The following is a 72,089-nucleotide window of genomic DNA, read 5'->3' on the forward strand; positions in this document are numbered from 1 at the left end:
AGGACATCGCCTGATTACCAACCAATAATGTAAGCCGTTAACAGGCGCGAAATGAATCACTGATAATGATAATGACCCTCAAGGTACTACAGTACAATTCACGTGGTGTGAATATATGAGCCAATGTCGAACACCACGCAAAACCTTTCGGTCGAAGGTCATTGATGTAAACCTGTTGACGAAAGTGAGAAACTTGCCATTAAGGCATGCAAGCTTCAAAGTACTGAAAGGGTTGTTTCTAAGTCAAATTCTTGGATAATGAGCTGATGTCAACAAGAAGTGACCTATCGTAGGAGGGCCTTGATGTATCCCACATCTATAATGTGAAACGAAGCAAATGATTTTTCTGGAGGTGAAAACGATCTGATGATATAAGGTTCAGGAATGGCGGTCATGAAAAATGAAGGGTGGAGGTATTGCAGTGGATGAGGCATTTGCTGGATGGTGAATTCTCTGAATGACTTCTCTTGAACATGTCGGCGACACTTATATGGACTGGTAGCATTAACCCCATGGATGGTATGGAGGACCAATGGTGATATGGTGAATGGAAAAACCCAACCCAACTCAATCATGGTGATGGAGTGAAAGTGTCATGTTCAAGAGCGACCTGCTACCAATAAAATTTTTCAAGTTTTCTTCCCTTTTTCCCCAGTCATTGCTGACCAGTACCTCTTTATTTTTGTCAAGCTTGAGGAGGATAACATATTCTTGGTCTATAATTTGCCCTTCGGGCAAACCTGTCACTATGTTTTAGCGAGCCTAGCAACAATGAAACTCGTTCTTGTCTGAGTGGAAAATTTTGTCGCTATTGTTTTAACGAGTTTAACGACAAAGATAACTCGGTCCTTTTCATGTTTAGAGAGTTTGAAAAGGGACGAAAAGGAAACTCCAACAGTCCTTTTTCGTAGCATAATCCCTTAAGTCCAAAAAAGTATAAAATAATATGAAAGGGATGACTTTTCGATCGCTTTAACGAGCCGAAAAAGACAAGCGCTCAATATTTTTGTTTGATAATCCCTCAGGTCCAAAAAGATTAAAATATATGGGAGGGATGGCATTCCCCTTACTTTAACGAGCTAGAAAGGCCAATGGCTCGACAATCTTTTTATATTTAATGAGTCTAAAAAGAGTTTAAAAGGGACTCGTTTTTTAGGAACGAGTGTTATTTTCAGTAGCAATTGGTTCCAGGTAAGTTTGAAACTTCTCAAAACATGGCAGTGTGAAGAGGGTGGCAATCAAAATCACTCATCGCAACTGTTCCTCAAAAGGGTAAACAATCAAGTGGAAGCATATGATCGGCGAAATGAATGGAGGTGACGGTAGGAACACAACCAAGGTTCAAAAGGGCTGATAGCAAGGAGATCACAAAGGTTATTTACCAAAGGTGGTTTCATTTTTTTTTTAATGAGCTTGAACCAGGAGAAAATATGCTCAGTGGCAGGTTTATTTTTTAACAAGATTGAACCTTGTGGGAACATTGCTCTTGCTAGTCGTTTGAAAATGTCTCTTGGTAGATTTACTTTTTAATGAGCTTGAACACTACTATAACATGTGCTCATTTCCTTTTTATGTAGGCTAGAAATGACCAAGCTACAAAGCTAGAAAACTAAAAAGCTAAAGGGTTGAGAGTGCTAAAAAGCTAAAAAACCAAATTGGTCATTTTTCACCTGCATATAAAGATTTGCATGCCCCTAGGTCTTTCAGTAAAAGGAGAGTTTCAAGGTTACCATATGGAAGTTCCTGCGGTTAGGTAGGATTGTTCCTGTCGGCAGACAAAAACTCTTCCTTGGCTTTGTCCATCGAAATAGACGAAGGTGAATGGTGTGAGCTTCCAATCACATAACATACAAGGGAATACATGTTTCAGATCGATCACATATCCAACAAGGAAATGATTTTTCAATCCAATCGTATAACCTTTCAAGAAAATCTCTCTTTTCCTCTGGGTTTGCCTACCGAAGCAGACCAGGGTGCATGCCCCCTAAACTTCGTTACATTCACCGAACTACTCACGGTAATTAGGTGGATGGAATGAAGGTTGAAGAGACATTGTTGATGTGAAGAGACCATTTAGGGATGATGGTTGATTCATAGCTGTGTTTGAACCAGGAAATGAAAGTTGGTCGACAAGTTGTACCAGTTGGCCTTCATGTGGAAAACACATCACTCGAAAGAATGTGGAAACAATAGCTTCCATGCTATATATATAGTCACGTCCAAGGAGTAGATTGTAATCTAGAGGCCCTTGAACTACCATCACATTCAAATGAACGATTTTCCTTCTCAAAGTTATCGGTAACTTTGGAAGGATCCCTAGCAGTCGACTGGTTCCTTTGTTGAAGCCTGACAAATTTTGTTTTTCAGGAAAAAGCAATGGCAAACCAAGTGCTTTCCAAGTAGTTGAGGAAATGATACTCACTGAAGCCCCTTCATCTATGATAGTTCTAGATATGATCATTTTGTAAACTTGTACTATGATTCAGAATGGTACATTAGATGGAAGGTGAGGTTTTGCTAGTTGATTCCAATCAAAGAAAATAACTAGACTGCTCGGAGGAGGTACTAGATAAATGGTCGGATAAATCTCATGAACTGGGGGGGTTTCTTCTTGTTGTAAAGGAACGGGTGGATTGCCCCCAAGTTTATTAGACTCTATTTCGACAAAAATAATTTGAACAATGTCATTCTCATTCTCTTTGGAAATTGTATCATTTGAAGGTGGGCCTTCTGAAGGCAAAACTGGGTTGACTGCCATCTCGACCAATTGACTTTGGTCCGGTATGGACTCAGAAGATTCACTTTCAATGATAGGCAATTCAATCGACAATTGAGTTATGTCAATCAGGTTTTCAACTAGCGAAGGACTTGGCAAGAGTTTCTTGTATCCAGGTGGAAGTCGCTGCGGTGAAGCAGGACGATTATCCAAGACACTTTTGGCTTCGTCCAAAAAAGGACAATGGTGAAGAGTATGATTACCTTCACATAACCTACATGGAAATCTGACCTTTCCTTTCTGTCTATTGACTTCATTTTCACTAGTTGATGGTATGCTGTCAACCTGACTGCTAGAGGTTGATGACACCGAATGGTGCAAACGGGGAGACCATTCTCTCAAGATCCATGGAATGCAAGGGCAATCTCGATGGTAGTGGTCTCCCTTGCAAATTATGCATGGAGATTTTGGTTTGGAAAGTTTAGTGTGTGGATTTTCACCGGATGATGCATGGTTGCCTCCTTGTTTAGCTGGCTTCTTCTTCTTCTTCTTCTTTTTTAGACCCGGTACAAACATAATATCCTTGAGCCTAAGAGGGGAGATAGACTCCCTCTAAAAAGTATCTATGCCAATGCTATTCCTGCTATACCTTCCATCATCTCCCATCTCGATGTGCATCTGGAGATCCTTCTCCTCCAAGTCACCGGAAATTATTTGTTCCTTTTCATGTGGAATGAGGCATCGTTGTTGAGATACCACACACTACCCATCACTGTGATTTTCATGCATGCAATGAGGGTAAAATAAATTTCGAACTGTGAAGCCAAGGGTTCACTCATTGGTCCTCTTGTGGTATTCTTGCTTTGCTTCTTGTGTGGACACTTCGTTGCATAGTGCCCAAATTCATGACAGTGAAAGCACTTTATTGTGGAAAATTCTTTCTCCTTTCCCCCTTGACTCAAATATTCTTTGGATTGTGATTTTTTCCCCTTCCCTTTATTTTCCTTCCAATCCAAGGCACATTTCTCCTCATCCTCACCCTTGGATGAGGTCCTGTCTCTGGTGTTTTGCCTTATTTCTTCCTCCACTAGATTGGACCATAACTACTCTCAACTCGGTAGTTTCTCTCTACCATTTACAGAATCTTAATAGCTATGTCAGCTCTTGGGAAGGCTCAAAAGGGCTAGACCTACCAAGTCTTCTTCAGGGAAATTAACATAGACCCCTCCAAGCTCATCATGACATTGTGTAAATCTGCTCAGGTACTATGGAATTGTGTCATTCTTTTACATCTCTATACTTCGAAGCTTGTCCTTGAGTGCTAGCTTCCTGTGCTCACTATTTTTCTCGAACAATTCTTTCAGTTATTTCCACATCGTGAATGGAGTCTCTTTTCCATGGTGATTCAAGACAATATGATCTTGAACTCCTCAAACTCCCTCCAATATTATTCTCCTTTCTTTAGCCACATCCTTCTTCCAATTAGCAAGATTTTGGGCATCAGATGCTTGGGGTTTTTCTACATATGTCTTGATGTATTCTAGCAGCCCATTATTATCCAATACTACCTCCATGTGGTCCTTCCATCCAACAAAGTTTGAGGTTCCTTCCAAGGCATACTCAAACTCGAGTCCATTGGAAGCCATCTTTTCAGTCTTGTAGAAAACCTGCAACACTAATCTTCAAATTTGAATCCTTGCAATGACAACTTCGAAATCTCTACTCTACAATGATTCTAGCTCTGATACCATGTAGAATTAATGTGTAGATTCAATACTGCTCATGAAATTTACTAAATCACAAGACTTGAAGCTAGTCTATTGATCTGCAGAAGTTAATTCACCATCAAAAGCAAGAAGCATAAACATGCAAAAGGAAACATCACACATGCATAGAGATTTATCTAGGGGAAAATGACTATTCAAAACCCCTTACTATCTCTTTTCATTAATCATAGAATAAAGAAGAAATACAATGCTTTCTCAAGCCTGAGCACACCTTGCAAGTGTTTAGTTTATCCCTCTACCTGACTGACTAAACTTGGCCCAACACTTAACCAATTTTAAGCCTTCCCAAGCTCCTATTTCCTTGCATTTTTCCCGTGAGAAATTTCCCCTATTTTTTAGGAATTTCACACCAAGGAATTATGCAATAGCCTTAGGTAAATCTCCGACTGCATGCACCACCTATACACATGGGAATATGCTACAAATGCTAGTACATTTCCTTGGAATCTCCATATGAATCATGTAACTTGAATTCTCTGCATGCAACAATTATTTTAGGCTAATTGATCAGTTAACTGGTTGATCACTGAGTGTGGTTGAAGTTCCACTTCCATAACTTGACCTCCCCTAGTTCTTATGATGTTTAGAACTAGTTAAACTACCAATAACTCAAATTAACTAAAATAGATTGCTACAAATTAGAAATCAATCATGTAGAACTAAACTCAAATGTCTCCAACTAAAATTTACTGATTTAACTAAGTGACAAGAGCCATGTCACCTTAGTTAACTACCTCCAAGTATTCTACTGAAATAGAAATTTGAATTTTAATCTAGTTTGACCAAGGAAAAGTCAAAACTAGATTTTTCTTGATACATTTTCAACAAGTTTTGTTTTCTTTTCTCAAGAAAATACTTGAAAAATAATAGTTAATGCTAAATTATTTGTTTATATGTACCTAATAGAAAAATTCTATGGTTACATACATTTGAAGCATGTTTTTGTTGAGATGGCTCCTCCCATGATACAATTATGTCCATTTATTTGACCATCTCCTTTTACACTTTTTCGGACATTCCTACTAACATGTTACTAATATCATCTTGTTGATCCTTTGGGATTTTGATAATCTTCCTAAAAAGATAATAAACTATTCTTATACTGATATATGAAAACTAGATATAACAAAATTGATATTAATAAATGAATGTTTTGTAGTAATATATACATATAATTTCAAGAAAATCCTTTTAATTAGGAATATTTTTTTAATGATTCTTTTTTGTTGCTGTATCTTTTTGGTATTGCAAGTCTGACAGGTCTCATTGACCACTTCTCTGGAAATGCTTCCTATAGTTTTAACATAACTTGGTTCTTGGAATCATTGGATTGATTATGTATTGTAAGTGGGAAGTATGTCTATACGTTCATTCCACTATACCCTTAGAGTTTTGTAAAAGTTCCCCCCCTTTCATTAACCTCCAACACCACTCCAAATGAGCTAAGGACCAATTCGTTGTTATTTCCATGTTCTATAATTACATTTTTCTTAGAATGACATTATTTTCCTTCATTTTTGGTCCTTTTAGAACATTAAATATATGTAAATTAATAGATTGTTTGAAACATGTTATCTAATATTCTTAAGTATATTATTAATGAACATTCAAAATAAAATTAAAAAACCCATATTGAATAGTATTTTTTTATTCACTTGATTCATCCTTCTGCAAATTTTCCATTAGATTTTTACACTCTCTTACACATATCAAAAATAATCTTATCGAGCTTCCTCATTTTGTGGCTTTACATGACACAAACTAACCAATACATATTAGTTAAACTTACATATAGTTCAAACATATTAATTTTGTAAATAATTTACAAAGAACTTGCCTTTTTTGCTTTTTTTGATGTGCTATCATTGTGTCGATCAATATTTTTGCTACTTTACCACTTCTCAGACATTTTTTTATCAATATACAACTTGTACCATTCAATAGGTAAGCCATTAAATATATTTTATAAATAAGTCACATAATTTTCAGCCAAAAAGAACTCTGAAAATTGAAAATTGGTGTTCTTGTGTGAAAAAATGCACCAGTGCATTTAATTTAGTAAACACACCAAGCATTTAATTATTGGGAATTGACAGTGAAAAATATTGTTTTTAATTACTTTAAATTATGACGGTGCGATAGGTAACAATAAAGGCACCTCCATCACAGTAAATAATGAAAACATAAATTTTTTACCACAAATGGTTTGACTTAACGGTGTTATTTTTCATAGGAGCATTGGTGTGATAGGTAACAATAAAGGCATCATAATCACAATAAATAATGAAAACATAAATTTAACACAAGTGGTTTGACTTAATGATGTTATTTGGCATAGGAGCATTAGTGCAATAGGTAATGATAAAGGCATTGCTATCAGAGTAAATAACGAAAACATAAAAAAAATAACACAAATGGTTTAACTTAACAGTGTTATTTGTCATAGGAGCACCAATGCGTTTAATTTAGTAAGTGCACTAGGTGTTTAATTATTGAGCACCAACAATGAAAATTAATAAAAAATGAAAACAAAAACAAGTTTTTTTACTTAAAATAAAGTTATTTAAAAAACGAAAACAAAACAAAAACAAAAACAATAATTAGTAAAAAAGGAAAACAAAAAATTAAACACAAGTGTTTTGACTTAACCGTGTTATTTGTCATAGGAAACTAAGTGCATTATATAATACATGGTGCAATGGTAACAAAAATCTTTAAAAAAAAAATGAGCAGGGCAAATAGGGTTTGGATCCCATTCAACAACTAGTCCCCATACTTTACATGTGAAACACCTTATAGTAATACACAAACCTATTAAATCTAAAATGCCTAAAATGAAAAACCCTAATTGTGAAGTGGTAAAGGGAGTTAAGCCCTAAGGTGAATTTTTGCAGTCACATAAGCAAGAGGAAGCAAGGGTTTAAGGTAAGTATTAATTATTTTTCTTTTTTTCTCTAAATTTTTTATTAGTAAAAAACAAAAGTAAAATTTTTACTATGCAGTTTTTTTATTTTAATTAAATTTAACAAAAATTGTAATTTTTTTTTAGTAAAAGCAACAATAATATTTAAAAAAATTACTATGTAAGGTTTTGATTGAATCACCTTACCTTTCAAATTATGATCTTCTGAATAGTTGATTTATTGTTCCAAAATATTCTGCTGCTCCACAATGCTCTCAGTATGTCTCTCTTGCATATCTCTCTTTTAATTAAATCTAACATAAATTCTAAAAAAAATTATTAATAAAATCGACAATAAAATTTAAAATTTTTATTATGCAGGTTTTTGAGTGAACCACGATACCTTTCCACTTCTGCTCTTCTGAATAGTTTTGTTGTTCCAAAGTATTCTAGTGCTCCACAGTGCTCCTAATGTGTATCTCTTTCAAATCTCTCCCTTGAACTTTTGGATAAAATAATGAAATAGTGAATAACTTCTTACTATTTGAAAGACTTTATGAAATTAGATTTCGAAAAATCAATTGTCGCTCATTTTTTAATTTAAAAAACAACAAAATGCATTTTTTTTTTCACTTTTTCTGAATGTGTTTCATAGTAAAGTAAAACACACTGATGCATTTACGAGTAACATGCACCAATTAAGATAAACATACAAATACTAAAAGAAAGAAACAATAATATATAACTACTCTACCACTACAATCCCTGCTAAAAAGGAGGGCACTTCCTCCCTAGAAGGGGCGCAGGAATGAATACGAGACTAGTTAAGAATTCAACTTGGAAACAACTAACAGCATCACCACAGTGCCTTTGATATTAAGAATAATTAAAAGTTACAGGATCAAAATAACAGTACTCTCTATGTCGTCCCCTATGACCGAGGGATTAAGTTTCCCTTATAGAAACTATATACCCAAAAATTAGGAATAGAACAGTCATGAGAATCTCACGATTCTCATGTTGATCATAAAATAGAAATTGTTATAATTAGTTCCTAAATACAAGTTATATTCAAATACGTTGGTTAAAATCATAACCACTTAGATCTGTCACTTTCTAAATAGACAATTCATAACTTCCAATAGTTGTTGCATGGAATATTACCCATCGTTTTGACAGCTATGGTGTAACAACACCCTGTAGTAAAGTAATGGTTTTGGATGTAACAACAACATTGGATAACAACAACCTTGTAACAACACCCAAGGTGTAACAACAGTAATTTGTAATAGCAACGCAATGTAACAACGAGATCTGTAACAACGTCATGGTGTAACAGCAAGGTTTGTAATAGCACACAGAGTGTAACAACAATATGTTTCATCCTACTCTTAGATCGATCGACACATTTGTTCATTCCATGACCTCGTTCTTGCGAGAAACACCAGAAAAAGAGGAAAGGATCCCAAAGACTTCTCCAACGCTTACCCCAATTAGCTATAAAAATGAATATTGCATCATTATATCTAGCAAAAATGGCAAAATATGTTGTTCATAATAAGGAAAAAGGCGGTTAACATGTAAAATTTTGTTGGTTCGGGGGAAAAAGGTCAAAAACGGGGAAAGAAAGTGTAGAAGATAGGTACAAAAACTACACCCAACATATCACCCCAACTGAAGCATTTGCATTTCCTCATGCAAAAACTCGGTTGTCACTGCTATATCTCCGATGCAATTCCGTAAAATTATAAGCACCAACAATGTCTTCATCAGCAAACCTGTATCCCTGAGTAGCCATTAGCTGTCACGGCCATGACTCTTCTTCATAATCACACAAGTGGTAATGCGACTGGTACTCCTCCACTAGTAACCAAATCAGAGGATATTTGAACCTAAGCCCAATCCAGAAGGCTCCCAGTGTTTTCACCACCCGGGCATATTCTGGTACTCATGTAACAACAGTCACAAAATTCTAGAACTCGAAAGGATCCCCTTCTTGTAATCCAACACTACTGGCTTCTGTGTGCTTGAGGCACCCTATTAGCGGATTTTCATTTGTGCATAATATTAAGGAAAAACCCCACAATCCTCTTTCTGTAAGTGGTTGACTGTTCCCTAACTTCCGGGGTACTTAAGAACAATTTTAACTCACGTCTCAATTCAACGACCATTCCCAGTTCTTCTCTAATCCATAATGTTGCTTTTTCCTCATTAGTTTCAGCCGACTTCATGGCCAAGTGCCATTCGATTTGATTCCTCATAAAAGAAATGAAGGCTTGCAACTAAAAATACCCCATATAAGAGAAAATAGTTGCCATCATCTTTGTACTAACATATTCACACATCATATTATGTAAAAATAACTCACAAAGTAAGCTTTGATCATGAAATTCACAAGCATGAAAAACTTCTAGAAAAGTGCAGGTAGAAGTACCCGGATATGGTATGTTTTCAAAAAATTCTTTTAATTGAAACAAATAATATCGTTCCCATAGGAAAACTGGATATGATGGGGAAGGCCTCCTACAACCTAACAGGTTCAAGGCAAGCTCATAAAGCTTTTTCCTATCGTATGTTAGGTTCAGAACCCGTCGTTGTAATAGTTGTAGTTGTTCCTCTTTCTTCTTCATAAATTATTCAAAACCCATCGCTGTAACAGTTGTAGTTGTTCCTCTTTCTTCTTCATAAATTCTTTACTCCTATGCTCTTCCCATTCTTTCACCAACTCTTTCTTTAACCACTTCTCCCAGAGTGAATCCATCATTTTCTGATGTGCCTTAAGTGAGGTCGCTCCCTCTTGTAGAGAGTGCCTGTTGTTTCCATTTTTTTTAATTTTGGTATCAACAAAATTATTTCTAAACACCATCCGTCATCAGGACATTGTGTTCTCTCACATTCACTAACAACTGAAGGTGCAACAGCCTCCCGAGGGAGGAGCTGCTCCATTTTGATTGTCAGTTCTTATGTAACAACAACGTCATCAATGGGTTCTTGTGTAACAACTTCTTTTTCTCCTTGGTTAGCTTCCTCTTCCACTATTGGTTCTTGTGTAATAGTAATGTCATCCACAGGTTCTTGTGTATCAGCTTCTTCTTTTTCCCCTTGGTTAGATTTTGCTTCCACTGCTTGTTCATGTGTAATAGCAGTGTCATCCAAAGGTTCTTGTGTATCATATTCTTCTTTTTCCCCTTGGTTAGCTTCTGCTTCCACTGTTGGTTCTTGTGTAGTAGTAGTGGCATCCAAAGGTTCTTGTGTATCAGCTTCCAAGTTACTCTCTGTGGGATTCTCTGTTTTAGCTGATGGTTCTTTTGTATCAACAACGTCTTCAACAGGTTCTTGTGTGTCAGCTTCCCAGGACTCAGTTTATGTTTCCCTCGAAAAGGTTCTCATTGCATAAACTCTATACCCTGCTACTGCTAGTTCTTTAGCATAGGCTGTACACATAGAACCTATAACATTTTTCTCCCTGACCCTATTTACAGCCTCAACCAAGGTATCTAACCTCGAGATCCTTGCTTCTACCTTGTCCTCTACTAACTGTTGTCTTAACTTTTCATTTTCTCTTTCTAAATTTTCAATTTTAAGCAGCAAAGATTGGGTCTCGTTCTTACCTGGTGAGGGGGGTCCCTCCAGCCAAGCCTGCCCTTCTTATTCCTACCTTGTCACCTCCTTGTTCTTGTCAAATTTGGATGAGGGCTTTAGGTTCCCACTAACCCTTACTCTCTGCTTCAGTCGCTTATCACCTATTAGCTTGTCAATTGGTCTCTTTCTAGCCCTTACTTTCGAGGGGGGGCTACTCCTTAGTTTCTATCGGAGCTTCCTCAGAAGTCCCAGCTCAATTCCTTCGGGAAATCCTAGCCTTCTTCCTAATAAATTCATCCAATCTCTTTCCCTGGTGACTTAGATCATCTAACAAAATTAGCTTGATGAGATCATGGTTTTTGATGCATTTCTCTAGGTGTGTAGTCTTCTTCACAGCTGCAATCATATTTCTGATATTCTCTAGCAGAAAATATGGGAGGTTTATCATCTATTAATGTCAGAGGTGATTTAACAATGGGAAGTGATAATTAAATACAATTGTTTCCATTCCCTCACAGGTGATATACTTAATGAGGTAAAGGGCGAAATCTTCCCATGGTTGGGTAAGAGATAGCCTCTCAATTCCTCTTCCTTTCTTTTTAAGCCTTTCTTCCCCTTGGAGAAAATCCTCCTTCAAAGAGGGATCATTGATTTTTCTCTTGAACCAACTCTTTCCCTCTGTTGGAAATGCTGTCACATGAGAAATTACTCTGTAACTTCCAGCTGCAATCCTGTGACCTTCGTTTCATACTCCAAATTCTTAGCGAATTCCATATCAATTTCTCGTTTAATCCCTTAGCCTTTGGAAAAATCCAAACCAATTTGCATCCTTGAAAATTTGGCATGCTTCAGGAAAGTTTTCCAATGCCTCAGTTCATTATGGTTCATGTCAAATTTTCACCCCACCCATTGCTATGTTGTTTTTTTTTTTCCGGAGAAAAAAAGCGAACTTTTTATATATAAAATAGATAAAAAGTTACAAGCAGATGCAAAGCATTCAGTTGCAGTGAGGACTTCTCCCTCAGCTGACCCAGAGAAAAGGTAACTCTTCTCTGAAACTAACCAAAATCAACAAAAATTTCAGATCCCCTGTTGCTGATGACAGGATTTTCCCTTTTGCAGACCAAGAAACACAGACTCAACCTTCATATATGCAAAAACCAAGCCTCTGTTCCAGCTGTTTTTGAAACCATGGGCCTCCATAGATGGAAAACAGCCCACTAAACAAAAATACGCCCGAAAAACACTTGGGCAGAAAGATCATTCGGACCAGCACAAAAAATACAGTGTCCAAAGACGCATAGTGAAATAGATACATGCGGCTATACAAAAAAGAACTAAAACATCTGCAGAAAAGATGGAGAAGCTCTTATCCATAGGGAGGCAGATTCGACTCATGGATCTGTTCATGTATTTTTTCAGTCACTTTCCAAATGCCCACAGCATGTTGCAGACCATCCTTAGAAAGTTTATCCGCATCTTCATTCCGTTCCCTGTAGATATGTTCAATTGAAAAAGCATTAAAGGACTGTTTTAAGCTCATAATCTCTTCTAGGAGCGGCTTCAACATATAATTAAGACATCTACTGTTACCATTTACCCATTTTACTACATTTAAAGAGTCCCCATAGATCTGAATTGCGAAGATGTGTCTGTGGATAAGCCAACAGAGGAGCAGTTTAAGGGCTGACAGTTCAGCAAAATTATTTGATCCAGCACCAATGCTCACTGAAGCCATTAAAGAGTGAGATTCATTTAAATGAATGATAATGCCAGCCCCTGCAGAATTGTTTTGAGAAGCCCCATCAAAGTAAGCCCACGGAATGCCTGGTCTAATTTGTTCCTCCCTGCTCTGAGCCCTTTTCCTTGAGTCCTCTGGTTCAGGAATACTTAAGAATATGGCTGAACTTTGAATGGCTATAGCTTCTGCTGGGGGAGTTATGTCATGAAATATTATTCTATTCCTGGCGATCCAAACTCCCCAGCAAATAATGGGAGGGAGATTCCTCATGTTCCCCTCTGAACGCTGGTTCCACCACTGCTCCCAAGCCGCCATAATGGTTCCCCCATCCCAACTCATTTGCTTCTTCAGTAAATTTTGAGCCTCCTCCCACACCTTTTTAGTATAAGGGCATCTCAGGAAAAGATGGAGGATAGTCTCAGAGTCGTTTTTGCATAGGGGACATCTACCAGGCCCTTGTTTAAATCTTGCTTGGAGAACGTCCCATGTTGGGATCTTCTTTTTCAGCACGCACCAAAAGAACAACCTGGATTTTTTTGGACATTCAAGTTTCCACAGAGATTTTGCCCACCAAACTGGATCTTCCCATCCCTTTTTCGTCATTAAGAAGTTGTACCCTGCTTTCGGGGAGTAAGATCCTGTATCAGCATGGGCCCAGACCAGCTGGTCAGGTCTATCTTTTATTCTTACATTTGATCTTGACAGTTCCTGAATGAAAGTCTGCCACTCATCCCACCATAAAGGACTGAGATCAAGATCTTCTCCTGATTTCCAGGCTTGCCCCCATATAGTAGAGTGTCCTATTTTCTCTATCTGGTGTAGATGAACAATGCCTTTGGAATCCAGATGTCTGATGAGTCCAGGGGACAAAGCGAAAAGGTCATTGCAACCTACTCAAGGGTCCCTGCCTATTCTCACATTTTCACCATTCCCAACCTGCCAAGCTAGACCCTGTTCTATGACTTTAAAAGCTTCAGTGGTAGCCTTCCAGATCACTGAAAAATTCCTACCTTTCTTATTTGGGTTACGGATCCATTCTTCCAGAGGAACTGGATCTATGTACTTCCGTTTCACTACTCTTGTCCACAGATTCTCAGAGTTTATGAGTCTCCAACCAGATTTGGCTGCCAAGGATATACTGAAATCATAGAGATTCTTAATACCCCAGCCACCCCAGTCTTTTGGCCTAGCAATCTTATCCCAGGCTACCCAAGGTAGAACAGAATCCTCCTTTGCCCCGGACCAAAGAAACCTACTGCAGATCTTTTTTATCTTATGGAGGATCCCTTTTGGAATCCAGGTCAAGGCTGCCCAAAAAACTGGCATGGCCTGCAGCACTGAGTTTACCAAGGTCAATCTTCCTGCTCTAGATAACCACTTGAAACTCCAGTGGGCGATTTTTGCTTCAATTTTGGCCACCAGCCAGTTCCAATCTTGCTTTTTATAAGAGTTTGGCTTCAGCCAGAATCCCAAATACTTGAACGAAGTCTCCATATTGAAAATCTCAAAAGGCAGAATAGCTGTAATCTGGGAGCATTCATTTCTGCTGAAACCTTCCATAATTAGGTGAGATTTCCTGAGATTTATTTGCATTCCTGTGGCTTTCATGAACAGATCAAGAATTTTCTTTAGTTCTTTTAATTCATTCAGACTCCCATTTGTAAATAGTAAAACATCATCTACAAAAAGAAGATGAGATATGAACAGATTTACAGCTACTTCCAAACCTTTAATCAAACCTGTTCTTCTTGCTTCTAGAATCAGCCTGCTAAGACCCTCTGCCACAAGAAGAAAAAGAAAAGGGGATAGAGGACATCCTTGTCTCAATCCCCTTTGTCCTTTGAATAAGGGAGACGCTGCCCCATTTATTAGAACTGCAAAACTCACGCTGGTTACACATCCCATTATCCAATTTATAAAGTCCAGCTTGAAACCCAGATGGGTCAACAACATCTGGAGATAAGTCCAGCTGATCCTATCATATGCCTTTGACAGATCTATCTTGATCACAGCCCCTTTCTTGATAGTCTGTCTGATGCTGTGGATTGTCTCCTGGGCAACCCCTATGGCTTCATGAATCTGACGACCATCCAAAAAGCCAAATTGCTCACTTGAAATACTTTTTGAGAGGATCGGCTTCAGGCGCACAACTATAATTTTTGCTATAATTTTGTAAACACAATTACAGAGGGAAATAGGCCTGAAGTCTTCAAAAGAGTCAGGGTCCTCCTTTTTTGGGATGAGGGCTATAAAAGTAGCATTGAACGGGGGGAGAATCTCACCCTTTCTTCTTGATTCTTCCACAACCTCAGTAAGCTCGTCTCCAATTGAATCAAAGAAATGGCTGAACAATTCGATGGTCCATCCGTCTGGTCCAGGGCTTTTATCTTTTGCCATGGATTTAACTATGTTTTCAACTTCCTCCTTTGTCACAACATCCATTAGACCTTGAGCTTCTTCCTCTTCAACAAATCGGGGAAAACATTGGGCAGTTCTGATTATCTCCGCAAGAGTGATCCCTTCTTGAGCTGTAAAGAGGTTCTGGAAGTGGGCCTTCCCCATTCTTGAAAGATCCTCAAAAGAGGAGGCTTCTCTTCCATCATGATCCTTTAGCTTCCAAATGGTGTTTTCATTTTTCTGGCCCTTTGCGTAGTTATGAAAGAACTTTGTATTCTCATCTCCGGCTTTCAACCATATCGCCCTGCTTTTTTGTCTCCACTCCTCTTCTCTATCTAATAGGATCTTACTTCTTTGCTTTTCTAACATCAGGATCTTGTCTTTTGATTCCTGGTTTATATACCCGCCAGCCTCAGGTTCCTCTAGAGCTCGTAAATCAGCATCTATTGAGGAAAGCGCCTCATTCTGTGACACCTTCCTGGCTTTGGCCCATTCTATAGTAGCTTTCTTGAGTCTCTTTAGATTTTCCCAGAAAGGGTCCCTTTGTTCTCCAACGAAGAGCTGCCCGGATGTCTCCAAGTATCCCTAAAGAGGATATTGAAAGATTCCTCCTGCAACCAGGAGGCATTAAATTTGAATGGAGAAGCTGGTTTAAAAGGAGGTTTTTGGAACTCCATTAATATGGGGAAATGGTCAGAGTTCCCCCCTTCACCAACCCATTGCCTGAACATAGGGATGCTGGCTGTCAAATCTTCGCTTATGAGAAACCGATCCAACCGCTTTGCCACTCTTCCCTCCCCTGCTCTTCTATTCCTCCAAGTAGGCTTGACTTTGATTAGATTAACATCTATCAGATTATGGGAAAGAAGAGCGTTTGCAAAGAAGTCCGAGAGCGGATCTTCCCTGGCTGAAGGACCTCAGGCTTCTGCAGATCCAATAGAAAAATTTAGGTCTCCTCCCAAAATTAAACTCCTTTCTTTCAAAAAGGATTTGGAAAGAAGATTATTCCAGAAAGACTCTCTCCCCTGACATGGCCCATAAATATTTAGAAATAGGAAAGGGAAACCCATTTCAGGCGAAAAAACCTCCATGCCAAGAACATGGTCCATACCCCAGAGGCTATTGATCAGCATCCTACCTTCTCTGACACCAATAGCCAAACCCCCTGAGTGCCCCTCAGCATCAATGGCATGAAACACCCATCCTGGGAAAGAGGTCCTGAGCATTGATTCCACCTCTAAACTCATGCCAAGGGTTTCTTGTAGGAAAAGGATATCTGGATTGTAACGAGAAACTAACTCTTTTAAAGCCAGTTTTTTGGGTTTACTGGATAAACCCCTATAGTTCCAGGATAAGAGGATCATTTTACAACCAGGTCGGGGGGGTTTGCTGCTCTAAGCGCCCCAGGAATGGACATTTGCTTCCCATCAGCTACATCAAACTTTGCTTTGACCTGTGCTTTGGACAGGTTTGATTTCCTACCCCTACCCTTTCTTTTGGAAGCTAGAGACGAAGAAGGGCCTAACCCACCAATCGGGTCAGGGGATTCTAGCGATTTGCCCTGTCTTTTATCCAGAGATCTCAAGTTATAATGGCAAGACTGATTGGAAAGGACCAGGCTTAGGCTACATTGAGGTACATCTTCGCAATTCAGGTCGATGGAAGGAATAGCATCAATAAGATTTTCCACAGATAACTGATCAACATTACTACAGGTTTTGACAGGAGATTCTTTATTTATAAGATTATCATTAAGATCAGGGAAAGGAGAAGTATTGCAAAAATCATGGTGCATACCACTTGGTTCCTCCATCACAGTATCAGGATCTTTAGCTGCAGCCTCCGTGACTGTCTTCTTCGGGGGATCTTGGGCCTCTAAGTCTTCGGGAGCTGGGTTTGTATCCTGGCTGACAACAGTATCCTTTCCACTATGGATCTCCTCCATGGCAGCATCCTTATGAAGGTCCTGAGCATCCCTTGCCAAATGCCCATATTCATGGCATCTGTAGCACCTAAAGGGAAGGTGCTCATAATCCAACGACTGCTCAAACACATAATCTCTGTACTGAAGGTTTATAGATTCTGCTAACCCTTCCTTAGGGTTCAAACGAACTAAGATCCGTGCCATAGCTCTTTCGTGGGTGTGAAGGAACGACATGTCAGCTTCAAGGTAAGTGCCCAGCAAATTCCCTATGGATTTGAACACAGATTCCACCCACAGAAAAGGGGGGAGTCCGGGTGCTCTGACCCAGACTGGGAACTCGTCCGCCTTCTCCCTCTTTGCATCAAAAGACGGCGACCACCTCTGAAACAAGACCGGGCGATTCCCAATAGCCCAATTCCTCTCAGCAACCCAATCGGCATCTTCTTTCTTTGCAAAACTGACCATGAACCAGCCCTTCACAAGAACTGCAACTCTGAACGAATTTGCCAGGGTTTCTTTCCATTGGGTCTCCGCCCACTGGTTCAATGATTTGCCAGATAAGGCCTTCCCTCTAATTCTACCTACTAGGGTGCATTCCGCCACTATCAGTGCATCCTCAACTTGGACGTCCATGCCGAGGACCAGGTTGCCTCCAATAGTCTTCTTCTTTAAGGGATTGTCCTTCTTTCGATTTCCCCCTGCCTTATCCGGCCCGGGATCTACCTCCCCTCCTAAAGGAGACGGGGATGCATTGCCCTGAAACTCCTGAGGACTAACCTGATTTACTGCAAGGGATTGAACTGCTGTTCCTCCTCGAGAACCCTGGCTACCGGCTTCCAAGCCCTCCTTCTCAGCTGCGTCGTGCCCCGGTAACCCTGTTTCCTTTGCGACGTTTTGGGGATCCCCCACCTTCCCAGCCTTCACCGCGTCTTTTGCCTCATTGAAAAGCCCTTCTATGCTCAAACTGGGTTTGGGCGTCTGTTTTGAAGGTGAGCGTCTAATAACAGTATGGCGATTACTCCCTTCTGCTAAAACCCTTCCAGCCTTTGATTCCCCGCCAACGGACCTCCAGATTCCTTGCTTAGTTTGGAAATTTTTAATGTCTTCGAGCCCCCCTGACAGTCTATCTGAGCCTGTGAGAGGTCTGAATTTACTGCCATGGAAACCGACTGAAACCTGGTGCCGATCTTTCTCCGGGAAAATCGGTGTTAGAGTATCCTTCCCAACTTTGAATCGCAACCCATCCACACCCAGCTCATCCCCTAACAGGTCTTTTTTCTCTTTGACGCTCCACGCGCCTTCCACAGCCGGATCTGCTGGTGCATGGCTACCATCTGACCCGAAAAACTTGACCAGATTCTGGGCAGTTACATCTTTTCCCCACACCGACAGTATATCCTCAGGAGCCGGGTCTAGGTCAACAGACTCGTTAGGTTTTACCATGGTGAAAAGAAACAGTAAAAGACCGATATCTGACACCGCTAACTGCCCGTAGTTGTTGCTGTCGTAACCGCTTAGGAACGTGTATCGCCGGCTTCCAAAACAGAAACAAAACCCCTACCTCTCTGGTTTGGCGATTAGCTTCCTTGTTCCGCTGTTAACCTCTGATTTTACCCTAAACGGTCCTTCAAAAGTTTCTTAACGCGGCCTACGCCTCGGGGTGTCCACCGTTTTTCGCTCCCCGTATCGTTATTTAAACTGCCAGAATAAACTTACCTGAAGCCTGTACTGTAGCTACCTAGGCCATCGGCCTAGGTGACCTCGGGTCGAACCCTGTTACCTCCGTTCGCCTTCATCCGCCTCCTCTCACCCATTGCTATGTTGTTACAACACGTTGTTCTCTTCTTTGAGAAATTATGAGGTAACAGCACAATGCTTAGTTGTTCTAGCTCTGAAAACTATTTTCCTCTGCTTTTGTTTGAGAGTTCTGAATCAAGATATAATGCTTCAAGTAGTGGGTAATGGTAGGGTGATGCAATGAGGTTAAAGGCAAGGATTTCAAATCAGGGTTCATACTGCACAATATCACTTTCTCATTAATGCTAAGTTATGGAAGGTTTGGTCTGAGGTAAAATTCCCTTTTCGACATGATCAATCATAAAAATTTACAAAGGTGGTTATAAATGATAATGATTACAGGATCATCATACTTTAATTCTGGCTTTAATTCTCACAGGTCATGCATAGGTCATGCACAGGTCATGTCATGATGTAATTCGTCCTCCCCTCGGCTTAAGTGTGACGGCTTTCCTTGGCCATAAAAATGATATCACATTAAATTTCCATAATTGCTAAATAAAAGAGGACATCGATATTACTATTTCATGACATACTTGGTATTATGTGGAGAGAAGACATTGTTTGCGAGGTGATCGAAATTAATTTCGGCGGTCATGGAAATTTCTCCTGAATCATGGTGATGCATGCTGTATATCACGATAGATAATTAACTTGGATCATTTTTTACAGACGTAACAACCAAGACGACTGGAATATTTCTTTTCAAACATGTATTATTAGTTTCCACAAGAGATAAACACAAAGAACTAAAAAAAGACGTGTAACAACATTATTGTAATATATGCCTGAAATGACAAATGGTGTTTCAATAAAAGTGTGTAACAGTAGCCACAAAGTGGTTTTCAACTCTCAAAAAATTTGTCTGTCTATGCCCCAAAAAAGAGGTTTTCACAACCATATTATTATTATTATTATTATTATTATTATTATTATTATTATTATTTAAGCAGGTGTAATAGCCGCCAACAGAGGTTGGTTTTCAGTTGTTACACTTATTGAAAAAATAGAATTTTGGCAGCACAGGGGGGTTTTCCCTTGCTCCTGTAATATGAAGTTCTGAATTCATGACAATGTTAACAAATGAATCCGTTGAAGCAGGTTTATGATATAACTGAAGATGATGCCCATTAGCAAGCAATGGTGTCCTCACACTATATGGTAAGCAAATTCACAGTCCCATTGTCAAATACTGCATCTACCTCATAGGGACCTAATCATCTGTTGCAGAGCTTACCCTTGAAGTCCTTGAATCTCAAATCATATAAGAGAGCTCAATATCCTTTCTGAAATTTCTTCTTTTTGATAAACTCGTCATGCCACTTAGCTCTCTGTTGTTGGATAATATTTGTTTACTAGATAACAACCAATCGTTTCTCCTCCAATTCATTGAGTTTGTTCAACGATTGCTTTGTGTTGTAGCCAGATCCAGATTTACCTGCAATGTTGTTCTCAATGTCTTGATTTCAAACTCTATAGGGAATAAAGGATTTTCACCATACACAAGTTCGGATGGTGAGAATCTTGTAGTATTCCTCCATGTAGTTCTATATGCCCACAACACTTCTGGAAGTTTATCAGCCCAATTCCTTTAGTGACTAGCCACGGTCTTAGTAAGAATCCCCTCAATGACTTTGTTGGTGCTTTCCACTTGGCCATTTGCTTGTGGATGATAAGGTGATGTGATTCTATGATCGATTTCATATTTTTCAACCAAATTTTGGATTAAATGAAATGTAAATTGGGGCCCTCCATCTGTCACTATCTCCCTGGGTATCCCAAAATGGACAATTATGTCTTCAAACAGGAAGTCTGAAACAGCTTGCTCTGTGGCTTTGGTTAGTGATTTTTCCTTTACCCATTTTGTGACATAGTTGGTGTAGACCAAGATATAGGACTTATGTCTAGATGAAGGATTAATTGGTCCCACAAAATCCAAGGCCCTTTTCTCAAATGGTTCTGAGACTATTTGAGGTTGTAATGGCATCTCATCTTATTGTAGCTATTGACCCATCCTCTCGCAGTTATCGCACCCTTTCAAGAACTTCTTAGCATCTGAAATATTGTTGGCCAATAATATCCTGTCGAGAGGACTTTGTACCCTATCTTCTTGTCTATGAAGTGACCTCCATAAGGTTCCTCATGACAAGCCTTAAGGATGTCAAAGATCTCATCTTCCCTAACACAACATCTGATTTGAAAATCTGGTCCAACGTGATAAATATTCCCCTCTATCCCGAAATAAGTAGCACTCTGCTGTATATTTTTCTCTTTTCCTTGGAGGACAAGTGTTGTGGAAACTTTCCTGCAGCAAGATAATTGGCTATGTTTGCATAACATGGTGAGTGAGTAGAAATAGAAAATAGATACTCATTAGGAAAAGAATCCTTAGTAGGAATGTAATTGTCATCAATAGTTAGCCTAGAAAGAAAATCAGCTACTACATTATCTTTTCCAGGTTTATCTACGATTGTGATACCAAATTCCTGTAACAACAATAACCAGCGTGTAATTATACCATTGGTAATTGGCTTATTCATTAAAAAACGAATGGCAGAATGGTTAGTGTGTATAAATACTTGATAACTGGTAATATAATGTCGAAACGTGTTGATGGCATGCACTACTGCTAGGAATTATTTCTCAGACACTGTGTACTTGAGCTCAGCCGAAGTCAAATTCTTGCTTATCTAATAAATTGCGTAGGGTTTCCTATCCTCCAGCTAGCCCAAAACAACACCTATGGCAATGTCAGGTGCATCTGTAGCTATGTGAAACAGCAGTTCCCAATTGGGTCCATGTAAAACAAGAGTTGATAATACACATCATTTCAGCTTCAAAAAGGCCTATTCACACTTTCCTATCCACACAAATTCCACATCTTTCATAAGTAAGGAGAACAGAGGCGATGCAATTTTTGAAAAAATCTATATAAACCTTCTGTAATACCCTACATGCCCCAAGAAACTACGTACATATTTTTTCATCTTGGGAGTTGGAATTTTAGGATTTCCTGTATTTTAGCAGGGTCTACCTTGATCCTGTCAGCAGAAATGAAGTGTCCCAACACGATCCCTTCATTCATTATCATGTGACATTTTTCAGTGCTCAAAGCAACATTAGTCTGTATACAACATTCCAACACTTTTTCTAAATTGACTAATGTTGTTTCAAAAGCATTACCATAAGGTGTAAAATCGCCCATGAAGATTTCAAGACAGTCATTCAACAAATCAGAAAAAAATTCCTAGTATTTCCCTCTAAAAAGTTGTTGACGCATTGCAAAGTCCAAAAGGGAGTACTTTGTATGCGAAAGTTCCCCAAGGGTAAGTAAAGGTCATTTTAGCCTGATCCTCTGCGGAAATATGTATCTGGTTGTAGCAACTAAACCCATCCAAAAATGAAAAAAAATAAAATCCAGAGAGCGTGTCAAGGACCTGATCTATAAATGGTAAAGGAAAATGGTACTTTTGAGTGGCTTTATTGAGTTCTCTGTAATCCACACAGACTCTCCACTTGCCATTCATCTTTTTTACAATGACAAGCGGTGACACCCACTGACTGTCAGATATCGGATAAATGATGTTAGCATTTAGGAGTTTCTGTAATTCTTCTTTCACTACCTCCTTTAGTGCAGGGTTCATGCAACGCTGCGATTGTCTAATTAGTTCGCAGTCATCTTTCAAATAAATGTGGTGAGTGCACAGGCTGGGATGAATACCTTTCATATCTGTGTAGTCTCATGCAAAATCCTTTTTGTATTTCTGTAACAGTTGCAACAATAGTTTATTTTTCTCAACAGTTAGGTTTGGATTAATATTCAAATACTTCCCTAGTTCAATTTCAAGTGGATTGTTGTCAATATGCGGAGTGGTTCTCATTTGTTCAAATTTTACACCATCTACCTCCTCTTCCTCCCTTAAATTTTCAATATAAGTTATAGAAAGTCAGTTACTAATAAATCCTTTAAGGATATCATCCTCTATCTCATCCTTAAAATACTGGACTTTTCCAGGAGTGAGGAGGGGTAGGGAAAGATCTGATTCGGGTTCAAATTCATCCCACCAGGGATTGTTCAAATCCATATTTGGTTTTTTTGGGGAGTAAATGTTAAGGTTATTTGTAGCCTAGCCATCTGAAATCATCATAGATCTAGATCTTCATCGTACAAACGCATCTACAATGGCCACCCAGGGTCTCCCTAAAATCAAAGGATGCCCCCCCAGGTTGGATTTCGTTTGCAAGATAAGAAAGTCAGTCAGATACCTCTAGGAAGATATTGTGATTACTATGTCTTCTAATACCCCCTTGGGTTTAACACGAGATCTATCTGCTAATTCAAGTATGGTAGGCATATGTCTAAGCCCATGTAGCCCCAGGGTGGTAAAGAGGTCCTTTGTCATTACATTAATGGCCACCCCAAGATCAATCAATGTATTAGTTATGGGTTGGCCATCAATATAAACAGTAACCATAGGGTTCCCTGGATCATTATACTTGGTTAAAAGAGGTTGAGCAGTCATTAATTCAGACAATTTCCCCATCACGTGTATAGTAGCAGGGTCCTTAGGCTTCCTTCTAGGTTTCTTAATGCACAGGTCTCGTACTGTTTTGGCATAAATAGGTACTTCTTTAAGAGCTTGCAGTAGAGGAATCCGTACATGCAGGTTTTGCAACTCCCTAAGAAAATAGGATTTGGTTTGTGAGGTCATTCCAGTCTAAATTAATCTCTAAGGATATGGAGGATCCTAAGTCATAACAGCCGAATCAGTTGCTACATGTGTATCAGCCTTACTTGAGTTGGTTGTTACAGGAGTAATAGTTCTTCTCGGGTTGGTTATTATAGGTGTAACAGTCCACTCTGTATCGGTTGTTACAAGTGTAACAATCGCCTCAAGATATATTGTATCTTCTCTGAAAGACTCACATTCCTCCTCGGTGATGATAGGGAAGTGGTTTGGTTTAAGCACCTTAACCAACCATAATTGAATTTCATTAAGTCCGACAAGAGTGATAAGGTAAGTCTAGAAGGTAGTCGAAGCCTCTATGCTCTGGGTTGATTTATTATTCGGGTTAGGGTTAGGTTGCACAGGTAATTGGGGTCGCACAGGAGGTGTAGGAACAGGAGTTTGGAAAGGGGGAAATTGTAGTTACTGCTATATTGGTAATGTAGAGGGAACTAGACATTGGGCATTTGCCCTCCAATTTTGATTCCAGGGATACAGTTGAGATGGAGGATACTTAATAGACGGAGAGGGGGACCACTGGTTCTAGGGCGAAGGAAACTGTGTTGAGGAAGGAGCAGAATATTTCCATGGATATTGTTGAGAGATATATGCATTATTCCATGAATTAAAAGAATAAAAAACTTGGAAAATACCTGGGGGTCGTCGCTGCCATGGTCTCCTGGGCCTGATGAAATAAGAGGACTGAGCTTCTACACTCGACTCTCTAAGAACTGCTTTCAATCTGGGAAACTCTGGACACTGACCTGTAGGATGTTCCAATTCACAAATATTGCACAAGTTGATGATGTTCATTTCACAATCCCTCAAGGGATGTTTCTTTCTACATTTTAGACAGAACATAGTTAAAGTTGTATCAACTTCCCCTTGTGCCTTCTTGATCTGTGTCGTTGTTATTTAGGAAGATAAAGTACTGAGGAGGTCAGTTTTGAAATTTTCAAATAAATTCCTGATCTTTACTCTGGTTAATCCTCCACTTGCAAATTTTTGTATTTGAGTAGACGCATCTTGGATTGTGCTTCTTCCCTTTGACAATCCTCTAGAGCATCTCAGACAGAGCTTTATTGTCTCGACGAATGGTTCCTGAGATATGTCCCCCTTCCCTAATAGATTCAAGGTATCAAGGCATTCATCTCGCATTCCCCTTATGAATATGGTCTTCAAGATTTCATGATCTAAATCACTGTGTTTAGATCTCTACAAATTGTAATTAAATCACTTCGCATAGTCCTCCAAGCTCTCATCCTCCTTTTGTGTCATCCTGGATATTTCCTCTCTTAAGTCCCTAGTTCTACAATAATCTTGACACTTTGATAAAAATGTCACCTTCATGTCACTCCATGTTTGAATATAAGCAGAGCCTAACCCTGTGAACCATCTCAAGGCTGCTCCTTTTAGGGTAGTAGGAAATAATTTTAGTTCCTGAGCATCTGAAACATAGTCATAGTTCCTGCACGGGACATTAAATTTGAACAAGAAGGTGTCAGGATATTCTACAGTCATTCCTTGAAAAGATGGTAGAGATGATAAAGGAATGTTTTTCATGGGAGCCTCACCGCTAATATCCCCAATTGGGAACTTAAAGGTGGTGACAGTAGCATCTGTTTTAGTGTTGTTGTTATTGTTATCCCCCATTGTTGACCCTTCTGATCCTTGTTGTAACAAGTGTTCTTCAGACCATTCTAGTGATTGTCTTGTGGGTGAAATTGGTAGCTCAGGTTGCTTCAGGGCTAGTTGTTTCACTTCACTTCCTAAATCTGTATATTGATAAACCAATAAATGTTCTCCTGTTTTAGGCTTCAAGTGCTCCCCCTCAATTTCCCCTTGTCCCTCAGTCCTAAGGTTCTGGTTACTAGCTTCCCCCTGCTACTCCTAAATTGGATGCTTAGTCTTGGGAGTGTTCTCACTAGCTTTAGAATGATATGGTCCTGAGACAAAGGAATTGGAGGATTTTGTTCTTGTTATGGGAGTTACAACTTTCCTTGTGTCCCTCTGAGAATTTGACTGTTCTTTTTCTGCCCTTGATATCAGTTCATGGATAAATGTTTTCCTTCCCAAATCTAAACTCTTCTTTTCCATTTTATGACCCATTTTTCCTATGACTAATTAGAGTGGTTGAGGGGAGGGGGGGGGGGGCGTGTGGGGGTGGTGTTTTTGGTATTTCTATAATTCCTACAGTTGCACACATGGACCCTATGTGTATTGAATCACACCCTAAGTGTCTCAGTTTCGACAATGGTGAGTCCGCCAAAAATGTTAGAGCGATGTGTAGGTTCTTACCTCTCGTCTTATCGCCCAACAACTAAAGAGATGAAGACGCATTTTAAGAAAATACCAAAATTCCACACCCTAAGTTCCCTAGTGATCACATCGATGAGCCTGCCAGGTATGTTAGAGCGATGTGTAGGTTCTTACCTCTCGTCTTACTGCCCAACAGTTGTGGACTAGGAACATTCTATCATCAAACAAACAGCTTCGCTGACTATATCGTCAACTGCCATCCCCGGAAATGGTGCCAAAATGTAGTGTTGTATTAATCAATCCTTATTAATCAACCTATTGTGGCCACTAACAACCCCCCTCCTTATTTAGTATTAGCAATAACACTAGGTAAGTGGGGACCCTTAGTAAAAAATTCAAAAAATCAATTAAGGCTCATGTATTTTTACTCCTTAAGAAACATCGCATCGCGCAAAGAATGATAGGACATTTCCTTATGAGTAAAAATGATAAACTGCGAGATTGCGACGCGAACTCCATTGCATCGCATGCATTAATAAAAAATCACATTGGAAAACCTTAAAAAATCACCTATATGCGATATTGCATATCGCTTATCGCAAAATTACATGAAAAACACATAACGATTTAACGATTACAACGAGCTGCGATTTTGCGATACTGCGATAGCACAATCAAGCAACCTTGCGATAGCACAACACGATGAAATTGCGATAATGCGATACAGCGAAATGTGATACTGCGATGCAGATCGCAGAAACATTCCATCGCAAATTTTCCTGGCTCAATATTCAAGAAACGTTTTCCATAAACCAAGAACTGGATACGCGCTTTAATGATAATTAATGAATTATACGCCAGTTGTTAATGAAAGATGGTTTTGTGTTGTTCGAAGAGCCAGTTTACGTCAGGTGGCATGTTTTTGCATATCCGTAGCATTTAAAGCTTTCCTGTCGATTTTTATTATCATTACTCTCTCCTCACTTGTGAACTGCAGGAACGAAAAACAAAAAGTTACACAAAGCAATGTGCAGGAAGCCATGAGGAAAAAGGGTAAAACTCCAATGTTCAAAGACAGAGAAAAGACGCCTGCATGCAACAGAGCCGCAGATTCACAGAACGCTGCTGAGCCATCCATTACAGATCTTTCATTTATAGCCATGGTTGAATGAGTATTGAACGGTGCTCATATCAACAGGCAGTTTAACGCTCAAGGTCAAGAGCTCACAAAAGCATTATTTTTACAAATTTTGAAGCTTTATACCCGGTAAAGCAAAAGGCGCCAAAGGAAAAAATTGCATTAGAGAAGCCTGTATCAAAGAACAGAGGCAGTTTCTGATGCGCAATTAGCGCATGAGAAAATTGCTCAAAAAGAAAAGCCTCTAACTACTTAGTCACTTGTAAGCCCAAAAAATGCAAGAAAGCAATGGTAAAGAACAAACTGGAAACATAAAGCTAAAGAAAAGGCAGAAGCAAATCAAGGGTTAACCAAGTTGAACTTGGATTATTACTGAGCATACGCGGTGAAGCCACATAGTCAGAAGATGACTCTCGAGTATATCATCGATTTTGCTGAAATGATGGTGCCAGCTCTTATCATTTCTGTTTGCTTAGCTCAACCAAAAGCGGAAGACAGTCAGCCGACTCTACCCAGGAAAATACTGAATGCTTGCAACATTAAGGAGCAAATGCAGAAATAGTTAGATATTAGATTTAATTTTTAGAAATAGTTTTGCTTAGAAAAAGGGCGGTCATTTGAACCGTATCCTGAATCTATGTAATTAAGTTATTTAGTTAGTAGTATTTAAACCCTTCTCATGCATTTAGAGAAGGGTCCAGAAATTTATCAAAAACTTGTCCTCAGAACATGCACTTTTGCACCCTCAGAGGAGGTTTTGGTGAATGAATGGATCAAGATTTGTTGATGTTTGCATTTGATATCTACTACTGATGTTGCACTTCTGTACTCTTAGTGGATGTTAGAGCAAGGAGAGATAAATCATTGTCGCTTGAAGCTTATGAGTAGGACTAGTCATAAATGGTACTTTTATCTCTTGACCATTTCTGCTTATATGTTAAAGTGATATACAGTTTTTAGTTGTTTATGTATTATTACATGAATGCCTGAGTTATCATTTGGCACTTTTGTACGGTGATAGCTATTTATTTATGCTTAATGTATGAATAGCTCATTATGTGATATGTTTTTCACAACTGTTTCGTCTAACTTTTTATGCGAAGTGGTTCATCTTTATTGATTTCCTTTCTTATAATCGCTGAATGATCTTTATTACCAGTTGTTATTTGAAATCTCTTTAGATCGCATAATAGAAGAATTACATCTCGGGTTAGTATAGACTTAGATGTGTTGTTTATTAGAATACAATAGCATAGCATTAGATTAAAGTTTGAATTAGAATATCTTAAATAGGAACTGTTAGATCAGCAACATCAAATTCTACACACACACACTCATAGATTGGAAAATTGGTCCCATTATCTCTAGTCGGACCCGCTATACCAAACGGATAAGGAGCTGCCAACCAAGGTCCGGACCGGGCGAGTATCCCCCTTGTTTTCGACCTGATTTTCAGGGCCTCAACATATTTGGCGCTAGAAGGAGGGCCTGAACTATGAATGGCAAGTAAATCCAAATCTGAATACCATTCTGAGAGTAAATCGCCCTCACCATCTCCCCCGACTTCTCCATTACACTTAAATCCAGAGTTAGAAGTCACTCGAGTATCAACCGCTGCTACACACCCTGACATTTCAGAACAATCTACCGTTGAACTTCCTGAAGTCGAATCTCTGATTCACAAACTTCAGCGATTTTCCATTTCTCCTCAAAGGTCTGATAAATCTCAAGGCAGCGTGACTTCGCATTACAATCCTGCTCATCCCCTGACCAGGCTAAAGAGTGAAAAGTTTGGCATTCAGCCAACCGAATTACCTCTTCCCACCAGGAAAAGAGCGAGGAAATCACCTAAAGAGTCCGACAACGAGACTCTTTCGTCAACATCGTCCATCTCAACTTCTTCACCGTGAAGTCAACCATCCACGCCACCACTCCAGATCATCGTCCATCCGTCCACTGGAACTCCCACAACTCCTCTTCAATCATCTACAATCGTAGTATCCTCATCCTCCCAGCCGCAGGGATCATCTTCTGCACTTTCCTCTGTTAGCAATTCAACAATGGCCCAGTCTCCATGGAATAACCCTGGGGTAGTCTTAATGCCTGCACCCTTGAGTCAAATACCGGCCCATCCTGAGAAATGGTTGCCTAAATTTAATCCCGAGGCAGGCATGCTAGCAGAAGAGCACATAAACAACTTCATGCTATCCATTAATCTCAATGGGGTTACTAATGAAGATGCTATTGTTTGGCTTTTTCCTTATACTCTGCAAGGAACAGCCGGGTCATGGTATTTTTCATTACCCTCCGGATCCATCACTAGTTGGGACATCTTCCAGGAGCAATTCCTAACCAAGTTTGGTGATGACAGGTCTACGGAAACGTTAATCAATGACCTATCCAACCTTAGAGCCGAAACTAGAGAGCCTATCAAGGATTTCAATTTACGTTTCAATAAAATTTTCAACAAAATTCCTACTGCTTCCCAGCCCAGCGAAGAAGTACGATGTGAGTGGTATATCACCGCTCTACCATCGAACATAGCAATCTTCGTGGACAGGGCCAATAAAACAACCTTAGCCGATAACATGAAAGAAGCAATAGTAGTAGAGAAATGAATAATAGCCCTGGAAAAGAAATCCGCGATAGAGGAACGTAAATCCAAAAAAGTCACCTTCAAGGAAGACTCCAAGAAGAAACAAGCAAAATATCCATTCGATTTGGAAGGATTGCAGAAAGTTCTAAAGACCATGTCCAATGAAATGGTCGACATAAAAAATCAAGTAGCAGAAACTTCTTCAGAAAATCCCTACAGAGCTTTTAAAAGAGGTCCTTCAACGGATTCAAAGCCACCCAATGCTATTTCAAATGCTGAATCCGAGGAAGAGGAAGAGGAAATCACCACTGAAGGGCAGACTGATGAAGAAGAAGTTGTGGAATTACAAGGAATGTGGGATTTCATCCTCCCACAAGAAGAAGATCAAGAAGTATTTCCAGTTAGCACACGAAGAAAAAATCAGCTTGATCCTCCCCAAACTATCCCTAAGCCAAAGAGCGCAAGCTCTGCAATAAAGGATAAAGTCGCAACAAAGAAAACGACATCTAAAGCGACTCAAACCAGCCCAGTCCAAACAGATGAAACAACTCCATCTAAAACACTGATTGTGTCGGATGAAATGGAGTACAATATTATAGAAGACATGAAAAAGACTAGGGCCAACATCACCCTTTACGAACTGAGCAAGTTGAAGCATCAACAGAAGATAATGATGAAAGAATTACATGCTGTGCCAGTTGCACCTTTGCCTGTCGCTGTACTTTCTCAAGCTTCCCATAACATGGGAAGACCTCCAACTAACGCGATCAATAAGATTGATCCGAATGACATCGCTCTAATTGGAGGAAGATCAAGATCTCACACTCCCCCGTTTCTCCTTACTTATGAAATCTTCAATAAAAATGTGCACAATTGTTTGGTAGATTCTGGTGCTTCATCGAATATTTTACCCAAATCCATATGTGCCAAGTTAAACGTTCAACCACAGAAATCCGCTGTGCGCATAGTTCAGCTAGATCGATCTCAAGTCGAAGTGATTGGCAAACTAAATCAAGTAACCATAAGGTTGTCATCCAACCCAAAGGCATGTCGAGTTATTGACATTTTAGTTGCTGACATTCCTGAATTCTATGGCTTAATCCTTAGCAGGGATTGGTTAGAAAAACTTCATGGATACTTCGCAACCGACTGGTCACACATGTGGCTGCCCTACAACGGTAAACCGAATCAAATAAAAGTTGAATGAGAGCTACATCAGAAGTACACAGTAATGGAGCTAGAGGGGGAAAATGAACTAGTAGCATATAGCAGCAGCATTATTGGAAATTACTCGGTAGATTCTTTCCTCGGCAATTCCAATGCTCATGCGTCACCCTATTTAGAACACTCTGTTTTGTCCCAAGTCGAAAATTTTTCTCGAACTGATAGTTCGAAATGTATCAATTTTTTAGATAAACCTGTAAATAAATCTTTGTTTTGGAAATTATTTTTTGATGGTTCTAGATCTAACGAAGGAGCAGGAGCAGGATGCGTTCTGATTAGTCCAGAAGGAGATAAAATCATGCTCACATGCAGACTCGAATTCGATTGCACCAACAATACAACAGAATATGAGGCTTTGGTCCAAGGCTTGTACAAAGAAATCGGGTTAGACGTCAAGTATCTTCAAGTTTTTGGAGACTCTGAGATTGTGGTTAAACAGGTACGTAACACTATACATTGCTTATCAGGTCATTTAAAACATTATCAATCCTTAGTTCAAGATCTGACTGAGCATTTCATAGCGTTTAATATCTCTTCAATCCCCAGACTCCAAAACGCAAGTGCAGACCTTTTGGCTAACGTAGCTTCTAAGCTTATTCCTTCAGAAGATTTTAGTCCATATAGATTCTCAATACAATTAATATTTAGACCATCCATTCCTGATAACATCACAAATTGAAGAGTATTCAATGACGATCCCGATATTGTAAATTTCCTCACATCTGAAGGATCCTACTCCAATCAAATAATTGACGAAGACCAACATGATCGACAATTGCAACAAGATAGCACTAATAATGCTATACCTAAGTCGGTGGTCAAGTTAGAAGACTTGTACGATTTGAAAGATCGGTTTAAGAGGTCTACCAATTCAAAACTCCAAAGTTCAACCTTGAACTACGAATTAGTAAACCTAGGAACCGATGCCAAACCACAAAATATTAATCTAGGTCTCGGCCTAACCCCTGAAGAAAAAATAGCGTATATTCGTCTTTTGAGACAATATAAAAATGTTTTTGCCTGGAATTATGATGAGCTGAAAACATACGACACTTCCATCATCCAACATAATATTCCCATGATCGATAATGAAAAACCTGTCCAACAAAAGCTGAGAAAGATCCACCCCAATTTAGAAAACCGGATAAAAACTGAGCTCAATAAGTTATTGAAAGCCAAAATAATCTTTCTCGTCAAACATTCTAAATGGGTCTCCAATATGGTACCTCTTAGAAAGAAAAACGGAGATATTAGGATCTGCATTGACTTTCGAAACCTTAAAAAAGCCTGTCAAAAAGATAATTTTCCTTTACCACCTATGGAACAGATATTGCAGGTAGTGGCGGGATCAGAATTAATGTCTTTCTTAGATGGATTTTCAGGATACAATCAAGTGTTGGTACATCCTGATGAACAATTGAAAACCACATTCAGAACTAAATGGGGAACGTACGCATATCGAAAGATGCCATTTGGTTTGATTAATGCTGGTGCCACATTTCAGAGAGCCATGGACATCGCATTCAAAGGTTTAGTCAATAAATCTGTAGTAATTTATTTGGATGATATAACAGTGTATTCGAAGAAGCAAAGCGACCATCTCAAAGACTTGAAACAAATCTTTCAACGGTGTTTAAGGTATGGAATTTCACTTAACCCAAAGAAATCTTTTTTCGCATTAAGTGAAGGGAAACTTCTAGGATTCATAGTGTCAAAATCCGGTATTCACATCGATTCCGACAGAATCAAAGAAATTTCTGAAATATCCCTACCTCACAACAAAAAAGCCATGCAATCTTTCCTTGGTTAGATCAACTTTGTAAAGAGATTCGTTCCAGATTTTTCACGAATCGTGTCTCCTTTGCAAACCATGATTAAAAAGAACTCAAATTTTAAATGGGGCCAAGATGAACATGAAGCATTCAACCTGATCAAACAAGCTATTATTAATGCTCCATCTTTAGCAACTCCGAAATTTTCAGAGCCTTTTATTTTATACACATTTGCCTCAGATAAGTCATATGCTGCGATACTAACTCAATTAAATCAAGAAAAAGCGGAAGCCCCAATTGCGTTTTTTAGTTCAAATTTACAGGGTGCTGAACTAAATTATTCAGACGTGGAGAAACAGGCTTATGCTGTCTTCGAAATGGTCAAATACTTCAGACCATTCTTACTTAAAACCCATACTAAGATTATAGTACCATTTCCAGCGGTAAGGAACCTTCTAGTACAGAAGGATGTGGGTGAGAAAAGGGTCAATTGGGTTACTGCCTTACAGGAATATGACATTGAGATTAAACCAGCAAACATTGTAAGAGGTCAAGGCTTCTGCAAAATGCTGGCTGGAGCACCGCAAATTTCTGAAATTCCATCTGAAGAGGTACAAATGTGCGAGGTAATCCTAAACGATGTAGAGTCATTATACGTTGATATAATTTATTATCTTAAGAACGGGTATGCTCCTTCACACCTCGATCATACTAAGAAAAGAGCTCTAAGGTTGAAAGCCGAACAATATCAGCTCATACATGATATTATTTTTAGAATAATTTATGATTCTGTTCTCCTTAGGTGTCTTGAGAAATCTGAAGCTGAAAAAGTTTTGTAGGAACTCCACGGTGGGCCGGCAGGCGGACACTATGTTGGAGATGCTACTGCACATAAAATCTTACGCGCAGGATATTACTGGCCCACGTTATTTAAAGACTCGCACAGTTACGTGAGGAGATGTCAAGTCTGCCAAACTACTGCTGGAAGACAAAAGAAGCCATCCTTGCCACTACAGCTGGTAAACATCGAGCAACCTTTCAGTAAGTGGGGATTGGACATAATAGGTGAGATCGTTCCTCACTCTTCTAAGCAGCATAGATACATCCTCACAGCAACAGATTATTTTACTAAGTGGGTAGAAGCAGTTCCACTCAAGACGGCTAATGCTGAAAATATCATTGAGTTCATAGATCAATTTATAATCACTAGGTTTGGATTTCCATCCGCTTTAATGTTTGATAATGCATCATACTTTTCTGGAAATGCAATGACTGAATTCGCACTTAAAAGAGGATTCAAACTTAAATATTCGGCCAATTACTACCCACAAGGCAATGGGTTAGCTGAGTCAACAAATAAAAACCTAATCAGGATTATTAAAAGAACAGTTGACCAAAATCATAAAAATTGGCACAAGGCTTTGATATATGCTTTATGGGCAGACCGAATAATGCAAAAAGCTTCTATCGGCACTTCTCCCTTTAATTTAGTTTATGGGAAAGAAGTGGTTCTTCCGACTCACTTAGCAATTCCCTCTTTGTCTTTAGTTCAATACATTGATGAAGAACAACGAGAATAGGCTAGGAAAATGCATGCTCATCATCAAGCACTAGTAAAATCCTCTTCTGATTCAAACATAATGACCAGAAAAGATTTTCAGATGGGAGATTTAGTTTTAAAGTGGGACAAGGCTCATGAAGAAAAGGGCAAACATACAAAATTTCAAAGAATGTGGCTTGGTCCTTTTCAAATTGTAGAAGTCATAGGTCCATCAACGTTTGTGTTACAAGATTTAGCAGGTAAGAGGGATCCTTTGCCTGTTAATGGACAAATTCTCAAGAAATATTTTCCATAGAAGATTATTCTTCTATTTTTGTAGAGAAGTTGTTTTTTTTTTTTTTTTCTCATAATAAAACCAGTTGTGAGTGGTTACATTAGGCATTTACGAAAAAGACACCAATTCTCTTTCAAATTTTGAACTTTTCGCTTGTATAAATAACAAATATTTTGGAAAACTGATCTTTATTATTGATAGATACAGTTAAAGACTCTAGCTCAGATATGATACTAGTTTCAACTTTAAAAAGTTTGATGAAAACAACCTTTAGTGAAGAAATTGTTTTATCTTAGTACAATGAAAGGTATCAATAACAAAATAAAGATTCTCTGTAGATCAGCTGTTTCCAAAAAATCTATTATTGTCGTCCAGAGCTATCTTAAGGAAACAATGACTTCCTCCCTGCTAAGGAAATCACAACTTTCAGAGGAACAACCCAAGGACACACTTTATCTTGAAGAATAAGAGGTCTTATCACGAGCCGGCTTATCATAATCACAGATATTATAACTTGATGACTTTGCCAATATTGTACACCACAACAGGGCAATGACTCAAGATTGTTGCAATCAAAAGACAAGGGGTCTCATAACGAGCCAACTTGTTCAGAAAAGTTATAAATCAAGTGAATCACTGTGTCATAATTTGGCTACCAAACCAAGACATTGTTCTTTAAGAATAAAAAAGAAAATCAAAGCAATAAGTGTGGATATGGATTTTTCTTTGAAAGTTGTAGGCTACCTTAAGTAGGATACAGGATCATTGTTGGGTAACAGGTAACCCTGTCGAGGCTATAAACGCCTGCTGGCAGCAGAGGCTCTACCTACGACAAATGAGCATATTTAAAACTGGTTTACAGAGGAGACTTTGTTTTATCTTTACAAGACCAAGTAATGACTGATGTAAATACAAGGACTAGCCTGAGGAAGCAAATAATAAAAGTGGAAAATGGTTGAAACAAAATATCATTGACAGTTTAGAGCATAATGTACTTTATCTTTCCATAATAAAGTTTAATTTTCTGAAAAATTTAATGTTTTGGAAGTTTAGAAAATTCAATAGAAAAATAGAGATAACTGGTTCTTCCAAGTGAATCACCAATTGTTGTGGCCACCAACAACCCCCCTCCTTATTTAGTATTAGCAATAACACTAGGTAAGTGGGGACCCTTAGTAAAAAAATTCAAAAAATAAATTAAGGCTCATGTATTTTTACTCCTTAATAAACATCACATCGTGCAAAGAATGATAGGACATTTCCTTATGAGTAAAAATGATAAACTGCGATATTGCGACGCGAACTCCATCGCATCGCATGCATTAATAAAAACTCACATTGGAAAACCTTAAAAAATCACCGATATGCGATATCACATATCGCATATCGCAAAATTACATGAAAAACACATAACGATTTAACGATTACAGCGATCTGCGATTTTGCGATACTGCGATCCGCGATCTTGCAATAGCACGATCAAGCAACCTTGCGATAGCACAACACGATGAAATTGCGATAATGTGATATAGTGAAATGCGATACTGTGATGCTGATCGCAGAAAAATTCCATCGCAAATTTTCCTGGCTCAATATTCAAGAAATTTTTTCCATAAACCAAGAACTGGATACGCGCTTTAATGATAATTAATGAATTATACGCCAGTTGTTAATGAAAGATGGTTTTGTGTTGTTCGAAGAGCCAGTTTACGTCAGGTGGCATGTTTTTGCATATCCGTAGCATTTAAAGCTTTCCTGTCGATTTTTATTATCATTACTCTCTCCTCACTTGTGAACTGCAGGAACAAAAAACAAAAAGTTACACAAAGCAATGTGCAGGAAGCCATGAGGAAAAAGGGTAAAACTCCAATGTTCAAAGACAGAGAAAAGACGCCCGCATGCAACAGAACTGCAAATTCACAGAACGCTGCTGAGCCATCCATTACAGATCTTTCATTTACAGCCATGGTTGAATGAGTATTGAACGGTGCTGATATCAACAGGCAATTTAACACTCAAGGTCAAGAGCTCACGAAAGCATTATTTTTACAAATTTTGAAGCTTTATACCCGGTAAAGAAAAAGGCGCCAAAGGAGAAAAATGCATTAGAGAAGCCTGGATCAAAGAATGGAGGAAGTTTCCGATGCACGATTAGCGCCTGAGAAAATTGCTCAAAAAGCAAAGCCTCTAACTGCTCAGCCCGAAAAATGCAAGAAAGCAATGGTAAAGAACAAACTGGAAACATAAAGCTAAAGAAAAGGCATAAGCGATTCAAGGGTTAACCAAGTTGAACTTGGATTATTACTGAGCATACGTGGTGAAGCCACATAGTCAGAAGATGACTCTCGAGTATATCATCGATTTTGCTGAAAAGATGGTGCCAGCTCTTACCATTTCTGTTTGCTTAGCTCAACCAAAAGCGGAAGACAGTTAGCTGACTCTACCCAGGCAAATACCGAATGCTTGCAACATTAAGGAGCAAATGTAGAAATAGTTAGATATTAGATTTAATTTTTAGAAATGATTTTTCTTAGAAAAAGGGCGGTCATTTGAACCGTATCCTGAATCTGTGTAATTAAGTTATTTAGTTAGTAGTATTTAAACCCTTCTCATGCATTTAGAGAAGGGTCCAGAAATTTATCAAAAATTTGTCCTCAGAACATGCACTTTTGCACCCTCAGAGGAGGTTTTGGTGAATGAATGGATCAAGATTTGTTGATGTTTGCATTTGATATCTGCTACTGATGTTGCACTTCTGTACTCTTAGTGGATGTTAGAGCAAGGAGAGATAAATCATTGTCGCTTGAAGCTTATGAGTAGGACTAGTCATAAATGGTACTTTTTCTCTTGACCATTTCTGCTTATATGTTAAAGTGATATACAGTTTTTAGTTGTTTATGTATTATTACATGAATTCTTGAGTTATCATTTTGGCACTTTTGTACGGTGATAGCTATTTATTTATGCTTAATGTATGAATAGCTCATTATGTGATATGTTTTTCACAACTGTTTCGTCTAACTTTTTATGCGAAGTGGTTCATCTTTATTGATTTCCTTTCTTATAATCGTTGAATGATATTTATTACCAGTTGTTATTTGAAATCTCTTTAGATCGCATAATAGCAGAATTACATCCCGGGTTAGTATAGACTTAGACGTGCTATTTATTCGAATACAATAGCATAGAATTAGACTAAAGTTTGAATTAGAATATCTTAAATAGGAACTGTTAGATCAACAACATCAAATTCTACACACACATACTCATAGATTGGGAAACTGGTCCCATTATCCCCAGTCGGACTCGCTATACCAAACGGATAAGGAGCTGCCAACCAAGGTCCGGACCGGGCGGGTATCCCCCTTGTTGTCGACCCGATTTTCAGGGCCTCAACACAAACCTAATTAACCAAGATTGCAACCATTTAATTGTCAACCTAGGGCAGGTCCGTTATTTCAATGAGTCTGCACTATCTGTGCCGATACACTACAGCCAAGAGTGAAAATAGAAAATAGTAAAGAATGTCATTGAATCAATTGCAAAAATTAACATTCATGCAGAAATAAAAAAAGACTCTACAGGAATGGAATCATACTTCACATTTACCATAACAAAGGCGCGCCACACATTGTACTGATAACTACACCATCTGGTCAACTACCATACTACTAACCAAATATGTGTAATAGCATATCATAAATCTGGAATTGAAGCAGATATATTCTACAAATTATATAGTGACAGCAAAAAACCATACAAATACTAAAAGAAAGGAACAATAATATACAACTACTCTACCACTGTAGTCCCTGCTAAAGAGGAGGGCCCTTCCTCCCTAGTAGGGGCGCAGGAATGAACATAAGATTAGTTAAGAATTCAACTTGGAAACAGCAACAACATCACCACAGTGTCTTTGATATTAAGAATAATTAAAATTTACAGGATCAAAATAACAGTACTCTCTATGTCGTCCCCCATGCCTAAGGGATTAAGTTTCTCTTATAGAAATTACATACCCAAAAATTAGGAACAGATAAGTCATGAGAATCTCATGATTCTCATGTTGATCATAAAATAGAAATTGTTATAACCAGTTCCTCAATACGAGTTATATTCAAATACATCAGTTAAAATCATAACCATTGGGATCTGTCACTTTCTAAATAGACAATTAGTAACTTCCAATAGCTATTGCGTGGAATAGTACCCATGGCTTTGACAGCTACAATGTAATAGCACCCTGTGGTAAAGTAACAGTTTTAGATGTGACAACAACACTGGATAACAACAACCTTGTAACAACACCTGGGGTGTAATAGCAGTAACATGTAACAGCAACGCAATGTAACAACAAGGTTTGTAACAACATCGTGGTGTAACAGCAAGGCTTGTAACAACACACAAAGTATAAAAGCAATCTGTTTCATCCTACTCTTAGATCGATCGGTGTGGATGTTCATTCCATAACCTCGTTCTTGTGGGCGTCACCTAAAAAATAAGAAAGGATCCGAAATAATTCTCCAATGCTTACCCAAGTTAGCCATAAGAGGGAATATTGCATCATTATATATAGAAAAGATGGCAAAATAACATGATGGCAAAATATGTTGTTCATAATAAGGAAAAAGGTGGTTAACATGTAAAGTTTTGTTGGTCGGGAGGGAAAAAGGTCAAAAATGGGGAAAGAAAGTATAGAAAATAGGTACAAAAACTACACCCAACAATATGATAAAATATCCTTTTTTATTTTCAAAATCCCAAAAAAACTTATCGGTGGGCTAAATTTTTCTAACACACTGATATAATATAATTCTTTTTTTATTTTCAAAAGCATAGACACCGGTGTGGTTATGATTTTAATGCACCAATGCGGTTATTAGTGAAACACATTGGTGAGATTAGTTTTATAAGAGCATCGATATGACATAATTCCTTTTTTATTTTTGAAATCCCATAAAATGGTGTGGTTATTATGTTAACACATTGGTGTTGTTATGGTTTAAATGCATTGGTGCATTTAATTTTACAAGAGCACCGATATGTTTTAAAAGTTATATGTATTTTTATTCATACATAAAATGGCATATTCATCTCAAATTATCGTTTCTGATGCATCCACATGAGTTACAATACTTCATAACATACATTTTCCACTTAAAGTCATCGTATTCTTGAAAAATGGTTTGAAATCTATACTAAAATTGAGATTTTGGTTATATGGTTCTTGAAATTAATTTTAGGTATGTAAACAAAAATGTATTACTGGTTTTGCTCAAATGCGGGGAGAAAATATCATAATATCAAATGGCCAATTCTTCATATCCAAACTCGTTCCGTATTTCTTGAAGTACTTCGTGGAGTTGTCCCTTCGCATCACCAGTAAGTTCATATTTTATTTATATTTCGATTATCTAATTGAATTGAAATTTTTTTCCATGTCAATTTGAATAAAAATGTTTCAAAATCTATAGGATTCTGATTCAGTATCAAGTTTAGATGTAGAAAATATTCCACCATTTCAAAAACATCAGAAGCACTTGTCAAGAGCAGCATACCACAAGTAGATGATAGATGAAAATGGGTAGTTGCTTCACCCTGCCAATTGGAACATGGCATCTTCCAACCGCTATCCTAGCTCAATGATGGTAATAATTGTTTAGTATAATGTAATTTCAACAAACCAATTGCATTGTGCTTACTAATATCATTGATATACTAATGTTAGATGTTTTTTGAAATTAGGATTCTAGTGATGATGAGCGACCTGTTAGAGCCTATATTTACCTCAGGCTGAAAAGGAAAGATTCTAGGTCCACATCAAACCACGCTCAGCCTCGTAGCTAGCCCTACGAGGACAAGAGAGGGCTCTCTTCGGGTAAATCTCAACAAAAGATAATCAGAGGGGGCTTGAGATGACTGATTTAACAACTAATCTTAGGCTAGGTATGAAGTGCAAGGATTTAATTTGAATTTTTGGGGGTTTTGTTGGAATCAAGGGAAAGGCAAATTTGGGTTCGAGGATGAGGCCAAATTTTTGCAGAGTTCCGGTTGGGGCGAGGTAGGCAGTAGTTTTGATGCTTCAGATTTAATGAATGGATGGAAAAGACCGCTAAGGAGCTGAAGAGGGAAATAGGCTGCAAGAATCCTCTCCAAACATATGAAAAAATATAAAACTAAACAAATTTTAAGGCAGAGCACAACAAGCCAAATGAGTTCTACCTTTGTCACTCAATTTGTTTAATTTCAGAAGCAAAGAGAAGGGAAATGGAATACATAAAACATCAATGAACTTAAAATTACATGAAGAAAAACACCATCAAAACACAGAGCCACAAGGATCCCAACAAGTGCTGCAAAACCCTGGTCTTTCCTTTGCCAAAAATGCTGAAAATGAAAGTACAATGAAGTGCCAAGCAATCCCAAGTGTCCAACCCTGAAAATGACTGAGAAATTACATGATATAGGCAAGCTTAACTCATTCCCATGCCTCTAGGGGTCGAGCTCATCATTCTAGGAGCTGTTTCAACCATATCTAAACAAGGAACTGAAAAATAGGCAATGAAACAACTTGCCTCTATATGTTAGGAAACTGATTCATTCAGTTGTTTTTCACTTTTTAGTGAATGAATCTACTAAAAAAAGTAAATATGTGCCAAAATTACATCATGTTCATGAAATTACATCAAGGTAGATCAAGAGTTACATGAAAAAGTGAAACTATTCAAAACTGGGCGAAATTCTGAGCTGCTGAGTGAAAAATAGGCCAAAATTCTCTATGCCTCGCGCCCAAAATCTGTATGCGTAGCACAACTTTGGAGTTGATTTTGAGGCACTTCTTGAAGTCCAAATTGAGCCCAAGATAGCTCGTTGGAAAGCTCTTCCTGTCTACTTTTCAACCCAAGTGGAATTTCTAGATTTGGATGTCATTTCCCCTCCAAAACTTCAATCTCCAAAGACTGCTTCCTGTGGGTGCAAAAGGTGGTAGAGAGGTCATTTTTAGGGTGTTTTTGACCCTTTAGGCAACCCAAAACTTGATGAAATCCTTAGGTAATCCATGAGCATGCATAAATTTGGATGAAAAATTTAGAAATACAAAGTTTTCCTCCAGAGGACCTCCCAATTATAAGCGTGCGCCAAGTGGCGCTATGCGTTGGGTAGAAAAACCTGTTTTGAAGCCAACAAATTCAAAATTGACAAAATTTTCTCCAAATTTGCTGAAAATTGGACTGAAGGTCTATCATTGAGTATCATACTCAGCCAAATAAGCTTCAGCCAATATTTGGAGCCTATCATGCATTTTGCGTCGTTTTAGTGCCCTCCTTAGTCTTGCCTTCAGGATTTTGATCCTTGCGTTGCAAACATGTGTTCGTGCCCAATAATGAGTTTTCATGTGCCTGAGCATGTCCTTGTCTTTGTTTTCCTTCGCCAACAGCTTCTCAAGGTGAATATTGACCCTCTCGAGCCAAGTCTCTCGATCAGCCTCAATCTCCTACTCCAATGGAGTGAACTCTATCCTCCTCCTCTAGGCAGCTTGTCGGTCTTCACGGATGTTTTGTAACTCCATGATTGTATGTTGATCCTCCAACTGTTTGTTTCACTGCTCCAAATAGTTGATGACCCATTGAGCTCTTTGCAACTTGTCGGTCAATACATCTATCTCAGCCTTCTGCTCCTGAATAATCTCCCTCAGCTTTGAGCTAGGAGAGCTCACATCATCATCGATGAGGATAAAATCAGTGTCTTGGCCTCCTGAAGGGCCCTCATCCTGCATAGGCTTCTTGTCTCTGTCCTGTACCTATACCTATGCTAATGATGATGGCAACGAGACCCCTTCCACCCCAAGTGGAGATAGTACTCGTCGAGCTGTTGCAAACAATCCCCTCGTGCCTCTCTGATAGGTGACATATGTCGACACACTAGTAGTCTCTGCCTCCTGACCTCCATGCTGATGCGAATGTTCGCCTGCATGATGGAAAACCTCCTGATGAGCTGCTAAAGCTGTGAAGAACTCACAGGAAATGAAGTCTTCCCATGTGATACCCTGCAAACCAAGCTGATGCACAACAATGATCTTGATGAGCGCATAGTGATAAATGCTGTTCAGGAGTCTTCTTCTGCAAAAGAGTAGTCATCCTCTCGATGTTTCAGCACATGAAATATGGAATGTTCATCATCTTCACTCTCGTGAAATGCATCAATAACCTGATATGGTATGCATAGAGGTGTGAGAAGCGGCCTTCACAACTGAAATATCTGATAATGAGTCTCATCAACGGCGCATAGGATTCCTTCAAAAACCGGAATGGGAACACCCTGCTGAGCTGTCTCACATAGCTAGGCCTGATATATGGTTCATAATGTACTTTTTCTACCTGCATTCTTTTGTTCCACTCCTCACCTACATTCGGTATTCCTGTTGCTTGAGAAATGGTCTCTGGTGTCAAGGTGAAATTTACACCAGCAAGAGTTACCTGACCATCATGCAAATGCAAAACAAATAACCGAGCCAACTCCTGATGATGTTGAATCTGAGCAATCAATTCACAATATTGAAAGCATGACTGTTGTTGGAAACATGCCATGGCAAGTGGGCAGGCTTGCAGTTCAGTCAAAGAGGTGGGCTCTTCTCTAACATGTCTGCCACCCTTATGAGGCCTCCTCAGTGCATGAAGCTCTGTGGTAGAATCACTGTCTTGCTCATATGATGAATCAGTGTCTGTCATGGTGCTGCAAGGGTGTATATCAAGTATGTTTGATTGGTTTGAAAATGAGAAATAGGTGTTTGTTTTTAATGCCAAATGTGCCAAAGGGAAATGAGGGACTGTGATAAATAGGGACAGCGGGTATAGTGGATGGTGGAGTTTGTCAAGTGAAACTTGAAATGTGCTAACAATCACTTGACTGTGTTTAGGGATGTGGGGTTTGGGAAATTGCTACAAATGATATGGGAGAGGGAAAATGATAGGGAATGGTATGATTTGGGATAGGGAAAATGGGAAACAGGGATATGAGTAGTTTGGTAGGTTAGGGCATAGGGATTGACTATAATTATGAAAGGGAAAGGATCACAGGTGGGAAAGGAGACTTGGCACTAAAATTACAATTTCAAAACACCAATTTCACAACCCAAAGGAGCAGATTTTAATATACACATAGGGTTTGCATTTTCAAACTTTAAACTTTCAAATCTTCCCTCCAAATCACAACAAACATCGTTTAATAGCAATGGCAAAGGCTCACACACTTACTTGGATCATAAAGATTGAGTTGTTTGGAAAAATTCGGGAGCAGTGATGAAATTTCACTTGCCGGCCCTGTGCGTCGCGCGCACAACCCAGTGCGCCACGCTAGTTGTATGCACCGTGCACGTTCAATTTTACACTACGAACGGTGGCTCTATGTGTCGCGACCTCCCGGTGCGTCGCGACCTCCACCCAATGCGCCGCGCAATCCTTCCAACACACAGTCGGTCTTCAAAATCACAAATTTCGCTCCTCCACGATTTCCTTTGGGTTTTTGACAACTTCTTGAGTGCAAATGACATTTGGATGATGAAAATGTCTTGTATAGTCATGGATTTGATTTTGTTTTGCAAAAAACCCACTTTCTTATGTTTTGAATTTGGCACTTTTTTCATTTTAATACAACTCTGTTCTTTTTGTTTCCTCTTTGATTTTTGGCTGAAATGATGAAACTTTTGTCAATTTTTTGCAGGGATGATGGCATTGAGTTTCAGCAACGGATGACCAGGGCTGCATCTGAAATATCCAAGAACTGAAAATTTTGAAATTTACATGGCAATTTATTACAAAAGACGAAATGTCGAATTTTCTTCAAAACATAGTTTTGAAGAAAAGTCATAGTCCAGCAAGATGACGATGAAATTTTTTGAAATAAAAACTTTTTTAGAACCTCCCTCTGGCCTGCTAGCATTATTGGACACTTTGAAGACTAAATTCACTAAACCCTAGACCTAATGACTAAAATGACCCTTTGCTGACCAAGAGACCAAATATTGACTATCATTGATTGGAAAATGATTTTTATGGACCTTGATGAAAAGACCTAAGCCAGCAGGTACAAGACATGAGGGGAATGAGTGACAAGGCCCTTTCGTCAGATTATGGCATGCCCCTAATGGAATGCAGATGAATGAACTGTATGAGACACCTAAAAATGAAATGCAATAAGAGAAATGATCTCTGATAGAGGGATGTAAAGACCGACTCTAACACGACCCACTTACCATCTTCTAAAGTACTCCACTAAAATGTCAGAGAAGGTTGCATTAAGATAAAAACTTAGAGAGGAAGCATACAAAGAATGGTTGAATCAACCACCTATTCAATTCCCACTACATCCAAATTTTCCAATTATGAATTACTACAAAAATAATAGTTATTCATCACAAGTTGGTCTGCTCTCTAAGGATCAGAAACATGAGGTAGTGGGTGATCATGAGGTGAATTATGAGGAGGTAGAGTACTACCAAAAGGATCATCAACACCTTGATCATGAAATGATGGGTTAGTATGTATGGGTGAAGATTGTGTATCTAAAGGATCACTGATAGGATCACCACCTTGATCACCAAAAGGATCATCACCCTGATCATCATAATCTTATGGGTTAGTACTAGGTGAAGACTCATTTGTATCTGCTACATGCCCATCCCTCGTCGTTGTCAGTAGCTTGGTAGCTTTGATGATATGACGCATAAGACTCATCATATCACGTGGATAGTCCCTGAAGAGCTCTGGGAGCCTAGGATTTTCCCTAATGTCTTGAGTTGTTGCAAGGTGGACTCCCTCCTCAACCAAAATTCTAGAGAGTCAGTTGCAATACTCCATCCTAAATTTGGCACCAATTGCACGTGCTTGCATGCCCGCACCCATCTTCATCTGACGATGTGCCTCACCCTTTGCGACCTCAACCATCTCCACATCTCTCTCTAGTAGGGGAGGAGGCGTGTCACCAATGAAACTGATAATGTCTACAAAATATATAGTACACAACAAGAATTAGACAATTTCATTAAAAAATTTAATAAAATACGTTAAAGAACGTGCTAGAATCAATTTTATTCTAATTAATTGAGACAATAAAATGAAACTAAATTCATTTCAACAAAACATTAATATTACCTCTATCATCTACATGCTCATATGATGTGAAGAGGATGTTGGAACACTATCACCAATCCATCCCTGCATAAGGACACGACACTAAGACAAACATGTGGTTAACCTCACCACCTAGTAGCTCCAGTGCCTCAACAGAAATCCTAGTCATAAACTCCAGCAAGCCCCTCTTGGGCATCATCTCACCCCACATGCGCATATGCACCTTAGTCATTGGCCTAAGATGGTGACGGTCAACCAACTCCATCACTACATACTCCTATGCCATACATCATGTCTCGTCAAATCAATGGAGGCAAGTATTCTAAGTGGATCATTATACTCCATGAATATGATCTAGTGTTCAACACTGCAAAATAAAAAACTCTTTTGGTATTTTCTGAGTTGTTATCAAAGCTTCCTTGAGTCGATCTAGATGATATTTCCCATGCTCCCATGTGAGATGAATATGTATATCTGTTTGAATCTTCTAACCCATAGTATGGAGATATCCTTATGTATCTTCAAAACCAATGTTTCCGCCCTAATCTATCAAAAGACAATCATCACCGTATTCGCCACCCTGTGAAACATTACATGGTTCTTAATGATACTTGATATCGTCATGGTGTCGATTTTTTTTCTTCAATAATGTCTCACTCAAGACAAACTAGAACATGTTCTAAATGATTGTCATGTTGAGGCATGCCTCGATCATTTTTCGGGCATTGCTACTGACCAAAAAATCTTACGTGCTAGATATTATTAGTTGTCTCTTTTCAAATATTGTATTACCACAGTCAAGTAGTGTCACCCTTTCTAAGTCTTTACCAAGAAAATGTGCACGCCCCCTGCCCCTCTTCACCTAGTAGTTTTTGTTGTTCCATTTCCGAAATGGGGTATTGACTTCATCACTTGAATTCCCACTTCAGCTAATGGTCACAGTTACATTGTTGATGTTGTCGACTACTTCACAAAATGGGCCAAAGCCATACCTACTTTCAAGGCTAAAGGTGAAACTATCACATTATTCTTGTTTAATTAGGTAGTATATTAGTTCGATGTGCCTCATAACATTATTACATACCATTTCTCTCACTTTCAAAATCATATGATGTCTGACTTAACTTCTATGCTTGTTTTTCACCAAGATCATTCATCTTCCTATTATCCACACACTAATGGCTAGTTCAAAGCCATAAATGGCATCATCAAGGCCATGATTTATTGGTTAATAGGAAATCACAAAACCAACTATCATAGAATGTTATATTCTACACTATGACCATATTGAACCTTAGTAAATATTTCTATGAGACTTGAACTATTTTAATTAGTGTACTCCCTCGAAGCAGTCCTCCCTATCAAGTGTTAGATCCCATCGCTAAAACTCATTTTCAAACTTCTGCCTGATACCTCTATTAAACAAGAACATTTTTTTTCACTTTATAACTTAGACGAAACTCAATAATATGTTGCACTAGCTCTCAAATATCACAAGCATCGAGTCAAAGATCAATACAAAAAGCGTGGTAAGCCTCATTCTTACCAAGAGGGTGATCTTGTCCTTGTTTATGATCAAAATAACACCTCTTACGGGTAGGGAATCTGCACCCGATGTGGCTTGGTCCCTATATCATCAGTCAATTCCTTTCCAAAGGGGCCTACAAACTTACGGAATATGATGGCATCTCCCTCGTCGATCCCCTATAACGGCCCCAGGTCATGGGACACGTATTCCAAGCTAAATGGAGGGAAAACACTATAGTGGGAATCACTTGTGGTTTATTAATGGCTATGGAAATTGGCAAAGGAAAGAGGCAATAAATGGAAATTTAATATAAAAAATAAAGGAAAATAGGATAAAATGCAGACTAAGACACAAAAATATGCATGCAAGGGAAATTAGAGGGAAACTAGAGGAAAATGAAAGAAAAAGGGAAAATGAAAAGAAGAGACTAGACATTAATGATAAAAAGGAATCAGAGAATAGTTCACAACTTTTTTCAGTTATATATTTTATCGTTTTCAAAAAGAGATCTCTAAGAGAAGGAAGAGGAAGCACTTGGACAAGCACGCAAGCAATGGAAAGCAAGGGAGCACAAGGAAAATGTTTGAAAAGCAGCTACATTAAGAGGAAATTGCAACTAATAGGTTGCATGTGTGATTTCATTGGTGAGATTCGAATGCATTGTGCATGCATTTGGTTATTTTGTTCTTTTGTTGTCATTGGCATAGGATTTTCCTAGATTGAGAATGGTTTTCAAACTTTCCTTGCCATTTCCTGGATATCCATCATGTTGTGGGTCCCTTGTTTAGTTTAAGCTTTATATGGTTGGCAGACTTTGGATCCTGGTGAGGTGGTATTGAGAAATTCCCAAAGGTCAAGGGTGGAGATGGGATTTCTCCTGGAACTCTTGACGGATAGGTGGAGATAGGAAAATTCCTCTCGGTATGGTGAAGAATGTTGGAGGCATCCAAGCTTATTTGGTGTTAGTGATTTCTTGAGGGTTGATGTGATTTGGTCTTTGGAAGCCCTTACTGGTTTTGTTTTTGATTTATCCCATGAGATCCTACATTCATGCTTGGAATATGGCATGGGGATGATTAGTTGAAAGAGATATTTGGTTCAGACCAATCTATGGTTGGGTGGTACATGGAAGTCCCTGACCTGATTGGAATTTTCATATCTTAATATGAGGTATTTTCTTATTGTGATCAATGAGCACATGTATTGGTTATTGCATTGATTTTATGACTAAGTTGTCATGGATTCATTCTGGTTATATGTTGGTTATAGGCATGGTTAAATGATGTTCTTTTGTTATGGATCTTGTTCGTGATTTGATAAGCTATTGAATGGTTATGTGAATGCATGGGCTAACTAGTGTTGTTGAAGCTATTTTGAGAGAGAATTGAACCTTCTTGATGATTCCTTGATGAAGTTAAGGAGACATTGAACATATATGCATTCATGACTTGTAGTTACTATGTTTATCATGTGTTTGAAAAAATATTCTCATGTGTTTGGAAAATTTTGAGCAAGATCTAGCCTTCTTACTTATCACATAGACTTATCATCACTTTAAACTTGATTCTGGAAAGTTCTAGGTTGTTTTGGGTAGTGGCTTTTAGGTTAGCCCAGAAAATGTGGCACTAATTTCACATTTGAATGCATGAAACTAGAAAATTTCGACTACAACCGCATGGGGGTAGTCTTGTGCGTGCAACTGGAGTCTTCCAGACTCACTCACAATGGCTTATGTGTGTGGTTAGGTTGTGAGCCCAGTTAAAAAGTTATAGCTCAGGGTCTGAGCACAAGGGTTTTGGTATGACACCAAGATGATCTGATGTCCCTGAGAGGTTTCAATAAGCTTTTGGTTAGTATGCTCCACTTTTCTAACTAGAACTTGGATTTTGGGTCACACCATAGTCACTCTCAACTCATGTTTACTTGGAGAGACTGTGAAAGAGGGTAAATGTTGGATGGGATGGTTATAGGGTGGTATCAGAGTGAGGTTACATCATTGGACCTTGGGGTAAAGTTATACTATTATGCATGCATGTCAAATGGCTATGCGCTTATCATGCATGCATTTTGGTTATTTGTTGTTATGCTTATGATATCTATGTGTGATTTTTTATGCTTGGGATGTTGTTTTCATGCTAATATGGATTGGCCTGTGTAGATGCAATAGCCCCCCCGAGATACCTTGATTTTTGAATTTCATTATGTTTTAATTAGCTAACAATGGAATATTGCAAGACATAAAAGGCTATTAAGAGATGAACAGAAAATAGTTGATTACATTTCATATGACTCTCCATACAATCTGGAAGAGACATTGGTAGTATGGGAGAGATCAATTGAGTAGCAAAGAGAGGAACATTCTCCTAATTTGGCATACACATTGAGAATTTTTAAGGTATAAATTTTGAGTTGCAATACAGACAATGAGATATTTATTGAGGCATAGGAAAGGCTTTCTAGTGCTCAAGAAAAGAAAGTTGAGGTTATTGTAGTGATTCTTTAGAGACTTACGAATTTGCAGAAGCAGAGACAACTGGGGATTAGTCTTGGATAGGAGTGTTGCACAAAATATTGGCACCATGACATTCTGCAATTGGTGTGAGCCTATCACCACTCATACTTTCCTCCTTTGCAAGTCTTAAACCTCAATTCTTCATGCCAAGCCTTGAAAAATAAGAGAAAGCCCTTAAAAATCTTTAAAACTCTAGTTCCGCACTTTCTCTTAGCATTACCTGCGGTTCCGCACCTACTGGTCATGTCCCCTGCGTACCTGACCGCTCTGTCTCTGTGTAATGGGTGAGGACCCCTGTAAAATTCAAAAAGGTGCAAGTACATTCTTAAAAACTCACTTGGGGTTATTTCTGGAAGCTTCTAGAGGGAATCTTGAGGTGGCAAGTTCGCTCCTTTAAGGTTCATGCATCCCATACCTTAAGGAGCTAACCCCTTGATGTGAGGAGCTTATCCCTTTGAAGGAGGACTCTATCCCTTCATAGGTGGACCTATAACTTCCTTCCTCTACACTATAAAATGAGGCATTAGGCTGGTTACTGGGGAGGTGGAAAGCTGAATATTTTTGAGGTGAAATGTTGTTGGAATTTAGTCTTCCTAATTGAGCTTGAGAGGAGAGATTACATACTTTTTTTGATCTCCTTGGGAAGAGTGTGAGGCTTGTCAAAGTAGAGGAGATTCCTGCTTGGACCCTGGGAGGAGCTTGTACAACGTTAAGGCACCAAAGGTTGTAAAGTTCTTCTATTTTCAAAGTAATACAATCAAGTTTATTTTTCTCAATAAGCTGTGTTTTATGGTTTATTTCATGGATTCCTTGATCACCATGATGAATATGATTTATTATATTAGCTATGCAAGTGTTATTTGAAGTGTGTTTGTTTGTGATTGCAGGTTCTCAAAAGGAAACTCATTCGGACGGTCGAAGCGTGGCTGCCACAAACTAGCGTTGGACTTAAGGTAGGGTCTAAAACACCTCTTGGTTTTTATTAATAAATCGCAATATATTTAAAGAAAGGGATATTTGCTTATCCTGTTTGTTTCTAGATATCTATTGATACTAGGGAGATTGTTCTTGTCCGCAAGAACGATTTATCCGGCCGACAAATTGGCGACTCCACTGGGGAATTGAATTTGGTTTTTTGCCTTTCCTTTTTCTTTGACTTGAGAAACTTTTTCTTGTTTCTGGTTTTTGCTTGATGTGTGTGGGATTGGGTAGTTTTTAGGATCTGGAATATATTTTGTTTTTTCCAAAATTTTGAAGGGGACTGCACTTTCTTGTACAAGACAGTGCGGACATCCCCGCACTGTTCCTTTAGTGCATAGAGTAGTATCGCATCTGGTTCTACTGGAAGCCTGTGGACCCTGTCAAAATTTTTGAAAAACCTAAATTGTTTTTGTCCAGTTAAGTTAAGTTTTATTTTACGCTTTTTAGTCTCTACCCAGATCTGCATGTGTCCTGTCAAAAATTTCTTGTAAGTGAGTTCCATTGGCATTTTGGTTTTAGGTGATTTTCTAGAAGTTTTGCGTGCCTGGATTGATTTTCGCTTGGTCTTTGTAGTGACTTAGAGATTAGAAGCCTAAGAAACCTTAGATTACCCTGGTCTTTTTGGTCTTCTTGATGAGTCTGACTGATTTGTGAAATCTGCCCTTGGTGAGAAATAGATCTTGTTTTCTCTTTGCAAAGCTTTGAAAGAACTTGCTTGAAAGTTTTGAATTTCATTTTTATAAAAGAAAACATAGCTGGGTGTTTTTTGATTAATTTGTTTTTTTGAATGAATTAATCCTTAGTTTATTGAATAACTAAGTAAAACGTCCTCAAAAAGAAATTTTTTAAGCTTTTACTTCAATTAGGTTTTAGAAATTTTTAGATCTCAAGATTAGTTTTTTATAGTTTTGAGTGTTCTCTAGAAATTGTAGAATCTCTTTTGAAAGAAATTGTTTTCTGTAGTTTTTTAGTGTTGAAAAAGAAAGGGATTTTTCATGAGCATAATTAGTAGTCTCGTTTTTGAGTTTATTGAAAAAGACAAAAAATATTTTCTTTTCATTTATATGTTGAAAGAAAGATTTGTTTTTTCAAAGAATTTCATTCTCAACTCTTTCTTTAGCTAGAAATTCATTGAAGAAAAAGAATTGTTTATCATCTTAGGTGCATTTTTAGTGTTTTGGATTCGAGTCTTCACACCATAAAGTTTCATCTCCATTCCTATTGACTTAAGAAACAACCCATAAAAATAACGCTTAAAGTAAAATTGATCTAGCAATATTTTTATTTCTAGGGCTCTTATCACTAATATAGCTTAGGCTAGTATCTTGGAGTAGGGAGTAATTAACTCTCCAAGATAGTTAAAACAAACAAGTAGCTATATCTTGCAGTAGGAAATAAATCCAATTGTTGCATGTATGCTCTGGGAAGCTCCTCTTAAAGGAGTCAAGCACGAGATCATATCTGAACTAGTGAGGTAATCAATCCTTCCTCATTGGGAACAATTGCAGATATACACGTATTAAAAATGGTAAACTTCGGATTGACCATTGTCGAGGAGCCTGGGGTCACTTGTTGGTAAACCTTGGATTATGTCAAGGAGCCTTCAAGGGGATTGATCTTTGTTACTCTGCCCTTGTGTGTGTATCGGATCGTAGATTGTTCTCCCAGGTATATTTGTTTCTGTTGGTAACCTTAGTGGCCATAATCTATAGGATTCTTTCCTAAGGTGACGGTGGAGGGAAGATCCCACTGTACCTGGAGCAGACGTTGACTAGATTCACTTGGACTCTCTAGGGGGTTCTCTTCACTCGAGACGGTTTTGTGAAGAAACTTGTGCTAGTTTGTTTATTAAGCAGGTTGTCGTGGTAACTGTTCCAACCGCCCTTTCTGTATTGAATTCTGCGACGTTGGATTCATCACCAACTAGTGTTTTTGGTACGGAAAGTTATTGTTTGTGTGTGGTTTGAACTCTTAGATATTTTAGGCATGTGATTCAATTGTTTGTTTCTTTAGAGACTTTAGGTGGTTTCATTTAGATTTTATTTGTTTGCGTGTGAAGTAATTAAAATATTTAATCGTGGCTAAATTACCGAGACAATACCGTAGACTTTGGGGGCAACCTCCCGAGTATACACCAAGCCAGCTTGAAGGGCTACGAGCTCTTGTAACACCTAGTGACAGTAGAGTTGGGTCACTGGAAGATAGAGAATCTCCTTTAATTGTTCATCCTGATTATCAAGTTCAAGCAATAGAGTATATTTCCGAACCAATTTCATTTTCCGAAGTTACTGGTAGTATTTCTTCTACTAGTGAATTAGCTGAAGAACTTGAAATTTTTTAGCCTGAAACTCAACCTGCTGCTACTCCTTCCTCAAGATTTTCTTCTCTAACTTCTAGTGGTCCTGGTTCACCCAGGGTAGGAAGGATCATTACCCAAAATCTTCCTTCTGGACTCATTTCTATTGAAGAACTTGTTACTCCGGAAGAATATATAACTCTCCCTGAAAATCAACCAACTTTAGAACTTAGGGAGCGTGAATCAATTTTCTACAATCCACCTAGGAGGGACGCTTGGTACATCTCATTGACCAACTTTTTAGAAAATTCGGGTCTTAGTTTTTCACCACCTCGAATTCCTTTTCATCCAACACCTAGAGGTTATTATCCTCCTTTGAATATGTCGAGACAGTCATCCATGTTTTCCCAATCACCAAAAACATTTTTATATGGCGGTCCTTCTGTTCCTTCTGGGTATCAGTCACTCGCTGGTACTTTTTCAGGAGCATCTCCTCAACCCATTGAACATGGGATATCAACTGGTAATAACGGAACTCAACCGTTGAGCGTAGAAGAAATTCTTATGATGTCTGGTACTATTCCAACTCTGCAACCTCAAGGTAGTCAGTTACCGCCTGGGGGGCAACCTCAAGGTACTCAATTACCGCCTGGGGGGCAACCTCAAGGTAGTCAGTTACCGCTTGGGGGGCAACCTCAAGGACAGTACATACCTTCGGGACAGTACATACCTCAAGGTTAACCCCAAACTCAGTACATACCTCAAGGTCAACCCCAGTATCAATATATACCTCAAGGTAAACCCTAGTTTCAGTACGTGCCTCAAGGTTATCAACCTCAAGGTCAGTACCCAACCCAAGGTTTCCAACCACCTTCTGGTCAATCATTTGTACAAGGAGCTGGAAATGTACCTTTGAATTATCAGCCCTACCCTCAACCTGGTTATGGTCCTCAATATGCTCAACCTTCTATGGGTCCATACCCCGGAATGAACATGGTGTGGGATCCATCTCAATCTCAACAGATTTTGCAACCTAATGTGCAGTTTTCATCTCAATCTGGACAACCTTTGGTTTTTGGTTCAACCCAGCAACCTGTCCAACCTACTATTCAAACGTCTTCACCTGGTGTAGCTCATCAGTCTGGGCCTAGTTCACCTCGAACTCTGCCTCAAACGACTGTTGCAACTACTGTAGCTTCTATTCAATCTACCCCACCTACTTTTGGAGAATCAATAGCTCTGGTTTCTACTGTTCCTGCATCAACTCCTCAAGCCTCTTTATCTCAGTCTGGACCCATAATTCAGACTTCAGATCAGATGCCGGTAGGACAACCTAGTCCAAGTATGGTTGTCACAACTCAACCACACTTCACTTATGAACCGTACCAGGGACAGTACCAATTCGGTCCTGTTGTTCAAAGCCCAATTTATCAGTATCAACCGTACCGTGGATATACTTATCAGCAACCTCAACAACCCCAGTTTGGTCCGATTAATCCTAGTTTTACTGGAGGATACAATATTCCAAATACGATTCCAATTCCAAGTTATCCTGGATATCCTCCTCCTGGGGCTGGTCTTATGACCCAAGGTTTTCGTGACCCTAACCATCAGTTACTATTTATTGCAACTTTGGACTTGCCTGATTTGTCGCGCCTTACGAACAATCTAATTAATTATCTTCCGTTTTGGCCGCCAATGCCGAATAAGTTGCCCAGTGATATCCCAAAGTTTGAAGGTAAATCAGGAGAGGATCCATCAAACCATGTGATGACTTATCACCTCTGGTGTGCATCTAATTCCATTATAGATGATTCAATTCGCTTACGTCTTTTTCAATGCACTCTGATTGGTCTTGTGGCCAAGTGGTACATTGAGTTACCACGAGCTTCTTTTTATAATTTTAGTCAATTAGCCACTTCATTCTTAACTCATTTTCAGTTGCCTGTTAGATATGACAATGGCACGAAATTATCAACTTCATTAAAACAGTCAACATCCACATATATTTCAGATCATATTCATGAATGGCGACATAGACGACGTTTAGTGAAAGTTTTTATTCAGGATCAAATTTTAGCAGAATGGTTTGTTAAATCATTATTACCTAAAATCACTAAGGATGTAGCTAAGGCAGGAGTTTTTACTGAAGAGCAAGTAATTGCTCAAGCTCAGTACCTTGACCTCGTTTATACGCATTCAGGTACTTTACACGAAAAAATCCCCGACCTTCCGAAACAAAATCAAATAACTGCAGCTCCTTCAGGGTCTCATGCCACTGATGGTATGATTGATTCATTTAGCACCAAAAGCAAGAAGAAATCTTCTCCTATTATAACTTTACCAGATCCCCTGACAGGAGACTCTTCCGCTGAAATTCCTGCTGATATTCATGTCATAAAATCATCTACGACCAAATCAAAATCCGGTGGTAAAAAGAAAGGGAAGAAGAAAAATAAACAAAAATCAAAAGAGAAATCAGATAAAACTGAATGTAATGACGAGAAACATAAACCTTGCTATCCTTGTCTCATTTGTGATGAAGAGAATTTTACAAGAGACTGCCCACATCCCGCTGAGGTTGCGAAAATCGTCAAAGGTTCTCAAACGCCTGCTGTCTTGAAGGATCCTTTTCCTAGTCAAGATAGTAAGATGATTGGTTCTTCCTCAATTCCTCAGAATAACCCATAATGATGATGTCTCATGTCAGGATTGCGACACGATCGCAAGATTATGGTAGTAAAAGTCCTGTTGGTGGTAAGGAAGCTGAATCTTCTAATTCAAACCCATCAACTTCAACTCCTTCCAGTTCTGATCCGCTATAGATCAAGAAACCTAACCCAGACTTAGTAATCAAACCACCTGTTAAAGGTATACTTCGGAAGTCAGCTTTCAATCCGCATGCGAGAGCTGCTCAGAATTATAACATTGTTGAAGACTTAGCTATTTCCCCTTGAGCAATGTCGGCTTTGGAGGTGTTGCAATCATGCCCAGCACAGCGTAAATTACTATTGTTGACTATAGGAGCTGTTGATATTCAGAATTTGAACCTTATAATCTTCGATTTAGAAAATAGTACACCTTGCCTACCTCATCAAATGGCTTTCCAGATTCCAGTGTTAGTAAAAAAAAGACCTTGCTTTAGGACTGTAATTGATGAGGGAGATTCTATGTGTATTATGTCGATCCAGTGTTGGAGATTGCTTGGTTCTCCTACACTCAATCAATCCCCGACGATTCTAAAGGATTTTGATGGTCGTGGGTTCCATCCTTTTGGCATTCTACAGGATTTACCTATAGGGATTGAAGGCAAAACTATTAATCTAGATGTGGAAGTGGTTGATGCCCCTCTAGATTACAACATTCTTTTGGGTCGCAACTGGTCTTATGCTATGACTGTTGTTGTTTCATCGATCTTTCAGCTTATAAAGTTTCCTCATAATGGAAAGATCATAACAATAGACCAGCTGACTTATTTTTCAGCCAACCCAGCCTCTTCTGAAAGTATCCAACATGTTGGTAAAACAACTATCCCTTATAAGGATGTTGGGGTAGGATTGATTAAAGATTCTGGTTTACTAGGAAGTTTTTCCTTTCCTCCTCCTAACGTATCGCCTTCTACTGCAACCATTCATATGATTTCATCAAAAACTATTATTTTGGATGATCCTTGGATCGTACCTTCCGAATCTGAGGTGGATTCATTTGGTGATGCAATGCCTTTGAGTCCCTATGAAATTGCATATCAGGCTGTACAGTCATTTTCTGACCCTTGTTCAACCGAAATTGATCTAATGAATGTGGTCCATGGAGAATCACTTTCAATATCAACCTCAGATTCGAAAACTTTTTCTGAGCCTATTCATACTGATGAGCAGATTCATGAACTTTTGTTTGTTGATGATTTACCATGGGAAGATATTCATCATCGATCTTCGTTTTTACTTGAGCTTGATCAATTTGAAAATGATTTTTCTTCTATTTTCACTACTGATTATGTCAAAGAACCAAAAAATCCATTGAACATCCTGATTCTGAGTTAAATTTGGGAAATATTTCTCGAACGGTTCCTATTGACATTTCAGTTAAACTAGGAATTGTTGAAAACATTCATATAGGTGCTTCCTGTACAGACAATGAACTCCAAACTTATAAAGCCCTATTTCAAGAATTCCATGATGTGTTTGCCTAGTCATATGAAGAAATGCCAGGAATTGATCCAGCAATTGTTGTTCATGAAATTAAAACTTACCCGGATGCTAAACCTGTCCGGCAACGTTTGTGTCAGATACATCCGCGAAAAGCTGATGCTATTAAAGCTGAAGTTGAGAAATTACTTCGAGCAGGTTTCATTGATCCAATTCCTTTAACGGATTGGGTATCGAATATTGTTCCTGTTAACAAAAAGAAAGGAACAATAAGAATATGTATCGATTATAGGGATATTAATCGAGCTTGTCCTAAAGACAATTACCCAACTCCCTATATCGATCAAATCATTGATGATTGTGCCAGCAGTGAAATTTTTTCCTTTATGGATGGTTTTTCCGGTTACAATCAAATCAACATACTCCCTGCTAATCAACCAAAAACGGCTTTCATTTTTCCATGGGGGACATTTTCTTACTGCAAATTTCCTTTTGGATTGAAGAATGCCAGAGCAACCTTTCAAAGAGCTATGTCTTACACGTTTCATGACATCAAGCACATTGTGCAACCTTATCTCAATGATTTACCTACCCATTCATTACGTAGAGCTGATCATCTCACTCATTTACGAGCAATCTTTATGGGATGTAGGCATTATCGAATTAGGTTGAATCCACACAAATGTGTTTTCTGTATAGAAATGGGTCGTTTACTGGGATTCGTTGTTTCGAAAGCCAGCATTCATGTCGATCCCTCGAAGGTTGAAGCTACTGTAAAATTGCCTCCTCCTTCGACTCTTCGCCAACTCCAAAGTTTGCAAGGGAAAGCAAACTTTTTACGTTGTTTCATTCCTAACTACGCTGAGATAACAAAGGGTTTTACCAGGTTGTTGAAACAGAATACTCCATTCTTTTGGGATGAGATAGCTGACAAATATTTTGATGCACTTAAACACGCATTGACCCATGCACCGTTATTGCATCCTCCCAACTACAACCAGGATTACTTCTTGTACCTCACCGCTTCTCATTCCACCATTGGGATGGTTTTAGTTCAGGAAGATGAATTCAATAGTGAACATGTGATTTACTATCTTAGTCGAACTTTGAACCCGACTAAGCTTAAATATTCACATGTGGAGAAATTGGCCTTGGCAACTGTTCAAGCTGTCCAAATATTTCGTCATTACATCTTACTATGCAAAACTACCGTAATTTCTGACTGTAACCCTATGATCTATATTCTGACCAAACAATTGCTAGGGGGCAAGTATTCCAAATGGATTGTTATCCTGCAAGAATTTGACTTGGAATTTGAAAAATCCAAGGCAAAGAAATCTTTGGTATTTGCGGAATTGATGTGTGATTTCCTGCGTGCTGATACTGAAACTGTGGCGGAAGAGCCCATTGCGGACGAATCCTTGTTTCTTATCAGTACTCTTGATCCATGGTATGGAGATATCATTGTTTATCTCCAAACCCAATATTTTCGGCCTGAAATTTCACGATCTCAGCGACGGAAAATACGTTTCCAATCCCAACAATACAAAATCATTGGAGATACACTCTATCGTCATGGGGTAGATTCTGTTTTCCGACGTTGTTTAACTCATGAAGAAGTTGAAAAGGTTCTAAATGACTGTCACTCTGGAGCATGTGGCGGTCATATGTCTGTGTATGCCACAGCCCAAAATATATTGCACACTAGTTATTTCTGGCTGTCTTTATTTAAAGATTGTATCTATGCGGTCCAAAAATGCCACAATTGTCAAATTTTTGATCGAAAGATGCGTGCTCCACCTGCTCCTCTCCACCCTATAATTGCCATCAGCCCTTTTGCAAAGTGGGGTATTGACTTTATTACATGTAACCCTCACTCGGCCGGGGGCATGCGTATATCATCCTTGCAGTAGATTATTTTACTAAGTGGGCTGAGGCGATGCCTACATTTTCGGCAGACAGCAAAACTGCTACAATTTTCGTTTTCAATCATATAATTAATAGATTCAGTTTTCCTCAAGCGATTATTACCGATCATGGGAGTCATTTTCGAAACAATGATGACTGAACTAACAAATCAACTTGGCCTGCGTCACGATAGTTCTACTCCATATTACCCACAGGCTAATGGTCTTGTTGAAGCTATCAACAAAGTTCTAGTCATTATGATCCGACGAATCATTGGCATTCATAGGTCGAATTGGCATAACATGTTATTTTCAACACTTTGGGCATATCGAACCTTAGTAAAAACATTAACTAGTTTCACTCCTTTTCAACTGGTTTACTGTTTGGAAGCTGTGTTACCCATTGAATGTGAAATTTCATCATTGCAAATAGCCATAGAATTACTCCCAGCCACTTCCAAAGAGGAGAAACGTTTGTTGTACTTAGCTCGGCTAGATGAGAATCGACGTGATGCTGCATTAGCAACCGAAACTCATGCCAAATGAGTTAAAGCTCAGTACGATCAAAATGTCACACCTCGTAATTTTTCGAAAGGAGACCTAGTCTTACTATACGATCAAGCAAATGATAAGCTAGGGGCTAGAAAATTTTTACCTATGTGGCATGGTCCTTATGTTGTTAAGCGAAAGCTGGCAAAAGGGGCCTATGAATTGGTAGATTTTGACAGTGTCTCTTTGGGTAAACCCAGAAATGGTCTTTATCTGAAGAGATATTATGCTTAAATATAGGTGTGGAGATTTTAGTTAGATTAGTTTCTTTCTAGCTGGTGTGTTTTAGATTAGAAAAGTGTGCTTAGTTTAGAGAGTGTTTTTATCATTATTCCTGCTTATTTTGATTTTACTCTTGATATTGAAAATCTCGACGTCTCTTCAAACATACATTGGTTTCACTGATGGTGCTTGTCGTAATACATAGAACACTTCGCTTGGGTTATCTATTCACCCTCTGATGAGTTGGTATCTATGCATGGGGTAACCCTTGGTCAAACAACGAACAACATTGCAGAATATAGTGCAGTGATTGAGTTATTATCTGAATCCATCTCATTCGGGATTCGGAGTTTGATTGTTAGGTTAGATTCTGAACTCGTTGTATTGCAGCTTAATAGAATTTATGCCTTTAGAAATCCGGTGTTATTAAGATTATTTTTGAGAGTTCGTCTCTTGGAACGTGAATTTGACTCATTGAATTTCAACATATTCCAAGATATTTAAATACATTAGCAGATGTAATTGCTTCTCAAATTTTAAATAGACATTTGTAATAATCAAACAGTGAATTTAAAAACATTTCATAACATGTTATACAAGATAGCCAGTGATAGTGATATAGAATAGCATAGAAGTGTGTCAAATATACATCGTCTTCGATCATAGGTTGAAAAACACTTTATGATCGGCAAAAATGATAGTACAAAAAGCAAAAATGTCGTATGAGTCTACAAAGGTGATCATCCTATCACTGGTGATGATCACGATAAGAAACCACTACTCGGGCCACCCTACAAAGGAACCTCCTGAAAGGTCCTGTGACTCCAATCACATAGGGCTATAACCTAAGTGGAATATCACCTATGCTAGTCTCTGGAATATCTGTTGTCAAACACTCTAGATGATTTTCCAATTCGGTCAGGGTCTCTGTAGATTCGTCCCATGGGGCTAGTACTGCTACAGCTAGGTTTCTCCTCTCATAGGGCCGGAGAGTGGTTGGTCACCGTGGACCCACATCTGCATTTGAAAATTTTTATTATCAATTTTGGACGATTTAAAAAAAAAAATTAATTAAAACTTAGAAAATGTTGAGAATGATTTTACTTGATCATCCCACTGCTCTCCTGGTGGAAGATTCATGTCTGGGTCTCCATGATAATCCATCCCAGCATAAGGAAAATCCTGAATCATGAAAAGTTGGTTCTCCAACCAACGAAAATACTCAGGCGGAAATCGAACAACCTCTGAACCCTCCTCAGGATGACGGGCCATAACTGCAACCCAACGCATGATCTTAGGCTCTCGGGGAAGTCCAACTCCAACGAAAAGATGTTGTGGGACCAACATCGGGACCCTCTCTAGACCAAAGCTCACAACTAGGAAACCATATCCAAAGTTTTTTAGTTGTCTGTTCTTTGCTCTAGTTAGTTGGCCTTTTACATTTGCCAACACAGCTTCGCACCAGTTGAAGATGGTGCCTCGATAACAGTCTACTGCCATTCGCATTTGGGATCTGGTAGCTACATGCAGTGTTGCGCTTTCGCAGAGTCTGGTGACAGTAAATGCAATCACTTTAAGTTCAGGATGGGAGATAGTTTTGATATCGATCCCTTTGTCCTTTTTTTGGTCATTACAAAACTCTAGTCGGAGACTATCGACAGACTGGCCACCTAGCCTAGTCCCAAATAGAGATAATCGTTCACCTCTCTTGGGCAAACCAGTAAGGAAATAAATTTCCTCTAGCTCGATTTTGAGCCAGTGGCGGCCAATAATGAAACACTGGTCCTGTATATTCCACTTGTCTACCAGCCATTGCAAAAGGTCTACTTGGGCCCTCATGCCAGGTATAGCCCAGAATTTAAATAGCCCACATGCCCTCAATGCATCCAATGAGGGCTGATGATTTATTGCAGCTAGGTCCACATCCTCGTGCTCCCATCCCCACCAAATGAGCATTGTGTATATCCTACATTACAAAAGCATCAGATTAGAACATTTTAGTTCAAAAAATTTTGGGTGGAAATGGAAAAAATTGAAGTTTTAAAACCTATTTCGCGGGGTCCGCACCCACTAGTTAGGGATAGTGCGTAGGTCCGCACTCTTCCCAAGCAGCAGGTGCGGGCCCCTGGCTCTTTCCTTTGTAGGAAAAATTCGGGGTCCACAGGTTTCGCATGTTGCGCCTGCGGACCCCCGCGAGCGGTTTTTTAAACTAATTTTTCCCTAAAAAATCAAAATGGAAGCCTAAAAACGAAATTCAAACGGTTGAAATGCAAGATTAAAGTGATGTGGATTACCTGGAGCTGACAGTTTTTGATTCCAACGGACAGATTTTCCGCAATCTTCACAGGAAGTTTCTTACCCAAAAGCTCTCTTTCTCACTCTGAAGTCAAACGGTAAAAATGAATTTATAAAAGCCCTTTTTATAAGCTTTTTTGAATAAATGAATTTTTAATTTGTTTATTTTTCACTTTAAAAAGGTAACTTTTGATGAATTTTTATTTATTTTAAACAGGTATGAGTAATGTTTGAGTTTTTGTGCAGAATATTGGATTTTTCAGGCAAAATTGATCATTTTCAACAAAAAAAATTGGAGTCCTCTTTAAGCTCTTTTCTGACTCATAAAATATGAAAAGATTGCTGAGTTTTTCTTTTTAAGCTCGTTAAAATGGAATTAAAAGGACGGTCCACTTACAGCTCTTTTCTGACCGTATAAACATGAAAAGATTGTCGGACTTTTGTTGTTTCAAGTTCGATATTGGTTATAAAATGACGTGTCGTTGATCACTTTTTTACTTTTTCGGATCAAAGACACTAATTATGAAAAGTACTCCTTGATCATAATGGTCAAGCGGTTCTCTCAAGTATTATTTTATACTTTTTCGGGATTGGGAGACACAAATTTACGAAAAAGGATAACCATGGAGTTTTCTTAAGTTTTTCTTCTGACTCCCTCAAATTGAAAAACACCGAGTTTCTCCTATACTAGACTCGTTAAAATTTAACAGTAAAGGACCTGTTCAATTTTAAACAGGAACGAACCACTCCTTCTTAGGGTTCGAATTTTAAACTAAGTTGGACTCATCCGAAGGATGAGCTTATACCCAAGCAAATGTTATCCTCCTTAAGCTTGTCAAAAATAAAGAGGTACTTGCCAGAAATGGTGGGGGAGAGAGAGAAAAATGAACCTGTTTGTTATATTGTGTGTTTTAGAAAAGCATTTAACCACTCTTGAACACGACACTTTTTGTTCACCTGGGTTGGGAAATCCTTTGCCTAACAATTAATCAAACCATATTGAAAGTCTTCAGCCAGTTTCTGGGTATTAGCTTTGGGTCAATTGTCACTAAACCATCTGCAGTGCCGTTATGTGTTCAAGAGGTCAATTCGAATAAACCATTCATCTGTAAAATATCTGTCATCCATCTTGACCATCCATGAGTTAGTCCTTGCAAATATATTTCTTCAAACTTGATCTATTATTTCGTTTTGTGGACTTGCCTATAACGGATCACTTTCTATCGATTTCAGCTCATTATCTAGAAAGATGATCTAGAAATCGTCAGTACCTTGGAATCTGCATGCCTCAATGGCAGGTTTCTTGCCTTCGACGACAGGTTGCATCATTGACCTTTGATCAAAGGATTCTATGACATGTTTGACATCAGCTCATCCATTCACATTTCATGGATTGTACTGAGTACTTTGAGAGCCATTGACATTACTGGTGGTTTCTCTCACACTTGTTAACAGTTCACATCATTGACTGGTAATCAAGTGGTTTCTACCATGTTCAACTTCGACACATTCATTCACATGGATAGAATCATACTATTTCGGGAAGCAGAAATCAAGACCCTAGATCTAGTTTCCACCATCCAAGCTGAGAGGAATTTCGTTATTCATTATACAGTGGACTATTCATAAACTGATGGTTGCACCCATACTGTGTTGACATATGTCTATACTTGTGATGTATTACAAAATCATTCCTGTATCAGAGCAGTTTAATTATTTTTTCTAGTCAGTTTTGATCTGAGTATGGGAATGCCTACCTCAGCGATGATATGTTCACATATATATATTTTGTATTGAATGTTTTTACAGGTTCCAACCAAGATGTCCATACGATGATCTTTGAAATGATAAAGTACTTCACTCTTCTTAGATGACAATATCCTCATCTATTACAGACTTCGCACTTTAGGGGGCAATCTATTGCACAAAATATTGTCACCATGACATTCTGCAATCGGTGTGAGCCTATCACCACTCATACTTTCCTCCTTTGCAAGTCTTAAACCTCAATTCTTCATGTCAAGCCTTGAAAAATAAGAGAAAGCCCTTAAAAATCTCTAAAACTCTAGTTATGCACTTTCTCTTAGCATTGCCTGCGGTCCCACACCTACTGGTCATGTCCCCTGTGTACTTGACTTCTTTGTCTCTGTGTAATGGGCACGGACCCATGTAAAAGTAAAAAATGTGCAAGTACATTCTTAAAAACTCACTTGGGGTTATTTCTGGAAGCTTCTAGAGGGAATCTTGAGGTGGCAAGTTCGCTCCTTTAAGGTTCATGCATCCCATACCTTAAGGAGCTAACCCCTTGATGTGAGGAGCTTATCCCTTTGAAGGAGGACTCTATCCCTTCATAGGTGGACCTGTAACTTCCTTCCTCTACACTATAAAATGAGTAATTGGGCTGGTTACTAGGGAGGTGGAAAGCTGAATATTTTTGAGGTGAAATGTTGTTGGAATTTAGTCTTCCTAATTGAGCTTGAGAGGAGAGATTACATACCTTTTTTGTGGGAAGAGTGTGAGGCTTGTCAAAGTAGAGGAGATTCCTGCTTGGACCCTGGGAGGAGCTTGTACAACATCAAGGCACCAAAGGTTGTAAAGTTCTTCTATTTTCAAATTTAATACAATCAAGTTTATTTTTCTCAATAAGCTGTGTTTTATGGTTTATTTCATGGATTCCTTGATCACCATGATGAATATGATTTATTATATTAGCTATGCAGGTGTTATTTGATGTGTGCTTGTTTGTGATTGCAGGTTCTCAAAAGGAAACTCATTCGGACGGTCGAAGCGTGGCTGCCACAAACTAGCGTTGGACTTAAGGTAGGGTCTAAAACACCTCTTGGTTTTTATTAATAAATCGAAATATATTTAGAGAAAGGTAGATTTGCTTGTCCTATTTGTTGCTAGATATCTGTTGATACTAGGGAGATTGTTCTTGTCCGCAAGAACGATTTATCTAGCCGACAAGGAGGAAAAGACAAATGGTGCAGATGTAAGAAGATCTCAGAAAGGGTATAGTATGGATAGGGATGATATAGTGAAAGGTGGTAGATCCTTGGATACACCTAATAAGAGGGCTAGCACTCATGCATTTTATTCTATCTCTTGTTATAAGAGATATCATCGAAATTATCGTCATCATCCTTGTAGGAGGACTGATAGGGGATACTTGCAAGAAGATTTAAAGAAATCCAGGCCTCCTACTTTTGATAGGGAAGTGAAGAAATTAGAAGATGCATGTTATACATGAAAATACCTCCTTGTCAGCTTAATGGAGATTATTATACTTTTGGCTGAAATACACCCCTTTACACCCCCTTTTCCAGCCTATTTATGACTATAATGCATGTTATGTACCATTAGGACAATATTATCCCATTCTATAACACTTTATCCCTTAATCTAACTTGTGCTACCAAATTCCCATTTAGTCACAAGGAAAAATGTCTGAGTTAACTAAAATTTGACACTCTGGTTCACTTAAAGAAACTCGTATAGTGGAATGTGATCTCTTTATCCTCATCTGTAGATTTTTCCTAAACAAAAAAAGCACACAAAAGTAGGAAAGATACATAAAGAATGAGAAATATTTTTCCTAAGCATTAAAGCATCTAAAAAGAAGATAAAATGATTTTCATATGAGAAAACATTATTCACCCCAAAGAATTTGCCCAAACTGAACTAAGGAGGAATTTGGAAATCTCCATAGCCTCTGCTTGCCTATATATTGGAGGCTTGGCCATTGAGAAAGGGATGGGAATTGTTGTATTTTTATGTTGTCAAGATACTGCTTGAGAGATAGAGTTTGAGGAGCTAGGAATTGGAGGAGGTGTTGCTGCAACTACACCTTATGGTTGTAATCTCCTTCTTATTCAATAAAGATAGATTGATTATTCTTCATTCCATATGGCTTTTCATGATATTTGATATTATGTTTAACCAATTTTTATTTATATGTTCATCTTATGTTGATTTATTCAGTAATGCGTAGTTGATTTATAATAGTTTTGATTACCAAGATTATTATGCTATGATGGTTTGCTTGTTTTCTCTTTGTGTGTGGGACCAGGATTTGGAGCTAGCTAGGAGCACTTCCCAGCTACATTGACCACTCAAACAGATCTGCAAGAGAGGATTCATAGGTTCACCATTCATTCATGTTGTCAATCTCTACTCTACTTCTTACACTACTGAAAATCCCAAGCCTTAGAACATTATTTCCCTTACCTTGCCTTCCTTAGGTTTCTAGGAGAACCTGAGAGGGTTTTCTATTTGTCCAACCAAGCACAAATCCATATAGAAATGCCTCATATTGGGGATGTAGGCAAGAATTCCATGGATCTATGTAACAATGGATAATAAGCAGGTAGATCATCAAGCATCCATTATCAAGATGGAAGGTAATATTTTCAATCAAGTTGTTTCTATTTTGATTGATCCTACATCAAATTATAGCTATATTAGTCTTGACCTGATGGATTAGTGTCGGTTGAACAAGGAAGTGCATGCAGAATATTGGTTGGTGCAGTTGGCTACAGGGACGAAGATAAGAGTTGATCAATGGGTGAGATCTTATGCAATTTATCTTAATTACATGCCTACATCAGCACATCTAAATGTTCTTCCTTTGGGATCATATAGCTTGCTTTTGGGCATGGATTGGTTGTTCATTAACAAGACCAAGGTGGAATGTTATGACAAGGCCATTGAGTGTTTGGATATTGATGGAGAAAAGGTAATATTTCAGGGAAAGAAGAATCCTGCATTAGTGGGAATGGTTATAGCTATGCAGGCCAAGTGTTGTGGCAGGAAAGGGTGTTTATTGTTTTTTGTTCATGTTTTCAGTGAAAAAGGGAAAGAGGGTGAGGATGATGAAGTCCTGAGGAAGTATCCTATCTTGTAGAAGTTTCATGATGTGTTTTCTATAGAGATTCCAGAGTTCTCGCCTCATATGGAGGAGGAATTTTTTATTGAGTTGGTAATAGGAGCAGCACCAGCATCTAAGGCACCATACAAGATGAGCACTCCAGAATTGATGGAACTGAAGTTGAAACTTAAAGAGATGATTGATAAGGGATATATAAGTCCAAGTGTGTCAACTTGGGGTGCACTAATGTTGTTTGTAAGGAAGAAGGATGGTACTCTCATATTGTGCATTGATTACAGGAAGTTGAACAATGTGACTATCAAGAACAGGTGTCATTTTCCATAAATTAATGATTTGTTTGATTAGTTGAAGGGTGTTGCAATATTTTTGAAGATTGATCTGAGATTAGGATATCATTGGGTGCACATCAAAGAAGAATACAACTACAATATTGCATTTTGTACAAGGTATGGACACTAGGAGTTTGTGGTGGTTCCTTTTGGTCTTACCAATGCTCCAACCACCTTAATGTGTTTGATGAACAATGTGTTGCACCCTTATCTAAATAAGTTTGTGATAGTATTTGTTGATGATATATTTGTATATTCAAAGAATGAGGAGGAGCATGTAGACCACTTGGGACAGAGCATCAGTTGTACGCCAAGCTTAGCAAGCGAAGTTTCTCTCGGACTCAGATTCATTACCTGGGACATGTTGTTTCCAAGGAGGGGATAATAGTGGATCCGTAGAATATTAAGGGTATCACGGGGTGGCCAGCTCTGAGGAATGTGGATGGGGTCATACCATTCATGGGACTAGTAGGTTATTACAAGTTGTTCATTAGGAACTTCCCAAATATTGTCTATCCCATTACATCTTTGTAGAGGAAAGGGAACAAGTTTGAATGGACTGAGGAGTGTGCAACTAGTTTTTGAGCAATTGAACCAGTTTCTTGCAAATGCTCTAGTTTTGAAGATTACAGATGCTAATAAGGAGTTTGTGCTTTATAGATATTCTTGCAAGGAATGACTTGGTGGAGTCTTGATGCAAGAAGGACAGGTGGTTTGCTATCAATAAAGGAAGTTGAATGAGCGAGTGCAAAACTATGTGACTCGTGATCTTGAGTTGGTAGCCATTATTTGTTCATTGAAGATTTGGAGACAATGTCTCCTTAGGAGGAGGTTCGTCTTGATGATTTATCACAGTGGACTAAGGACCGAGGTACTTGTTTGACCAAACCAATCTGAATGCTAGGCAAGCTAGATGGTTGGCTACTCTCAGTGATTTTGATATTGATATCAGGTACATCAAGGGAAAAGAGAACAAGGTTGTAGATTCTCTCAATAGGAGAGTGCGGTCAATCATATTTCAGTTGTGAGCTCTTATGGGATAGATTTGTAGGAGAAAATATTGCATGCAGGGCAGCATGTTGAGAGGTATCAACAGCTGAAGCAGTGATTGCAACAGCAGGGTAAAGGTGATAGGGATGAGGAGTATCACCTCACAGTTGATGGCTTGATCAGATTCAAGAGCAAGATTTATGTGCTAGATAACAGCGAGTTGAAGAAGCTTATCTTGAGAGAGTTTCATGTCAAGCCATATTCAGGCCACCCAGGATACAATAAAACTTTAACAATTGTCAAGAAGTTCTACTATTGGCCAAATTTGAAGAAAGAGGTGGTTGAGTTTGTTGCAAGGTGCTTGGACTATCAATAGGTGAAATTTGAATGCAAGCATCCAACTAGTCTATTGCAGCCTATTTTGATTCTAGAATGGAAATGGGAGGTCATTTCCATGGAATTCATTATAGGATTGTTGAGGACATCGTGACAACATGATTACATCATGTTTATCATTGATAGGTTGAGCAAGGTAGCTCAATTCATCGCAGTGAAGTCTACTAATTCAATTAGTGAAGTAGCTCAGGTCTTCATCAAGGAGATAGTGAGGTTGCATGGAGTTCCCAAGAAGATCATATCAAATAGAGATGTTAAGTGCACTTCCAAGTTTTGGAAGGACTTGTTTGCAGGCTTAGGTACATAGTTCGCTTTCAGTACAACTTATCATCGGCAGACAAATGGATAGACAGAGAGAGTTAATAGGATTCTTGAGAAAATGTTGAGGATGTATGTCATGCCTCAACAGAGGAAGTGGTAGGAGTATCTTCCACTGATGGAATTTTCTTATAATAATGGCCATCAGGAATCCTTGAAATGATTCCATTTGAGGCTCTCTATGGGTGGAGTTGTAATACCCTTATTAGCTAGAATAATCCAGTGAACAGGGTGTTGATTGGACCATATATGTCGACTGAGATGGAATAGGAGATGCAAGTTATGAAAAGAATTTAAATGCAACACAAGATAGGAAAAAGAGTTATGCATATTAGCATATAGAATTCAAGGAATTTCAGGTTGGGGAGCATGTGTACTTGCACATCAATCCAAAGAGGAGCTCCTTGAGGATTGGGTCATGTGCCAAGCTGGCACCTTGGTATTGCGGGCCTTTTGAGATCCTTGAGAGGATTGGACCAATGGCCTATAGACTTGCACTGCTGCCAACAATGAAATTCCATGATGTTTTCCATGTTTCATTGCTTAAGAGATATGTGCAAGATGTTGATCATGTGATTGATTGGTTTGTATTGTAGGTGGAACCAGAGGGAGAGTTCCATCCAGAGCCACAATTCATATTGCAACAAAAACAACTCATGCTCCAGAACAGAGCAATAGAGTAGGTTAAAGTGTAGTGGAAGCACTTTGGGCCCAATGAAGCTACATGGGAGATGGCTAATCAAATGTGGGCATTATATCCTTCTTTATTTGTTGGTTGAAGAAAATTATTTTAGATATATATATATATATATATATATATATGTCATTGTAAATGCCATATTAAGCTATGTTATTAAGCTCCAATAAGTGGTATGTTTGTCATGTTTTCATCAGTTTTCATTGTAAATATTGCATCGAGCTATGTTATAAATCTCCATAAGAAGTATGTTTTGCTATTTATAAGTGTCATAGAACACCGAGAACGGTGTCCCCCCAAAGGGAAGGGATTTGTAATAGCCCTAGCTTGATTTTCTATGTAAATAAATTAAACCAAGGTCATGGAACACATATTCCATGTTAAATGGAGGGAAAAACACTATAGTGGGCATATCTTGTGGTTTATTAATGGCTTTAGAAATTGGCAAAGGAAAGAGAAATAAATGAAAATATGAGAAAAGGGAGATGAAGAGACACAAATATGCATGCAAGGGAAAGTAGAGAGAAATTATAGGAAAATGAAAGAAAAAGGAAAAGGTAAAGGAAGAGACTAGACATCAATGATAAAAAGACATCAGAGAAAAAATTCACAACTTTTTTTCAGTTCTAAATTTGATAATTTTCATAAATATATCTCTAAGAGAAGAAAAATGAAGCACTTAGACAAGCAAGCAAGAAAAGGAGAGCAAGGGAGAACAAGGAAAAGGTTGGAAAAGTAGCTACAAAAAGAGGACATTGCAATTAATAGGTTTCATGTGTGATTTCATTATTGAGATTTGAATGCATGGCGCATTCATTTGGTTATTTGGTGTCTTTGTTTTCATTGGCATGGGATTTCCATGGATTGACAGTGGTTTTCAGCCTTGCCTTTCCATTTCCTAGATAACCATGGTGTTGTGGGTTCCTTGTTTAGTTTAATATTTGGATGGTTGGTAGACTTTGGATCATAGTGAAGTGGTCTCGAGAAATTTGGTTGAAAGCGAGGTTTGGTTCTACCCAATCTATGGTTGGGTGGTACGTGGAAGTACCCGACTTGGTTGGCATTTTCATATGTTAATATGAGTTATTTCCTTATTGTGATCAATGAGCACATGTACTGGTTATTGCGCTGATTTTATGACTAATTTGTCAAGGATTGATTCTAGTTATATGTTGGTTATAGGCATGGTTAAATGATGTGTTTTTGTTATGGATCTTGTTCATGATTTGATAAGCTATTTAGTGGTTATCTGAATGCATGGGCTAACTAGTTTTGTTGCAACTATTTTGAGAGGGCATTGAGCCTTTTGATGATTCCTTGATGAATTTAAGGAGACATTGAACATATATCCATTCATGACCTGTAGCTACTATTTTTACCATGTGTTTGATAAAATTTTCTCATGTTTGGAAATTTGTGAGTAAGATCTATCCTTATTATTTATCATATATAATTATCGTCACTTTAAACTTGATTATGGAAAGTTTTCAGTTGTTATGGGCAGTGGCCTATACACTAACCCTGAAAATGGGGCACTAATTTTGGGGCCGCATGCATGGAACTAGGAAATTTCAGCTGGAACCACATAGAGGGAGGCCTGTGCATGTGACTGGAGTCTTCCAGTCGCACTCACAACAACTTATGCATGTGACTAGACTATAAGCTTAGTTAAAAATAAGTTCCAGCTCAGGGAATGAGCACCAAGGGTTGTGGTTTGAAACCTAGGTGATCTGATGTCCCTGAGAGGTTTTAGTAATTTTTTGGTTAGTATACCCCACTTCCATAACTAGAACTTGGATGTTGGGTCACATCATAGTAACTGTCAGCTCATGTTTACTTGGAGAGCTTGTAAAAGTGAGTAAATGTTGGATGGGGTGGTCATCGTAGAATGTTATATTTTGCACTATGGGCATATCAAACCTTAGTAAATACTGCTACAGGCTTCACACTATTTCAAATAGTTTTTGGCCTAGAAGTAGTCCTCCCTATCGAGTGTTAGATCCCATGGCTGAAACCCACTATCGAACTTCTGCTTGATACCTCTACGGAAGAGGAACATTTGTTGTCACTTCACAACTTAGATGAAACTCAACAAGATGTTTCACTAGCTCTCGAAGCTCACAAATTTCGATTCAAAGTTTAGTACGACAAGCACATTAAGCCTATTTCTTACCATGATGGTGATCTTGTCCTTGTTTATGATCAAAATAATGACCTCTTAGGGGCAGGGACTCTATAGCCAATGTGGCTTGGTCCTTATATCGTCACTTAGGTCCTTTCCAAAGGGGCCTACAAACTTACAGAGTGTGATGGCATCCCACATGCCGAGCCCCACAATGGGCTCTATATGAAGAATTATTATGCTTATATAGCATATTCTTTGTAATTTTATGTACAAATTTTTGTTTCTTTTCGTGTGCTTCTTTTTTGTTTGATTGTTTTTTGCTAAACTTGGTTGTTTTCCTTATGCTTGTATCTTTTGCACAAATGTCATCACTACTCTTACCATA

The sequence above is a fragment of the Pinus tabuliformis genome, chromosome 8 (genome assembly GCF_031772625.1).
Source record: "Pinus tabuliformis cultivar Carrire ecotype Pingquan chromosome 8, CPIR1, whole genome shotgun sequence".
Classification (NCBI taxonomy): Eukaryota; Viridiplantae; Streptophyta; class Pinopsida; order Pinales; family Pinaceae; genus Pinus; species Pinus tabuliformis.